The 53,047-nt window shown below is 52.2% G+C and overlaps 1 protein-coding gene across 1 annotated transcript; it reads left to right on the top strand.

The window, feature by feature from the left end:
* Positions 1 to 2,434: 2,434 nt before the first annotated feature.
* Positions 2,435 to 50,556, top strand: DENND11 (DENN domain containing 11). The gene is made up of 9 exons (XM_062187242.1): positions 2,435 to 2,702; positions 22,073 to 22,172; positions 22,942 to 23,100; positions 37,998 to 38,151; positions 44,233 to 44,371; positions 45,866 to 45,997; positions 46,150 to 46,300; positions 47,074 to 47,142; positions 48,828 to 50,556. Exons 1-9 carry the CDS (start codon positions 2,435 to 2,437, stop codon positions 49,021 to 49,023), a joined length of 1,368 nt encoding a protein of 455 aa, XP_062043226.1. The 3' UTR covers positions 49,024 to 50,556.
* Positions 50,557 to 53,047: the final 2,491 nt, after the last annotated feature.

Raw genomic sequence — 53,047 nt, 5'->3', positions numbered from 1 at the left:
GGTAAAACCATGTTTCCGTTCCTGTTCCAGTTCTTCAAAGAACCCCTTCAGAATCGTGATCCTCTCATTTAAAATGCCCCTTGACAGCTCTGCTCCCGCCCGCAGCCGGTCTGGGTGCACTGGTTAGGGCAGCCGCCTGCTCCATTTTAAGTTTTTGGTCAGAATCCTGGAGGCTGAACCTATGCAGATGTCGAAGGTGTTGGCCATTGTTTCTGCCATTAGCCAGCAGTTCTCTTCAACTGGGGCTGAACGAGGTGACTTTGTTGATTAGCAAATTGATCTGGAGGTCTGCTGTGGTAAGCTTTACCTTCAACATTTGGTTTTGTCCCCCTCCTCCCTTTTATCCACTTCAGTTTTTGACACACAAAGAGACAGAGCTCCCTTCCAGTCCACAAAGGCCCACAGTGGCCAGGGCAGGGCCACACAGAGGCTGGGAGCCAGGCACTCAGTCCAGATCTTCCATGTTGGTGGCAGGGACCCAACCACTTGAGCCATCACCTGCTGCCTCCCAGACTGTGGGTGACCTGGTGAGACTGCCTGCCTCGCCGGTGCAGTTAGCCTGACTGCTGGCCGGTGGCAGGCGTCCCAGCCACATTTCCCCCCTCCCGCCAATCAGGTAAAGAGCTCCCGGGTGTGGCCCGGCCCATTAGACCCACCTGGAAAGCTATCCTAGCTACGTGACCTTCAACCTGATTGGAGAAGCAGCGCCAATATTGGCTCCATCTTACAGAATCAGTGTTGCTCTGAATTAGCCACGCCCCCCTGTCTGCCCTTTAAACAGTGGGCGTGGTCGTTAATAGAGCAGACAAGGTCACAGAAACTAGTCTCCAGTGCTTCTTGCCAAAGAAGGCCGTCGCTCGCCATCCCTGCAGGGCGCGGGCCTGGCACCAGAGTGTGCATCATCAGCTGGGATGCAAAGACAGAGCGCTTGGCGAGCTAGAATATGCTCTATAGAGGAGAACACGAGAAAAGACAGGGCCAGCTCTTCCTGTTTATACCGCCAACCAAGGGAAGCAGCTTATGAGTTATTTCCTGGGATATACAGGGCTTGAGAGCATTAAAGCAGGAGGTGCGACTCCCACAAAGGGCAGGAAAGGAAGCCCCCGGGAGAAAGCCCATGCTTTAGAAGCCGCTGAGGAGTTTCTGTGAACCCTCACCTCCACACTTGGCACTATAAAGTCCCAGCCTTGGACGCTCTGGCTGTGGCCGGGCGTCTGAGTATCTGCCCCCGAGTCCCGGGTGTGACCCAGTGTGGTGCGCCCTGGTCTTGGCCTGCACCTGCGTCTCAGCGGCTCGCTCCAGAGTCCTGCATGGTCACTTGTTTGCCTTTGGGGGAGGGGGCAGGTTGACCTAAATCTATAGATAACGGAAGCAGTCCTCATTCCCATAGTTTTTTGTGTTGTTGTCATAGGGTTTGGACTGAAGCAGCAACCTTGCCCGGTTATCTCCCGGGAAGAAGGCTAAACCGTTACTGCGTTCCTGGCCTCTGGGACGTGGGTGTTCGTGACCACCTATGGCACACCTCCAGCGGGCCCTCTGAGAACCTGCAGGCCGTGAGCCTTTCTGAACCCTGGCTGGATTCTGTCTTCGACCAGTTCTCTGCGACCTCATCCTGTCTCGTTGTTGTAGTGGCCATCCCGATTTGCTACTCACAGCTCCTCTTCAGAGTCACCAGCTACCAGATCAACCCCAACGGTTGAGGCACTCAGAATTTTACATCTAAACCTAAACTGGCGGCGGGTGGGGCTGGGGGAGTCATAGGCAAAGCTGAGACCAATTTCCAAAGCTATAAGCTTTGGGGTTTACTGCAGCCGCCTCACCTAGCGACTTGTCGGCTGATCCTATGTGGAAACACCTTCCCAGCCCCACAAACACCCCAGCGCCTGGTTTAAGTCCCTCCAGCTGGTCCTATACCGGGACGCAGGCTCACCATCCCCATCCCAATCAGTCTGCCTTCTCAACAGAACGGTGAGACTTCCACGCCCTAGCCCCGGGGCCTGGGCCGGTCTTCATTCCCAACACCTGGGTACCAGCCACTCACCTCGGCTTCACTTTCCCGCCCCTACTAGCTTGGGCACACGTTCAGGGTTATGTAACACATGCGTGTCACGGTGCCTGTGACCAGGGTACTTGGGAAAACGACGGTGGTTAGTTACACCACGGCATCCTAGGTGAGAAGCGACCCTCAACCCACGCACAGGTGCACCGACCCGAGGCTGCGCGTCCGCACCACCCACTCCCCAGCCGCGAGCACACACACGTACTGGGCACAGCCAGCCTCCAGCCAGGCTCCGGCCGCCGCCGGAGACGCGCCGGGGCTGAGGGCGGAAGCAGGCAGGTGTGGGCCCCGGCGGCGCGGGCGGGCGCGGGCTCGGCGAGGGAGTTCCCGCAGCCCGCCCCGCCCCGCGCGCCCGCGGCCCCTCCTCGCCTCGCCATGGTGGAGCAGGGAGACGCGGCGCCGCTGCTGCGCTGGGCCGAGGGCCCCGCCGTCTCCCTGCCGCAGGCCCCGGAGCTGCCCGCCGGAGGCCGGGCCCGGGGCGGCGGCGGGGGCGCGCGGCCGGCCGCGGGGCTGCCCGCGAGGCGGGAGCCCGGGGGCCCGGCTGCCTCCGAGGTGCCGCTGCAGCCCGGGCGCCTGGAGCTGCGCGACGTGGAGGAGGACCAGGTGGTGGCCGTGTTCGTGGTCACCTTCGACCCCCGCTCGGGTGAGAGCCGCTCTGGGACCCGGGGTGCGGGAAGGGGCAGGGCACCCCCGGGCCTTAGAGGCGGGGGGGGGGGCTCGCTGCGCGCGCACCCGCACACCTGCACCCCCTGCCCGCCCGTGGACCCCGGGCAGCGCGGGGTCCGGGGTGTCCCCTCTCAGCCGGCCCGCGGGGCTTTGTTTCGGCCCCCGCCGACCCCGCTCGGGTCTCGGTCCCGCCACTGCCCTCCTCCCCCATCGTGCCCATCCCCACGATCGTGTTTGCCTCTCCAGTGTCAGCGTCGCGCCTGTGACCCCGCACACGGGCTTTTTTTTTTTTTTCTTTCCGTGGGGATGGAAAGTGTTCCCAGGTGGGGAGGAGGGAAGCCCCGGGCGCACGCCCCCCGGCGCGGAGCCCCCGGCCCCGGCCCGCTCGCCCTGGCTCCCCGCCGCTCCCTCCGCGGTAACTTTCCCGGCGGCCAAGTTCACTCTCTCTGCGCGCTGTGGGGGAATGAATGCGGGGCCGGGGGAGGGGAGTCCGCCTCCCGAACGGGCTCCGGCTGGGACGTGTGGAGCACCAACGGGTCATCCCCGAGTCTTCAGCGGGGTGGGGGAGGGGCGTGCTTCGTTTTAAGGGCGGGAGAGCCCCCGGGGGATGGAAAGCCTGGGCACAAGTCTGCGCTCGCGGGAAGCCCGGCGTGGGCTGGCAGGGGCGTCCGCACCCCACGGCTGCCCCGCGGTTCGGTTTCGGAGTCAGGGTCCCGGGGCTTAGGAAAACCCAGGCGTGACTTTGGCGTGGGCCTTGGAGCTGCTGGAGTGTGCGGTGCTTGTTAGAAGAACTCCTCCAATGAGGGTGAACGCGAACCCAGGGAGTGGGGTGCGGGTCAGGGCGCAGGTGTGCGGCTGCTGCTGTAACCGGGCAGGCTCGGCTTGGTCAGAGATTCTGGGTGCGCAGGACACCGGGAGGATGTGGGATTCCCCGAGCCCAGGTCCCATTTGTAGCGACAAGAGTTGGTGGAGGGGAGAGCGCAGGCCCTTCTCCCGCCTGCTCCTCTGCCCCACTCATGGCCCGGGCTTCTTTGTGAGCCGCTTCGGAAATTCTACTCGCAACCACTGCACACCCGAAGCTACATATGTTACAAGGACCCTTCCAAAAGTTCATGGAAAGTGGAATTAAAAGATAAGCTTTTGTGGGTGCAAAACGTTTTTTAAATGCATGCACACTGAGGTACTTGGTTTCCGGAAGGGCTGACGCCTCTGCAATGAGGGAGACTGTTTTAGATATGCAAGTATTTCAATGCCTCACACATGCTGGCGGACTGGCATATGGTTGGACTCCCAGATATCAGTGGTTTGAAAATACTGGTCAGTTTTGACCAAAATGATCCTTAAAGCCAGACGCCACCCCCCACCCCCCACCCCCAGAAAAGATACTTTGTAACCACAGATGCTCTTCAACTTAGCCAGAAGTTACTTCCTGATAAACCCACTGTAGGCTGAAAAGAGTGAGCTGAACATCACAGCCCCGTTTCTACTGTGCACGTACCACATCCACACCATTCTAAAGTAGACACATCCTCAAAGGAGCCATCCTAGGCCCCTGATTGTGTTTCCTCATGCCCTTCACCGCACCTGAATATCCACCCACAAGCTCAAGATGCCTTCTGGGGGAGAATGTTAGGAGTAACCAGAAAAAACGGAAAGGGAACATTAACAGGCTCTGATTTAGTGGTGGCCTGGTTGCTACTCTAGGGAAAAGAAAGACAAAAATCGTGTACTAACCACAGATAGAATTGATCACATTGGTAATTATTGATATTGATCAGTGGGTAAAAAGCACCAAGGAGCTGTGACTCTCTCCCATGCCCTGTTAGAGCCAATGAGAATGGTTTTATGGGTTGGTGAATGTGGTGTGTGCACGCACTCAATGGTTTTCAGACTAACACTAATGTGGAAGAAGGGATTGTTATTGATACTTAGGTACCTTGTACAGGCATTTACAATTAAGCTCTTTGATTTTTTTTTTTTTCATTTTAAATGATTTGTTTATTTGAAAAGGCAGAGTTACAGAGAGAAATCCTCCATCTGCTGGTTCACTCCCCAAATGGCCACAACGGCTGGGCTGGGCTAGGAGACAGGAGCTTCCTCTGGGTTTCCCGCGTAGGTGCAGGGGCCCAAGGACTTTAGTCATCCTCTGCTGCTTTGCCAGGCGCATTAGCATGGAGCTGAATCAGAAGTGGAGCAGCCGGGACTCAACACACACCCATATGGGATGCTGACGCTGCAGGTGGTAGCTGTATCCTGTGTGCCAGAGCACCGGCCCCTAAGCTGTTTGATTTAATGCTAAATGCTACCCTCTAATTTGCTGGTCATTTGTATGCAATTATGCATGAGGAAACAGACCACAGACAGTTAAGTCATCTGGAAATATCACTACTCATTAACTACTTGACTCTAAGTCTGGTTGTCTTAGCAGTGTGCCATCCTGCCTGAATCTCTGCTCCCTAACTTCCTGTTACCCATCCCCAGTTCTGGGAGGAGGGGGAAGGAAGAGGAAGACAGTGAGAGAAGGAGATGTGTGAGTGAGCGCTTCTAGCTTTGGCCATGGTTGACTGGGAAAGCAGTTGTTTTCATATTCTTGGCTCTTTTGTCATATATCCCACTCCAAAATGGCACTTTGCATCCTGTAAAAACATTACATAAAATAAGAATTATACAGTATATCTCTAAAAGCAGAAGATAGAATGAATGGGTGCCACTGAGCTCGTTGGACATTGAGGGTTAGCACTGTGACAAGGAGCCTAAGAGAGCATCTGGTGAGCGACTGTGTGCTGGTTTAGCTGTGTCCTGGAGAGACGAGGCCCATGCTTGCCCTGTGAGCCAGAGACATTGTGGGCCAGAGCTGTCTCCTGGCCTGTGTTTCCCCCACTCTCCTCCCGAGGCATGTCTGCTGTATGCTTCTGTTTAATTTTGGTCCAGCCAGACTTCTGCTGTTCCTTAGGCTAATTTACCAAAAGCAACAAAGTGAATACTGGCTTCTTTATCGAAATGAGAGCATAGCACAGAAGCCATCATGTGGGAGTGGTTTGTTCACAGGTTCTGTCTCTGGCCTGCCCCTCTAGCAGCTCTCCCGGTCATCCCAGCTGCGTCCTCATGTTCTATTCCCAAAACTCCTTCCCCACCTCCCGTCACTTACTGCTCAAACCAGGGGGTATTCTTCATGCAACTACCCTGGTGTGTGAGTAACCGTTAGCCTGTGTCCAACTCAGGGTGTGTGTGTGTGTGTGTGTGTGTGAGTGTGTGAGATAGTGAGTGTGAGACAGAGAGCACGAGAGAGAGTGAGAGAGAGCGAGCAGGGGGTAGCTAGGGAGAGGAAAGGACATGATGGAGGAGAAGGGAGTGCGTAGCTGTGGGTACATCTGTGAGGAAGAGGATATAAGAGGGAAAGCGAAGGAGGACCAGACCTATCCTTGTCGGAGTGAGTGTGTTTGGGTAGGAATGAACTTGGTGATTCTCTGCTGTATTTGGAAAAAAGAGTGACTCATTGGCATATTGTAAGATTGGGCATTCCTAGGAAAAATCCGAGAAGGTAGTAGCATAAAGATTATTTTCATTGGACACGTGGCTTGAAAGTTATGGTTGCTGGATGTAGAAATGACATGAGGATGGGGCTTCAAGTTCAAGGTGAGATGTGTGTGCACGCACTGACACACACACACTCACACTCTCAGCTCTATCCGGAGCAGGAGCCAAAGGATGGTGGTGCTGGCCATCTGGGCTACAAAGCTGCTATTGAAACCCGGCCCAGATGCCAGCTCTGCAAGCCGAGTGGAAGAGGTTGGCAGTGAGCGTGTTGCTTTTTCATTGTGCTCAACCCCATGAGTTAGAGCCTTAAGTTTTATTTTGTTCTTTGCATGTCTAGGAAAATTCTTTTCTCTGCCTAATTAGGGAAAGTGGTGCCGTCACAGTTGGGGAGCTCAGCCCCATGGTGGTGGCAGGAGCTGTCTCCCCAGGTGACTGAGGACCGTGTGCACCTGAGCCTTTGGACCTCCGAGGTCTGGTCACCTGGGAAGCCGCCTCCTTGGACTGTTTGTTTCTAAAGCATTCACTTTAATCTGCTACATTTCATCCAGAATTATTTTTGGGGAGGTCTGGGGAAATTCCTCTGCTGTGTGCATTTGTATTGGAGTGGCTTGGAAGGCGAAGGGGGGGTGAGGGGCAGGTCATCTGGGATTTTCAAGATGTTTCTTTTGTTCTTGCTAATTAGGAATGAATTACTTATTACCTGCTTTTTCCCTGGCCTCTAACCAGTGCCCAAGTTATATTTAAACACATATTTAATTTAGTGCACCTACATGGTCCATGGATGTATTTTTAGTCCCTTTCACACACTCATTTTAATCTCCATTGATTCTCTGTATACTCAACGAAATATAAGCATTTCTTGTAAACAGTGGAGATGAGAGAGGCATGGTGTAACTTGGAGTGCTGCCGAGGTCCTGACTCCAGGCAAGTAGGAAATGGCTTAGTGACCAAGTGGAATGTGAGGGAAATTTGGAGACGCAAAGAGCAGGCCTCTTGCTGGCCGGTTCTGTCACTGTCCTTTCTCTGTGGTTTCCATCGGTTGTCAGTGCAGTACACTTGTGGTTGACTCGATGAGTCCCACCTTGGCAGACTCTGCCTGGCTCTGGGTGATTCACCTGCTTGTGGTTCTCAAGGAGACGTCAGTCAGAGGCCGTCTGTTGTGGATGCTGTTTCTCCTTGTGCCACGAGAAAGCAGGAGTGGCTGTCACAATGCCCACCTGTGTCAGGAACCGTGCTGAATGCTGTGAGGACCTTGCGGCTGATCTGCCCAAGTCTAGACTGTCGGAGTCAGAGATGCCTGGCGTTTGGGTCACCCAGGGTCCTTGGGCGGGGGAGGCCAGAGCCCGGGTCCCTTGCCTGCTGGGCCTGCACTCTTCCCCTCCCCACACCACTGCCCAGTGGCGCATTAGAGGGGGCTGGGAAGCAGAAGGTTTTGCCTTTGTTAAAATGAATGCGTTGGAATTCAGCCATATTCAGACTGGCGTGTGGCTGACTTTAAATCACCAGGATGAATTTCTTCCTGACGCAGGCTTTTTTTTTTTTTTTAAGATTTATTTATTTGAAAGATGCATTTACAGAGAGGAGAGATGGGTGGGGGAGGTTGCTGTCTTCCGTCTGCTGCTTCACTCCTCACATGGCCAAGGATGGGCCAGGCCAAAGCCGGGAGCTTCATCCCCCGTGGGGGCAGGGGCCCAAGCACGTGGGCCATGTTCCACTGCTTTCCCAGGCCATAGCAGGAGCTGGATCAGAAGTGGAGCAGCCGGGACTGGAACCAGGGCCATTTGGGATGCTGGGGTCCCAGACGGCAGCCTTAGCCGCTATACTCCAATGCCGGCCCTCCCTTCTCCCAGGTGGTTTCAGGAGCATTGCAAACCCCTGAAGACCAGGCACCAATTGGTGGGGGCTGTGGGGGCCTGAACTCAGTACTCTTCTGGGGTGTCTCCCATCTGCGGGGTCTGGTGGCCACTGAAGAGGTGGTTTTGCATAGGGACTGTTGTAGGGACCCTGGATGCTCCTGCATCCTTGCCTTTGTTCCCGAGACGGGAGTCCTTCCTACTCGCCGAGGGAGTCAGGGCCTGTGTGTGTATTAACGGGAGGTCGAGTAAAACTCAGGGAGAGAGGCACCTGGCGCCGAGCGCCACTGATGAGGGCAGGAGGTGCTGGGCCGAGCTGAGGCGGTGTGCCTAGGCTGACCAGCTCAAGAGGAAGTCCAGAGTGGGCGCCACCCAGCAGAGGGAGGAGGAAGAAGCAAGGTCGCCTGGGTGCAGTGTGCAGACATTGTTCTGGTTCAAGACGATTGCGTGGTCTGCCTGAAATGTTTGAGGCGAACTTCCCAACAGGCAGCAGTAGCAGCAGCTCATGTCTGTCCTCCCCGGGAAATGGTGGCTCCCGGGAGTGTGGCCATCTCGCTCTGCAACAGTTGCAGCTGGGAATCGGAGGCCGCCGAGTGTGCAGTCTGCCAGGCTGACGTTGGGGGCCACAGGGTGGCAGAGGTCAGACCCCCGGCACATCCTCCGCCAGGCTTGGCCCCACCCTCACGGCTTCCTGGAGTGACTGAGCCGCCTGCCCAGGTTCCCTTACACACTGATGTGTGTTTGCCTTTGCGTGAGCTCAGCACCTGGCACCCCGCCGCCAAGTTGTCCTCCACCAAGTTTACCGAAGGCCCAGCTGAGCTCACGCAGAGCAGATTGCGAAGCCGCCGCCTGAGTTGTCTTTGCAGGAGGAGCTAGGCAGGGCCCAGGTGTCACCCAGGAAGGGAGAGACTATGACAAAGGAATGAGCAGGTGGGGACTTGGGCTTGTCAGGGGCCACTCCCTTTGCTTTGACCCCTCTATTGAGTCTGTCCAGGTCCCAGCCCCTGGGGCGAGGATACGTGGGAAGAGCAAACCCTGGATAGGAGGTGTTCAGTGTTAGGTGTTTACGACATTGACTTCCCCTAAGCATTGCTATTTCTACAAAAATCACTTTCCCCTAAACTGCTACAAATTCTTGTGTAAATTGGTCACCAGTTGTTGCAATGTTTCTGTGGAAGGTGACCTCAGGCAGTTCTCCCTCCCCTGCTGGCTGTGATACATTGCCTCAGGTTTTTTGGTTTTTTGCAAAGCCCTTTATGGCTTCCTTGTGTTTTTTCATGTCTGTTATTTCAGTAATTTCTCCCAGTTTGCATGTTGAAGTTGTCTTAAAGCTTAGAAAAGCTGAGAGAATTGTGCGGTGAGAGCCTGGGTACCTTTCAGCGCGAGTCCCTGTTTATGTTTTCCACGCTCGCTTGATCTTCCCACAGCCGGCTCCCCTCTAACATGAGCTGTGTGTTCTGGAAATTACCGAAGTATTGTGCAGCAAGAAATCCCAGGGTTTGCGAGAAGCATGGGGTGAAGGGCACAATACGCAAAACCTTTGTCAGTGACGGACCCCTTAGAAACAATAGAAGCTCATACAGATGCGGGGACAGTTCTGCGTATTAAGTGGTTAAGAGGTGTGTACTGTGTAAAACTACCCGAGGTGGAGGTGGCTGAGCTGGGGAGGTGCAGGGCAGTGTTGGGGCCACCAGAGTTCTGTGCTGTTGTCACACGAGACCTGGGTGTGCTTGGCTTGGCGCAGTGGCCTCAGGCAGCAGTGTGAGGAGGGTGCCTTATTCCCACGTGGCTCGATGGAGCTGGGTATGGTTTTCCATGTTCACCTTGTGTTTTTCAAGATCAAAATCTCAGTGGTCAAAGTAATTCACATCTTGCCTTAGTGGTTACAACCGATGAGCCCGTGTGGCCTCATTATTTATTAAGGTCCATGGTTTACATTAGTTTTCACCCTTTGTTCAGTTCTGTTGGCTTCACATCTTTTAGTATTGTGCAGATTAGTTTCACTGTCTAAGAATCAGTGTTCCACCTGTGTGTTCCTCCTTTCCCAGGGACCTTTCTACTGTCCCTGGTTTTGCCTTTTCCAGACTGTCCTGTAGTTGGAGTCATACTGTGCATAGCCTTTTCAAACTGGCTTCTCTTAATTAGCAATATGCATTTGGGGTTCCTCCATGTCTTTTCATGGCTTGATAACTCGCTTCTCGTTTTTGCCAAATAGTATTCCATTATATGCGTGCTCCCACAGTCTTTTTAAATCCATTCATCTATTGAAGGGCATCTTGATTGCTTCCAGTTCTCAGCAATTCTGAGCAAAGCTGCCAAAAACATCTGTGTACAGGTTTTTGTGTGCACATGCGTTTCCAACTCATTTGGGTAAATACAAAAGGAACGTAATTGCTGGATCAAATGATAAGAGTATGTTCAGTTTTGTAGGAAACGGCCCAGCTATCATTCCAATTTGCTGTACCATTCTACACACGCACTAGCGATGAATGGGAGTTCTGTCACCCCACATTCCCCTCGGCATTGGGCGTTTGGTCTTTTGTATTCTAGCCATTCTAATAGGTGTGCAGTGGTGTGTCTCTGTTTTGTTTGCAACCTCTGATGACCTAGAATGTGGAGCATGTTTTCAAATGCTCGTTTGCCATCTGTGTATCTTCTGTGCTGAGTGTCTCTTTGGATTTTTTGCCCATTTGGATTTTTGCTTTCTTTTTATTAAGGCTTTTTTTTTTTTTTAAATTTATATTTTGCTTGAGAAACAGAGAAAGAGAACATGGCCATTTGCTGGTTCACTCCCCAAATGCCCACAAAAGCCAGGCCTAGGCCAGGGGGAAGCCAGGAGCCAGAAACGCCATGCAGATCTTCAACGTGGGGGCAGGGACTACGTGAGCCGTCACCAGCTGCCTCCCAGTGTGTGCATTGGCAGGAGGCTAGAATTGGGAGTGGAGCTGGGGTTCAAACCCAGGTGTTCCAGTGTGGGGTGTGGGCATCCCAACCGCAGGGTCACCCCTGTATCACGTTCCTCCCCCGGTGTTGTGTTTCTAAGTTTCCTTTTTTCCGTAACGATCCTTAACAGACAGGTGTTCAGCAGCTATGTTCTTGGTGGGTGACTTTTCTTTCCATTCTAGTCATAGTGTTTGGCAAATCATAATTTATAATTTTAAAAATGTTTACTAATTTATTTGAAAGAGGTGGAGGTAGGGAGAGGCAACAGATCTCCCATCAGCTGATTCACGCCCCAGATGCCTGCAACAGCTAGGACTGGGCCAGGCTGAAGCAAGAAGCCAAGAACTCGATCCAGGTTTCCCTGTGGGTGGCAGGGACCCCACCAGTGGAGCCATCCCCTGCTGCCTCCCGGGGTGTGCGTTCGCAGGACGCTGGGATCGGCAGCAGAGCGGGGGCTCGCACCCAGGCCCTCCTGTGGGAGGCAGGGACCCCACCAGTGGAGCCATCCCCTGCTGCCTCCCGGGGTGTGCGTTCGCAGGACGCTGGGATCAGCAGCAGAGCGGGGACTCACACCCAGGCCCTCCTGTGGGAGGCAGGAATCCCAGTGGCATCTCTGCCACTGTGCCAAACACCTGCCCCAGAAGTTTTGAATTTTAATGAAGTCTAGTTGATCACTTTTTCTTTCATGGGTTGTGCTTTTGTGGTTGTCCATCACCAAACTCAAGAGCACCCGGTTTTCTCCTAGAAGTTCTATAACCTCGTAGCTAGGTCTGCTGCTCACGCTGAGTGAATCTGTGTGACGGGCGGAGTCCGTGTCTGAGTCTTCCGCACGTGGACGTCTGAGTGCCCCGCGTGATCTGTCGTAAAGAAGGTCTTTTCTGCGTTGTGTTGCCTTTTTCCTTTGACAAAGATCAGTCACTTCCGCGTGTCTGTGTGGCTCTGTTTCAGGCTCTCCATTCTGTCCATTGGCCTATTTGTCTAATCTTGATAACTGGAGTTTTAGCGTGAGTCTTAAAGTTAGGTAGGTTCAGGCCTCCAACTTTATTCTTCAGAATGTGTTGGTTGTTTTGGGTATTTTGCCTTTCTATATAAACGTAAGAATTAATTTGTATCCACAGAATCATTTGCTGGGATTTTAATTGGAATTGCATTAGATGTATAGCATAATAAGCACGTGGGAAAGTCTTTGTGGTCAAGTTGTTTCCTAATACATCAGTTGCATTGCCACAAATTCAGCAAGTGTTAAAGTAGGACTGGCTATATACAGATATACTCTTATTTTTTTTAAATATTTATTTACTTATTTGAAGTCAGAGTTATATATATTTAGAGAGAGATCTCCATCTGCTGGTTCATTCCCCAGATGGCCACAACGGCCAGAGCTGGGCCACGCCAAAGCCAGGAGCTTCATCCGGGTCTTCCACATGGGTGCAGGGGCCCAAGCCCTTGGGCTGTGTTCTGCTTTTCCCAGGCCGTTAGCAGGGAGCTGGATTGGAAGTGGAACAGCTGGGACCTAAACTGGTGCTCATACGGGATGCCGGCACTGCAGGTGGCGGCTTTATCCACTACGCCACAATGCCAGCCCCTGGATAAACATTTTTTATATTTTTCCCTGAACCACTTGAAAGTAAGTTGCAGAGATGGTAATACTTCTCTGCTAAACGCTTGAGCGCCGACTAAGAAGGCGACTGTTTTCTTACATAAGCGCAGTGTCATTACCACTCCCAGAGTAATTAACACTACTTCCTCAGTTAGCTCTGCAAAGACATGGCTGTCCTTAGTAAAGCTGTCTGCTTCCTTAATGCCCGTGTCTGGGCTGTGACGTGAGCGAGCCAACCTCCTTCCCGTGGGAGGTCCGCAGTCTCCCGGGAGGCGGACATCGCAGCCGTGGTTGTCATGGGCTGGGCGAGGGACCCTAGTCACCGGATCTGCTCTGATCGTGTGCGTCCAGTGATAAAGGGCGTCCAATCCAGAGTAGCTTTGGGGAGCCTGGGCCCGAGGGACCTTTCTTCCCAACCCGCAGGGGCTCGGGGTCCCTCCTGACCTGCAGGACGTGACCGACACAGTGCGGCTGTGCAGGGGGCATTGGCCCAGGGACAGGAGGAGGGCTTTGAGGACCAGGAATGGGGCCTTATCCTGTAGGTCAGCTGCATGAGGAATCTTGAAAATTTTCATCAGAGATGTGTGTTATGAAAAGCCTAGGTTTGAATTTCAAAAGAACACTTCGTACCAGCATACATTGATCTTTTAATTCCATTTTTTTTCCCACAAACTTAGTAGGACACAGGTTTGCCCATGTACACAAAGGCCCTCAGGCAGGAGTGGCTTCATTAAGATAGGACTTAATTTCTCATGGGACAGACCGGAGCTAGCTGGCCTATCAGATGGACAGGGTCACTCAGGGAGCTTGGGTCAGGTTGCCTGTGGCCCCAGTGTCCTCTCCCTGTCCGCACGTCCGCACTGTCGGCAGGGGGACGAGACGGGCAGCACCCGCCTTTCCGTTCAGGCTCACTCTGGAAACTGCAGCTCTTCTCCGCCCACGTCCTGCTTGCCCCGACTGACTCCCGTAGCCATTCCTGTGTGCAAGAAGGTGCGCCACGCAAGAAATAGCAAGATCTGTTCCTTACTGGGAGGGGTGAGTGGATGTTTGGATATTGAGGGGCAGCTTGGAGTTCCTATTATACCAACTTTTTGAAACAAACAAAAAATGTGTCCTATTTAAAAATCCTGAAAAATAGATTTATTGGCCCAATAACTTGGGGCGCTGTGTCGACCTAGAGATTGACCGTGCAGAGCAGCGTGTGCCAGGCCCTGAGAATCTGCGGGAGAAGACTGGATGTCTTTGTTAACTGAGGATACTTTGCCAAAAATCTGCCTTCTCTGTTTCACTTTTTATTTATTTTTAAAAGCCCTAGTGACATAAGCTTTGGGAAACACTGGTTTGGGACTCCCTGAATTTTCCTTGATTTGCAGACATTTTAAAAGCAGTTTACTCCTGGGGCCAACAGAAATGTGCGTGTATCGTGTCAGTCAAGGTCCAGTCAGAAACAGAACAGCTAGAAGATGCACAAAGAGTCTCCTCCAAGTTCATGGAAAATGTGTATTATGAAAAAATAAGCCTGGGTTTCTAATTGTTTTTGCACCAAAATAAACATCATTTAGTTGCACTTTCCCGTGAATGTTTGAAGGCTCATCGCAGGTAGGATTGGATCTTGCACAATCGGTTGGCCCAGCTCGACAGTCCGTGTGAGGCTGCTGTCCGTGTGCCACGGCGTAGCTTCGAGCCTCTGGTGCACAGGGTCAGGGTCAGGTGGGGAAGCAGCAGCAGCTGGTGGTCAGGGTAGATGTGACCCCGAGTCACCGTCACTGGCTACAGCTCAGACAAGAGGGGTGTCCTGCAGGAGAAGCCGACGTCGACGTTCCTTGTTGGAGAACTGTGCACCTGGCTTAGGGAATCAGAAGATGCAGGAAGAAGCCAGGGGAAGAAGGCTGTGGCACCAGTGGCCCTGGCTGCCGCCCTTGGCTGCGGTGGCCGCCGGCAGGCACACAGCCGTGCAGGGGAGCTGCCCGAGGCTCCTGCACCAGCTGCTGCTTCAGTCCTGCCCCCCAGGTCTCAGCTGGAGCCGCACAACGAAGGCAGTGCCAAGAGGTGTAGCTCAACTAGCCAGGTCCTCACCGCCTGACAAGCAGGAGTGCTTACAGCAGTGCCGGTGCGATGCAGGTGTACTTAAAAAGTCGGTGAGAGAAAGCGGAATTGAACAATACATTTATTGTGCACACATTTTGAAAATCTTCGTTTTTTTTTTTTTTTTTTTTTTTTAATTTTTGACAGGCAGAGTGGACAGTGAGAGAGAGAGAGAGAGAAAGGTCTTCCTTTTGCCGTTGGTTCACCCTCCAATGGCCGCCGCGGTAGCGCGCTGCGGCCAGCGCACCGCGCTGTTCCGATGGCAGGAGCCAAGTGCTTCTCCTGGTCTCCCATGGGGTGCAGGGCCCAAGCACTTGGGCCATCCTCCACTGCACTCCCTGGCCACAGCAGAGAGCTGGCCTGGAAGAGGGGCAACCGGGACAGGATCGGTGCCCCGACCGGGACAAGAACCCGGTGTGCCAGCGCCGCAAGGCAGAGGATTAGCCTAGTGAGCCGTGGCGCCGGCCAAAATCTTAGTTTTTTCATAATACACATTTCTCACTAACTTTTTGGAAGTTCCCTTCATATACGTGGTTTTCAAATTTTTTTTAATCAAAATTATTTTTTCCTGGGGCATGCGCTGTGGCATAGTAGATAAAGCCGCCGCCTGCAGTGTCGGCATGCCATACGGGTGCCGGTTCGAGTCCCGGCTACTCCGGTTCTGATCCAGCTCTCTGCTATGGCCTGGGAAAGCAGTAGAAGATGGCCCAAGTCCTTGGGCCCCTGCACACGCATGGGAGACCCAGAAGAAGCTCCTGGCTTTGGATCGGTGCAGCTCCGGCCATTGCAGCCAATTGGGGAGCAAACCAGCAGATGGAAGACCTCTCTCTCTCTATCTGCCTTTCTCTGCCTCTCCTCCTCTCTCTGTGTAACTCTGAGTTTCAAATAAATAAATAGATCTTTAAAAAAATTTTTTTCCTCCTATTTCCATGAATTTCCATGAACTTAAGTACCTTTGTAGCTCTAAACCGGAAGCACCCTCAGTGTCACCAGCAGGTAAGTAGGTAAACTGCCACCGGTATGTGCTAGGAGCAGGAGATAAGCTGCTGCTGCGCGCACCATGGAAGAACTTACAGCAACGCTCAGCAAAGGAGACCGACGGATTGTGCTTACAGGAATTTGAAAAAAGGCAAAGCTAATTCCTGTTCGTCAGGATACTTAATCACAAGAGGATTCATTAGAGAGCTTGCAGGGAAGCTTCTGATGTGCAGAGAATGTTCTTTTTTTTTTTTTTTTTTTTTTTTTTAATTTATTTGAAAGAGTTACACAGAGAGGAGAGGCAAAGGGGGAGAGAGAGAGGTCTTCAATCCACTGGTTCACTCCCTAATTGGCCACAACTGCTGGAGCTGTACTGATCCAAAGCCAGGAGCCAGGAGCTTCCTCCAGGTCTACCCACACGGATGCAGGGGCCCAAGGACCTGGGCCATCCTCTACTGCTTTCCCAGGCCATAGCAGAGAGCTGGATTGGAAGTGGAGCAGCCGGGACTACAACCAGCACCCATATGGGATGCTGGCACTGCAGGTGGCGGCTTTACCCGCTATACCACAGTGCTGGCCTCCAGATAATGTTCTTTAAATTCTTTTATTTTTTGGTTTTTAAAAATTAATCAATTTAGGAGATGGAACAGGCTCACATCCTCTGGTTTACTTCCCAAATATCTTCAATGGCCGGGGGCCAAAGCCCGGAGCCAGGAACTCATCCAGGTCTCCCACAAGGGTGGAGGGACCCAATGGCTTGAGCCATCACCAGCTGCCTTGCCAGGCTCTTCATTAGCAGGTAGCTGGAATCCAGAGCTGGAAGCAGCTACCAGACCAGGCACCTTGACCCGGGATATGAGCATCATAACTTCCAGCTTACCCCAACCTAAGCCAAATGTTCCTCTTTCTGCTGCGCAACGTGGGTGCTGGTTATGCAGAAAATGTTCACAGGGTTGTATGGTTGTGACTGGTGGATCTTCCTGGACTCCCTAGACTCACATGGAAGTACAAGGGAAGTTCAAGTTTTAATAAGTTACTGAATGGTCATGGACAGGCTGAGCTGGAAGAAGGGAACTGCTCGAGCCAGGCCCTGGGGAGGAGTGGGGTGTGCCCCGGAGCAGGTGTTAGGCACTGGCTGAGACCAGGACTGGACCTGCTGAGGGTCACTGCATCGCCGTGCAGGCTGTCCCTTGGCTGTGCTGGCCGTGTGCTGCCGTCATGGAGGCTTGGGGAGTGTGCACGTTCTGTCTCTGGTATACACCAGCAGTCTCTCATCTGATAGGATGAAGGGAGACTGATTCTGTAGCTCCGGGGGAGGACCCGGCACCTTCTGAAGTTCCTCAGCTGCTGTAATGCCTTCCACGAGAGTGGGCATCGTTAGGCTGTTGTGGGATAGGGCATGGCTGATGGGGTGGAGTAAAGGGACGGGAGAAGTCCAGGCACTTAAAAAGCTCCCTAGGAGCTGGTGTTTGGTCTAGTGGTTGGGACACCTGTGTCTTATACAGAACGCCGAGGTTCAAGTCCTCACTCCGTTCCGGATTCTGGCTTCCTGCTGATGCACACCTAAGGTGGGGGGAGGTGGTGGGTGGGTCAAGTGGTTGGGTCCCTGTCACCCACATGGGAAGCAGTCCTGGATCCTAGCTTCAGCTTGGCCCAGCTCTGGCCGTTGTGGCTTTTTGGAGAGTGAACCAGCAGTTGGAAGATCTCTCTTCCTCCCTCCCTCTCCCTCTCCCTCTCCCTCTCCCTCTCTCCCTCTCCCTCTCCCTCTCCCTCTCTCCCTCTCTCCCTCTCTCCCTCTCTCCCTCTCTCCCTCTCTCCCTCTCTCCCTCTCTCCCTCTCTCCCTCTCTCCCTCTCTCCCTCTCTCCCTCTCTCCCTCTCTCCCTCTCTCCCTCTCTCCCTCTCTCCCTCTCTCTCTCTCCCTCTCCCTCCCTCCATCCCTCCCTCTCCCTCTCCCTCTCCCCCCCTGCAAGGTGTCCAGGCACGTAACAAATCTTCCCAGGCAGACGAATCGATTCATTCACAGGCTTTTATTGGGGTTCCGCTCCAGGGCGAGGTTCCCCGGTCCCAGCAGAGCGGGGGCCAGGGAAGTCGCGCGTCAGAGATTGGGGGAGCTCCTTTTATAGATTCAGGGTATGGGAGTTAAAGGTTGAGGTGGGTCTGATCCTCATTGGTTGACCTTTAGGCACCCGCAGGGACCTTGACAAGGACTTTCTTCCCCGGAAGTAGGCCTCTCCATTCCCGGAAATACAGGCCTGCCTTCCATGCGGATCCCAAAGCTACCATCATCTTACCGAGAAAGCCACAGAGGCCTAAAGAGTTAAATGTTCTGTAAAATCCTACAGGTGCTTTCAAAAATGCTATGTGTAAGTAAGCAAGTGCCTCTTGTTGAGTTTAAAATGAGTTTATAATTTTAAAAGTGGCAACTGAAAGTCTTTTGTCACCCACAGTTTTATATATCAGATTTGTTGCTCATAAAACTAAAACGTTGTTGGTTCTGTGCTTAGCTGTCCTCCTATAGGTTCTGATGGACTTTTTCCAGCCACATCTATTGTATTCAGTACTTTGGGATGGCACTGTAAACAGATGAAACCAATAATGTATTATAGGTACCAACTGAAAGTATGGTTAGCTGAGGTTACTAAGAGCAGAAAGTAATTCAAATCAATTGGTAAATTAAAAAACAGTTAAAGAGTTTAAAAAGCTAGTATTGAAACTGCTATATTTGTTATCCAATGATTGAAACTGCTTTCTAAATTTTCATTTGATATTGCTGTTGTCAGTAAGTGATCTGGGACTTGAGCACCCCCTTGGCTTGCATCCTCTGGTCTGCTTTAACAAAAACCAGGAGGAAGAGAAAGCCAGGCATCAGAAATGTAAAGGCAGGTGGCAGGCCAATTAAATGTAGCTCTGTACAGTGATCTGCCATCAAGGAGACCCAACAGGCCAGGCCACTGCAGTGGCTTTCAATGTGGTAAGCCTGGGCTTCAGCAGAAGTCAGCTTGTGAAGAGCCCTGGCAGCTCTGCCAGCCAAGAGTTGGATCACTGGAAATGGACCTGCTCTGGATTCGAAGGATGACCAGGTCAGAGCCACAGATCCTATTGGCTCTAAGCTGAAAAGTCCTTCACTCGGCCCAGCTTCCAAGGTGACCACTGCAGCTGAGGGGACGGCCAAGTAGGGTCAGCAACATTGCAAGCAGAACTGTAGATTTCCTGTTAGAGATGCCACCTGCCTTTACCTGGCCAGCTCTCCTCCCAGACAAGCTAGGTAATGGAAGTCAACAGGGTGCCTTCCCGAAGAAGGTTCACACCTCCCCTAGGATGTACCCTATGTGAAAAGATAGGTCTGGGTCTCTTAACTTATAAGACCTAAAGCCCACCAGATTATTATCAAGCCCCTTCTGTCAGGTTCTATTTGCCTCTCAATCAGAAAACTTAGTCGACTCTACTCCCAACCTGTGTGTACTGATGATCCTCTCCTCCACTTAATTTGCATGATTATTCAGAATTTCTCTACAGACAAACCCCTCTACCTGCAAAAGTTGAGTGGCCTTTCTCCTGGTCTTGGCTGGGATCAGATTTAAACCATGTCCATCAAACAATCCTCACAAGGGCCCAGAGACCCCCCTCATTTCCTCTCCTCTATGAAATCCTTTCATTACCTGGTTAATGCCACTCTTAGGATCATTGGTTGCTATTCTCACCCTGACTTGTATACTACAGTGTCTTTAAGTGTTTACAGCAGGTGATAATGGAATGAACCAAGGCCTTCAGCAACCAGGCAGTCAACCAGATGCTTCTCCATCCATACATGCCTGTCCCTGCGGAGCCCCAAGATACCCCCAGCGGGCCCCTGTAGACGACGTCCCCAGTTAGCAGGAAGTAGCCAGAGAGACTCATCGTCCCCCCCTTTCCTATCATCAAAAGGTTGGGATGGTAGCTTTGGGATCCGCATGGAAGGAAGGCCTATATTTCCGGGAATGGAGAGGCCTACTTCCGGGGAAGAAAGTCCTTGTCAAGGTCCCTGCGGGTGCCTAAAGGTCAACCAATGAGGATCAGACCCGCCTCAACCTTTAACCCCCATGCCCTGAATCTATAAAAGGAGCTCCCCCAATCTCTGACGCGACTTCCCCAGCCCCTGCTCTGTTTCTCTGCTGGGACCGGGGAACCTCGCCCTGGAGCGGAACCCCAATAAAAGCCTGTGAATGAATCGATTCGTCTGCCTGGGAAGATCTGTTACACGCCAGACACCTTACACCCCCCTCCCCACCTCTCTAACTCTGTCTTTCCAATAAATAAAAAAATCTTAAAAAAGATAAATCTGTTTTGAAAAGCTCACGTTCATTGCCAAGCCCAGGCCTCTTTGTCCTTCACCCTGGCAAACACAACAGTGCCTTTCCGTTTTATGAAATCTCAGTTCCCTGTTCATGCTTTTGTTTTGGTGAGTTGATTAGTTGGAATCCTGACTCCTTCCTTGAAAAGGAACAGAGCGCCTGGGGCTGGAGAAGGGGGGCTGGCAATCCCCTCTGATGCTTGCGCTGCCCTGAGACTGTGTTGTGTACTCTCTGATGCCCCAAACAATTATCTGTGAACACTGTTGGCTAGCATCACTGCTGGTGGCGCGCAGGCCTAGGGGAGTGGGATTTGGAGTGTTAATAAGTTTGTGCTAAAATGAAATCTCACAAGTACCTTAGTGTTTTATCTTGAAAAATGTGTAATATGTATGAAAACAATAGGGAGTCCTGGCTGGTGTTCTCTCTCCAGCCTCCAGATAACATTCTCTGGTTTCGTCAGTCTGAAGTGTATTTGTTGGAGCTTTCAGCCTTCACCCTGGTCTCCTGAGCTCCAGCTCTGAGTTCAGGGATTGAGTCTTATTTGACTTTGCATCTCCAACATCTAACTCAGTATTCACGGTAAGTGAAGGAGTGGCCAAATTCTGGAAGTGCGGAAGCGATGGGCGACTCACTGTGGCGGAGAGGAGAGAGTTGGGGAGAGAAGCTGAGCTGCACTGGTCAGAGCTGTAGAAAAAGAAACGAAATAGTATTCTCTCCTGGACTCACGAGAAATGTTAGGTTTGGACTAGCGCGGGATTCTGGCCCTTCATACCCCCAGAAGAGAGAGACGGAGACCGAGCTCGATGGAGAGAGGCTGCTTTGTTGGAAGCAAAGAGGGGCGGCAGTCTGTTCTTAGAAGACACGTTTAGAACTGAGGTTTTCATCAGGTTAAGGAGGGAATTTGCCACTGCGTGGTGTGGGGGGGAGGCGGGGAGTAGAAGGCAGCTGGCTCTTCGAAGCCTCGGGAACTTCCCTCTTACCTGCCTCACAAGATGCCTTGTGCAGCGTACCCTTTGCCATTTGCCTTGCAAGGAGTCAGGAAGGGTCAGGTTGGCACCAAGGACCTTGACAGAAGGGAGGAAGTGGGGCAGGGAGGGGGAAAGAAAGGGAGGAGAGGAAAGGAGTGACAAGTCTTTTAAGAAGAGCAGGTAATGTATTTGTCTGAATGGACATTAATTGCACATCTTTACGGGGCACAGTGTGACGGCAGGAATTTTTTAAAAATTAGCAGGTGCCACGAAGAGGTCATTGAGAATGAGGTTTTTTTTTTTTCTTTTTCTTTTTTTTTTTTTTTTTTTTTTTGACAGGCAGAGTGGAGTGGATAGTGAGAGAGAGAGAGAGACAGAGAGAAAGGTCTTCCTTTTTGCTGTTGGTTCACCCTCCAAAGGCCGCTGCGGCCGGCGCATCTCGCTGATCCGAAGCCAGGAGCCAGGTGCTTCTCCTGGTCTGCCATGCGGGTGCAGGGCCCAAGGACTTGGGCCATCCTCCACTGCCTTCCCGGGCCACAGCAGAGAGCTGGCCTGGAAGAGGGGCAACCGGGATAGAATCCAGTGCCCCAACCGGGACTAGAACCCGGTGTGCCAGCGCCGCAAGGCGGAGGATTAGCCTGGTAAGCCACGGCGCCGGCCGAGGATTTGTTTTTTTTTTTTTAAACAGTTTTGGGGTTTTTTAAGGTCATGAGTAGCCGTGGAAAGGTGAGGTTGGGAGCTTGATGTCCAGGGGTTGAAGGAGGAAGGGCGGAGGCACAGAGGGCACAGGGGGCAGACTTGGCTGTGGCCAGCAGAGAGGCAGAACCACGGACAGCGTCGCAGAGGGAAGCGGACTGTCCCTCCGGAGCCAGCCAGGGCCCCTGCCCTGCCCTCTGGGGAGGCTTAGGGTGATGGGTGAACCCTCGGGCGTCTCGGTGGCTCATGTCAGGACACCAGCAGCCCAGTTCTGAGACGCCGCAGGCGCCAGGCTCTGCAGCAAGCCCGTCTCTTTGAGATTCTGTTTCTGACTTGTCTCCTTGCTTTCCCACAGGAAACATGGTGGAATGGTGCTTACCTCAAGATATTGACCTTGAAGGCGTTGAGTTCAAGTCTATGGCCAGTGGGTCCCACAAAATTCAGTCCGATTTCATGTAAGGACTGCAGGACCTGCCTCGTCTGCGCCTTTCCACTCCGTGCTCCCCGCCCTTGCCAGCAGCTTCCCAGAACATAAGGGCTGTGATGAGGGGGCCCTCAGGTGCCGTGTGAAATACACACGACGTCCATTTTCCAGCAAGAAGGACTGTAGATGTTGTCAAGTTCTGGGTGGACTTCATTGCCCCAAAAAGCCGAGAACTTCTACCAAAAAGCTTGCTGTAAACGAAAGAATGGCGTTCAGCTCAGTTTGGGTTAACCTAACTTGAAATCCCGGCTTGAAGTCTGGCCAGCTGGTCGCCCTGTGCAGTGAGGAGACGCATGGGAAGGACCTGGGGGCCAGGCGGTGGCTTTAATCCTTGCACTGGACTGAAACCAGGACTGCTACAAGTGTGAGAAAGGGGAGGAGATAAAATGGCAGCTCCACTAGGCGTTTGCGACTCGGGGGGTGTGGGAGAATCAGTATAGGCGCTGCTGAGGAAGCAGTAGGAACCCCAGACGGGCCTAGTGGTGGGGCGCGCTCTGGCTGCGGTGCCGGGGAGAAGGGAGCCACAGCAGGTGCACCAAGGGCCAGGCCTAGCTCCGGCCGCGTGGCCCCTGGCGAGTTCTGCAGTCTCTGTTAGCCTTGTGTCTCCCATCTGGGAGCCTGGGTGCCTGGGACTAGTTCTTCCCCTGAGGCTGACATGGTTAATTTGCTGTGTTTCGGATTGCGTCTCAAAGAGAAGCCACCACCAAACCTCTCCTTGATTTCAAGCCTCTCTGTTTCAGTTATTTCCGAAAGGGGCCCTTCTTCGGCCTGGCCTGTTTCGCCAACATGCCCGTGGAGAGCGAGCTGGAGCGCGGTGCGCGCATGAAGTCGGTGGGCATCCTGTCTCCATCCTACACCCTGCTCTACCGCTACATGCACTTCTTGGAGAACCAGGTTCGGTACGTGGCTCCCGTGCACGCGGAGGGAGGCACCAGGCTCTGCCAGCTGGTGCGTGTGTTCTGGGTCCCGGGGGCTGGCAGCCTGTCCCAGAACCAGGTTCGGTACGTGGCTCCTGTGCACGTGGAGGGAGGCACCAGGCTCTGCCAGCTGGTGCGTGTGTTCTGGGTCCCGGGGGCTGGCAGCCATGTGCTGGAACAACAGATGCCTGTCCCAGAACCTCGTGGCCGCCTCTCAAGTCCAGGCGTGGTCTTCCAGCCGGCACCAGGACTCCTCACACGGTGACGAAAGCTGGTGCTTTGAGCTCACATTGAATTATGACGTCAGTTTTGTTAAATATCTTGTTGACAAGTACACAGTTACCACCTCCTGGTCTCAGGCATGCAGAACAGATTCTGAGCTTTTTTGAAGTCTAGTCATTTGTTACTTAGGGGTAACTGTTATCATTTGGGGCTGGTAAGAAGGGAATTTTTAACAGAAGGAGCAGAACTGTTGGGCTACGTATTTCTTTAACCTTTGCAAACTTAACAGTATTTCCAAGTTTGAAGGGGGACATCTGTCCTCAATCCCTGAAGCACTGTTAAAGGTTTAGCATATCTGCCCCTTTCCTGATATGTCCGTGTATAAAATACCTTAAGATAAAATACATTTCAGGGACGCCATTGTGGTGCAGTGGGTTAAACCATTGCCCGTGACACCAGCATCCCATGTTGGATCCCTGATTGGAGTGAGCCCTGACAGGTCTGCTTCTGACCCAGTGTTTTGCTAATGGGCCTGGGAAGGCAACAGAGGTTAGCTCAAGTGTTTGGGCCCCTGACATCCACTCGGGAGACCCAGATGGAATTCTAGCTGTTGGCTTTGGCCTGGCCTAGATCTGCCTATTATAGCCATTTGGGTGTGAACCAGCAGATAGAAGATTGGTTCTCTCCCTCTCTCGGTCACTTGGTGTTTCAAATAGTTATTTTTTTAAATACATTTGGCATTGTAGTATATACATAGGCTTTTATAGCTTATACTTTTTTAAAAAGATTTCTTTTAAAGGTAGAGACAGATTTTTTTTAAAAGATTTATTTTTTTATGTATTTGAAAGGCAGAATTACAGAGATAGGAGGAGAGATAGAGGTCTTCCATCCACTGGTTCACTCCCCAAATGGCTGCAACAGCTGGAGCTTGGCCAAGCCGAAGTCAGGAGCCTGGAGCCCCTTCTGTGTCTCCCACATGGGTACAGGGACTCAAGCACTTGGGCCATATTCCGCTGCTTTCCCAGGTGCATTAGCAGGGAGCTGGATGGGAAGTGGAACAGCCGGGACTCAAACTGGCACCCATATGGGATGCTGGCATTGCAGGCAGCATCTTAACCTGCTACACCACAACACCAGCCCGAGAAAGAGAGAGGGGGAGAGGGAGAGAGAGAGTGTTCTTCATCCATTGGTTTGCTCTCCATATGGCCACAATGGCCACAGCTAGGCCAGGCCAAAGCCAGGAGCCTGGAACTCCATCTAGATCTCCCACATGAGTACAGGGGCTGAAGTGATTGGGCCATCTTCTGCGGCTTTCCCAAGTGCATTAGCAGGGAGCTGGGTCATAGTGGAGCCCCCGGGACCACAGTTGACAGCCGTATCGGATGCTGGCCTCACAGGCAGCGGCTTAATCTGCTGCACCACCACCCGGCCCCTGTACTGATAAAATTGATCATTATTTAAAGATTTTTGTGAAACATCTGTCTTGATCATAATCTTGGAAAGAACCTTTATTTATTGTTCAAAACTATAATTTATTGTTTGTGGGAAAACTGTTTATTCAAAAATATTTAAGTGAAAAAGTTTTAAAAAACTTACCAATTATTAGCAGAGAGATCCATTATCAGTTAATAATATCCTAGAATAGAAATGACTATGGAAATAGGATATTTTATGATGATTTAATGTTATCAAATATCAGGTTGTAGAAAAAAATCAGGCTGTTTGAATGAAAAAGTTAAATAATAATTTTACTTGCACATCTCACATGAGAAGAAAAGAGTACATGAAACTGAAGGAATTGTCAGAGCTCACATATTTTTATGAAACTCCTTGAAATATTTCCCCAACTTTTAAAGAACATTTTGAAAAGCAACTTCCTGTGTCATTCTTGTTGAGAAATAACAGGTGAGTGTGTACAAGTCGTGGTGTGGGTGACGCTGGTGGTTTTCCGTTTCTGCTGTAGACAGGGTGGTATTATCGTCCCCAGCTCCTCTGTCCTACTTCACGTCTCAATTTGTATTTGTTGCAAGATTCATTACACTTAGTTCTGCAACGATAATTTTCACAGTTCTTTAAATTCTTCATTATGTATTTAAGTGGACTTGACAGCCATTTCCAGGCCTTACCTGTGGCTGGCTCCATGCCTGGCTGTTTCTTGGTTGGTTGGGTCTTCCCATGAACCACTTTTGTGTTTCTGTGAGGAGAGATCCTGGCCGGGTGTAAGGTCCTCGAATGGTTCCTTCTCGGGGCGCTGAAGACACGCACTGCTGTCTTCTGAAATCAGCTGTCGTAGAGGAAGCTTCTTCTGTTCACATTCCCATAGATTCTTTCTCTGTGACGGTTCTGAACTTCACACCCACACCCACACCCACACCCACCCACACACACCTTCCATCTGCTGGTTTACTCCCCAATACCCAGGCCTGGGCCAGACTGAAGCTGGGAACCCTGAACTCCATTCACGCCCACCTGCTGCCTCCCAGGGTCAATGTTAGCCAGAAGCTGGATCAGAAGTGAAGGATCTGGGACTCAGACTGGCACTCTGGCCTGGGGTGTGGGCATCCCAACCATGGCTTAACCTGGTGCACCCCAGTGCCTGCCTCAATACGTCTGACTTTTAGGAACCTCTGTTTTAGAAGCCTCTCATTTTGTGTAATAAATATCCAAGGGTGTTTTTTTTTTTTTTTTCTGTCTTCAGGAATATCCTTTGTGCATATGTTTCTTCTGTGTTGTGTCCATTTTTCTTATTTTGATGATTTTAATAGTGCTATAGTGCCATATAGAGTTAGTGTACTTCATTATTCCCCATGGTTGAGTGTTTAGCATTTTTTAAAGACTTATTTATTTATTTGAAAGAGCTACACAGAGAGAGGAGAGGCAGAGAGAGAGAGAGAGAGGTCTTCTATCTGTTGATTCACTCCCCAGTTGGCCACAACAGCTGGAGCTGTGCCAATCTGAAGCCAGGAGCTTCCTCCGGGTCTCCCACGCAAGTACAGGGGCCCAAGGACCTGGGCCATTTTCCACTGCTTTTCCAGGCCACAGCAGAGAGCTGGATGGGAAGCGGAGCAGCCGGGACCTGAACCAGTGCCCATGTGGGATGCCGGCACTGCAGGTGGCGGCTTTACCCGCTACACCACAATGCCGGCCCCTGGCATGTTTCTGATTTTTTAAAAGCTGTTCTTCACCTTCATGTGTCTATCTTTTTCTGTATTTGAAATATTTACTGAGTTTTGTTTCTCAGAAGTAACGAGTTTAAAAAGGACATTTTGGGGAATCAAATTGTAAAAATTGTTTTTAAAATATTTGCATGCATTTGATAAGTATAACTGTAGGACCATAGCAATACTTCCCACCATACTCATCCTCCCACCCAACTTTCACCCCTCTTCCTCTTCCCTCTCCTGTTCCCAGTCTTGTTTTTTTACTAAGATCTATTTTCATTTAACTTTATACACAGAAAATTAACTCCATTCTAGGCAACGAGTTCAACACTTTGTATGAGAAATAAAAAGAAAAGAAAAATCTGTTGCTCAGCAGTCCAGACAAGGGCTGTTCAGAGTCATCACGTCTTGAAGGTAATTCTCTTTTTAGAAACAATTATCGTTAAAGAAGAACCTAAGAATGATACATCTTTTGCCAGCACTTAGACTTATCACAACACATGAGAATGTCCTCCACTTAATACACTAAAATGAGGTAAATCTTTGAGAACAAGTTTTACAGCTAATTCTCATAATGTAACTCTTTGAGGACAGAGGTCCTGCATGGGAAGTAAGTGCACAGTGACTCCTGTTGTTGATCTAACGATTAACAATCTTATGTATGACGTCAGTGATCACCCAAGGCTCTTGACGTGAGCTACCTAGGTTATGGAAGCCTTTTGAATCAACAGACTCCATCAGTATTTAGACAAGGCCAAGTAGAAGTTCTCTCCTTCCTTCAGAGAAAAGTACCTCCTCCCTTGATGGCCACTACTTTCCACTGGGGTCTCACCCACAAAAGTCCTTCATGTAGGACACCTTTTGCCTTAGTGTCTTGGCTTTCCATGCCTGAAATCTCCCCTGGGCTTTTCAGCCAGACCAGAATGCCTTAAGGGCTGAATCTGAGGTCAAAGTGCTGTATAAACCAGTTGTCATTCTATGAGTCTGCTGTGTGGACTGCTTCTCATGTTGAAATATTCTCTCCTTTTTAACTCTTATCTATTGTTATTATGAGACACTTGGTCTTATTTATGTGATCCCTTTGACACTTAGTCCTATCTATATGATCAATTACACACTTAATATGATCACTTTAACAGGTAAGATGGCATTAGTACCACCCAGCTTAATGGGATTTGGAGTCCCATGACAAGTTTTTAGCTTTACCCTTAAGGGTAAGTCTGTAGGAATGTGTGTCGAACTATACAGCTCCTCCCTCTCTTATTCCCACTCTTAATTTTTACTGGGATCTATTTTCAGTTGGTTTTAAATACCTTTGAATAATTATATGTTAAGTAAAGAGTTTGGCCAATGGTATTAAGTATAAAAGGTGCTGGCGCCGTGGCTCACTAGGCTAATCCTCTGCCTATGGCGCCGGCACCCCGGGTTCTAGTCCCGGCTGGGGTGCCAGATTCTGTCCCGGTTGCTCCTCTTCCAGTCCAGCTCTCTGCTGTGGCCCAGGAAGGCAGTGGAGGATGGCCCAAGTGCTAGGGCCCCTGCACCCGCATGGGAGACCAGGAGAGAGCACTTGGCTCCTGGCTTCGGATCAGCACAGTGCGCCGGACATGGCGACCATTCGGCGGGGGGGTGAACCAAAAGAAATAAGACTTTTCTCTCTGTCTCTCTCTCTGTCTAACTCTGCCTGTCAAAAAAAAAAAAAAAAGTATAAAAAGAAAATAAAGACTTCCTCAACAATCAAGACAGGGGCTGCTCAAGTCGTTGCTTCTCAAAGTGTCAATTTCATTTCTACAGGTTTCCTTTTTAGGTGCTCTGTTACTTGTCAAAGATCAGGGAGAGCATACAGTATTTATCCCTTTGGGAATGGCTTATTTCATGAAGTATGATGTTTTCCAGATTCACCCATTTTGTTGCAAATTACTGGATTTTTTTTTTACCACTGTGTAGTATTCCATAGAATACATATCCCATAATTTCTTTATCCAGTCTTCCATTTACAGGCATTTAGGTTGATTCTATGTCTTAGCTATTGTGAACTGAGCTGCAATAAACATGCAGGTGCAGACAGCTTTTATTTGCCAATTTAATTTCCTTTGGGTAAATCTTGAGGGGTGGGATGGCTGGGTTGAATGGTAGGGTTATATACAGGTTCCTAAGGAATCTCCAGACTGACTTCCATAGTGGCTTTACCAGTTTGCATTCCCACCAACAGTGGATTAGTGTCCCTTTTTCCCTACATCCTCAGCATTTGGTGTTTGTTGGTATCTATCTGTATGTGAGCCATTCTAACCGGGGTGAGGTAAAACCTCACTGTGGTTTTTATGTGCATTTCCCTGATTGCTAGTGATCCTGAACATTTTTTCATGTGTCTGTTGGCCATTTGGATTTCCTCTTTTGAAAAATGTCTATTGAGGTCCTTGGCCCATCTCTTAAGTGGTTGTTTGTTTTGTTGTTGTGGAGTTTCTTGATCTCTTTGTAGATTCTGGTTATTAATCCTTTATCTGTTGCATAGTTTGCACATAATTTCTCCCATTCTGTTGGTTGCTTCTTCACTTTCCTGTTTCTTTTGCAGTACAGAAACTTTTCAATTTGATGTAATCCCAGTTGTTAATGTTGGCTTTGACAGCCTGTGCCGCTTGGGTCTTTTCCAAGAACTCTTTGCCTGTGCCAGTGTCTTACAGGGTATCCCTAATGTTCTCTTCTAATTTGATGGTGTTGGGTCATAGATTTAGATCTTTAATCTGTGAGTGGATTTTTGTAAGGTAGGGGTCTTGCTTCATACTTCTGCATGTGGAAATAGTTTTCCCAGCACCATTTGTTGAAGAGACTGTCCTTGCTCCAGGGATTGGTTTTAGCTCCTTGATCACATGTAAGTTGGTTGTAGATGCTTGGATTGATTTCTGGTGTTTCTATTCTGCTCCATTGGTCTGTCCATCTGTTTTTGTAGCAGTACCAGGCTGTTTTAATTATAACTGCCTTGTAGTATGTCTTGAAATCTGGTATTGTGATGCATCTGGCTGTGTTTTTGTTGTATAGGGTTGCTTTAGCCATTCAAGGTCTCCTGTGCCTTCATATGAATTTCAGCATCATTTGTTCTAGATCTGAAAAGAATGTCTTTGGTATTTTGATTGGTTTTGCATTGAGTCTGTAAATTGGTTTTAGAAGAATGGACATTTGATCATATTGATTCTTCCAATCCATGAACATGAAAGATTTTTCCTTTTTTTGTATCTTCTTCTATTTCTTTCTTCAATGTTTTGTAATTCTTATCATAGAGATCTTTGACATTCTTGCTACTTTACCAGACTCTTTCCCTGTATTCTCTTAGTGGAATCTTTTGGATCCTCTATATATAGAATCATGTCATCTGCAAATAGGGACAGTTTGACTTCCTCCTTCCCTATTTGTATGCCTTTGATTTCTTTTTCTTGCCTGATGGCTCTGGCTAAAACCTCCAGGGCTGTTGAATAGCAGTGGTGAGAGTGGGCATCCCTGTCTGGTACCAGATCTCAGTGGAAATGCTTCCAACTTTTCCCCATTCAATAGGATGCTGGCCGTGGGTTTGTCATAAACTGCCTTGATTGTGTTGAGGAGTGTTCCTTCTATACCCAATTTACTTAGGGTTTTCGTCATGAAAGGGTGTTGTATTTTATCAGATGCTTTATCTGCATCTATTGAGATAATCATTTGGTTTTTCTTCTGCAGTTTGTTAATGTGGTGTATCACGTTGATTGATTTGTGAATGTTGAACCATCTCTGCATACCAGGGATAAATCCCACTTAGTCTGGGTGGATGATCTTTCTGATGTGTTGTTGCATTTGATTGGCTAGAGTTTTGTTGAGGAATTTTCATCTATTTTCATCAGGGAAATTGGTCTGTAATTCTTTCCCTGTTGTGTCTTTTTCAGATTTAGGAATTAAGGTGATTCTTGCTTTGTAGAAAGAATTTGGGAGGATTCCCTCTCTTAATTGTTATGGGTCTGTTTAGGTTTTCTGTCTTCATGGCTCAATTTAGGTAGGTTGTATGTGTCCAGGAATCTATCTCATTTCTTCTAGGTTTCCAGGTTTGTTGGCATACAGCTCTTTGTAGTCATTTCTGGTGATTCTTTTTATTTCTGTGGTGTCTGTTGTTACATTTTCATCTCTAATTTTACTAATTTAGGTCTTTTCACTCCATTTTTTGTTAGTTGGGCCAATGGTACATCAGTTTTGTTTGTTTTTTTTTTTAAAAAAAGCTCTTCATTTTGCTAATCTTCTGTATTTTCTTGGATCTAATTTTGTTGATTTCTTCTCTAAGTTTATTTCTTCTAGTTTTGGATTTGTTTTGCTGTTGTTTTCCTAGATCTTTGAGATGCATTGATATCTCATTTATTTGGTGCTTTTCCAATTTCTTGATGTAGGCACCTATTGCTATAAACTTTACTCTTAATACTGCTTTTGCTGTATCCCATATGTTGTGTTGTCATCTTCGTTTTTTGCCAGAAAGTTTTTGATTTCTCTCTTTATTTCTTCTATGACGCAGTGTTCATTCAAGAGCGTGTTGTTCAATCTCCATGTGTTTGCATATGCTCTAGGGATTCCTGAGTTGCTGATTTCCAGCTTCATTCCCCTATGGTCTGAGAAGCTGCATGGTATGATTTCGATTCTTTTGAATTTGCTGAGACTTGCTTTATGGCCTGGTATGTGGTCAATCCTAGAGAAAGTTCCATGCACTGCTGAGAAGAATGTGTATTCTTTAAGTGTAGGATGAAAAGTTCTGCAGATACCTGTTAGGTCCATTTGGTCTATAATGTCGATTAAATCTGCTGTTTCCTTGTTGATTTTTCTCTCTAGTTGATCTGTCCATTGCTGAAAATAGAGTATTGAAGTCTCTCATTACTATTGATTGGCGTCTAAGTCTCCCTTTAAGTCCCTTAACTTTTCTTTTAAATAGCCCGGTGCCCTGCAATTAGGTGCATATACGTTTATAATAGTTACATCTTCCTGCTGAAATGATCCCTTAATCATCACATCGTGCCCTTCTTTGTCTCTCTTAACAGTTTTGTGTTAAAGTCTATTTTGTCTGATATTAGGATGGCTACACCAGCTCTTTTGGTTTCTGTTGGCATGGCATGTCTTTTTCAATCCTTTCCCTTTCAGTCTGCGTGCATCTTTGTTGGTGAGATGTGTTTTGTAGGCAGCAAACAGATGGGTTTTGTTTTTTAATCCATTCAGCCCGTCTGTGTCTTTTAACTGGGGAGTTGAGGCTATTTACACTCAAGTTTACTATTGATAAGTAACAACTTTGTCCTGCCTTTTTTCCATTAATATTCCTATTTTTTACTTTGGATTCCCTTTGTATTTTTGCTGGGAGGTTTTCTGCCTTCACCTTCTTTCATAGTGATGTTCCTCTTTCTGTGTTTCTGTGTCTAGCACATCTTTGAGCATCTTCTGTAAGGCTGGGCAAGTGGCAATGATTTCTTTCCGTTTCTGATATGGAAGGCTTTATTTCACTTTCATTCATAAATGAGAGCTTTGCAGGGTACAGTATTCTGGGTTGGCAGTTTTCTTCTTTAAAGACTTGGACTGTATCTCAGCATTCTCTCCTAGCCTGCTATGCCATAGTGTTGTTCGGGGACCGCCACGTCCAGAGAGAGGGAGCGAGTGTGTGTGTGTGGGGGGGTAGTGTAAGGTGTTCTTGTCCAAGTGTTCAGTGCTGCTCCCCACTCTGTCTGTACTCAGCCCACAAGGAAGAGGGAGAGACTGCAAGTTGCACAAACCAGGTCTTACGGTTCCTTGTCAAGTTACCCATCACAGATACATGCCCAACCACGAAGGAGAGCAGGAAATGTCATCTCTAGGTTGATGGGTTTGTCCAGTTAAAATCCTAGGCCTTCATTTACAAACAAGGAGTCAGCATGAATGGATGTTGAGAGAAGAGTGGGTTTTTCAGGGGGAAATTAAGCAGCCTTTGTCTCAGTGTGTCCTGGCTACCCAGGTATGGAGTCCGCTTCTCTTCCCACATCGAGGCCGCTCCCCCAGCCCAGGAGATGCTGTAGAGTCTCCCCAGGGAATTCCCAGTCTGGAATCCAGTTTTTCTGTGTGGCCTGCAGTGGTCCTCAGTATTACATCAGGCACGGTTCTTACCCTGAAAGCCTACAAGAGCACAGACCGGTGTCTCCACTGCCCACCTTCCAAGGACAACACTGAAGGTGGTGTGGGAACCGCGGTGCAGGCTCCTGTTGGGAAAAGCACCGAGCGGGAAACACAGGCCGCCGTTCACCAGTCACAGCAGTGAAACTGCAGCCCAGCACGGAGACTCCGGCAGCCAGGATGCTCTCGGTAGCCTTTGTGTCGCCGTGCGCAGCCCCTCTGTTTCCTTCCCTGGCTCCTGGCGTGGCTCTCTTGCTGGGTCTTTCTCCTTTTCCCTCCGCATGAAGCAGGCGTTGGAGCCAGTGTCCTCCTTGAGGCTGGACAGCCTTCAGCACGCCTCCTGCTGCGTAGGTTCGGGGGTCCAGTGGTTTCTTTAGGGCTAAGGAGTCCCAGGCGTTTGCAGGCCAGGCGTGCACCAACACCTGTCCCTCAAAGACCAAGCAGGCGTCTGGGTTGTTTGCGTTCAGTCAATCCTGGGTGAAATCATCCACGGCCAACCCGCCCTTGAGGTCAGTGGATCCCACTTCAGTTGCTGGTTGGTATTCCTGGCCTGTCTTTCCCGTATTTTCAGGGCAGCTCCTTGGAGGCTGTACCATAAATTTGGTCTTTGCAAGTAGGCAGACACTCATGTCTGCCAAAGAGTACTTAAGACTTTCCTAGCCACCTTGAGAGAGACCCTTGTCTCCTACTTTTGGGGTACAGAGGCAGTGAGTTTTCTAGCTGGTTGGGATCCCAGATTTTTGGAGTCTCAACTGATGTGAATTGCACAACTTGGAACACGTCACCCTCACTCGGTTGTATTCCCCTGACTTCCTGTTCACGGACTGACCACGTCTTGCCTGCTTTCGTCTTTTACAGTAGCTCACTCGGAGCACCAAGAGGCCATCAACACCCTTCAAGTTCTCTGTCTATTTTTTTTTTAAAGATTTATTTATTTATTTGAAAATCAGAGTTACACAGAGAGAGAAGGAGAGGCAGAGAGAGAGAGAGAGAGAGAGGTCTTCCACCCACTGGTTCACTCCCCAATTAGCTGCAATGGCTGGAGCTGTGTGGATCTGAAGCCAGGAGTCAGGAGCTTCTTCCAGGTCTCCTGCTTGGTTGCAGGGGCCCAAGGACCTGGGCCATCTTTCACTGCTTTCCTAGGCCATAGCAGAGAGCTGGATTGGAAGTGGAGCAGCCAGGACTTGAACCGGCTCCCATATGGGATGCCGGCACTGCAGGCGGTGGCTTTACCTGCTCCACCTCAGCGCTGGCCCCTCATGTTCGGTTTCTGATCGCTTCCTCTGGAGCTGTGTTTGCAGGTCACACAGGGTCGGTTATGCAAAGTAGAAAAGTTGTAGCCAAATGTTGTGGAGCAATATACAGGCTGACAGCCTGTTGTCACCCTCCTCTTCCAGCTACTAATGCCAAACCACAATGTGGTTTTTAAAAAGTTTATTTTCATCAACTTGAAAGGTGGGGATTGCAGGGTTCAGGGAGAGAAAGTGAGACCGGAATCTTCCATCCAGTGGTTCACTACCCACACTTATAATAGCCCAGGCTGGGCCCGGCTGAAGCCAGGAACCCAGAATTCCATCCAAGTCTTCCTTATGGGTGACGGGGACTTGAGCACTTGGGACGTCACCTGCTGCCTTCCCCGGATGCATTAGCAAGAGGCTGGATCAGAAGCAGAGCAGCCAGGGCACCAGCCAGCACTGCGATGGGGACCCCAAGCAGTGTGTTAGCCCGCTGCACCACAGCACCCAGCCACAGTGCGGTTTGATACTGCAGTAACTCGTTTCTGGATATCGTGTGCTGCTCTAGCTAGAATACCAGCTGTGTGGCTGTAACAAAGCGGAGAACCAAAGTACCGTGGCTTGAGCAAGGGAGCGGACGGCAGCTTTTCTTGGCGAGAGTCTCCGACAGAAGCAGTCCGATGTGAGGCGGCGGCTGGGACCGCTACCAGCTCACGTGCCAGCCTTTCCGGGACAGGGAAGACCGGAGATCGCAGAGGGCTGGAGGCCTTGCCCTGTTCACATTCCACGTGCCCGTTTTTGGCCACCAACCATACCTTCTGTCAAGGGAGTATGGCAACTGTGAGCGGTAGGTGTCCACGTGACCCTCTACAGTCTGGAAGGCCCTGTTCCTAAAGGAGGAGAGTGGCAGTCTGTACCAGTGGCCTCACAGGAGCTGCCCTCACCCAGGTCCCACACCCATTCAGCCATCGCAGTGATCACTCTCAATGTCTCATTTGTCTTCCTGGAATCTGGGTGTGTGCACACAGAAATACAGATGTGGATCCTTACCGTCTCTCTTCCTGCAGAAGACAGCATGTTATACCATTGCTTTCCATCTTGGCTCTCTTCCCCACAGTGTGGGAGAGCGCACACTGAAACTTCTTAACTATTTTTTAAGATTTATCTATTTGAAAGAGTTATGGAGAGGCAGAGGGAGAGGTCTTACATCCACTGCTTCACTCCCCAAATGGCCACAATGGCCAGAGCTGGGCTGTTCCAGAGCCAGGAGCTTTTTCTGGGTCTCCCATGTGGGTGCAGGGGCTCAAGGTCTTGGGCCATCTTCTGCTTTCCCAGGCTATAGCAGAAAGCTGGATTGGAAGTGGAGCAGCCGGGACTTGAACCAGCACCCATATGGGATACTGGCACTGCAGGCAGCGGCTTTATCCACTACACGGCAGCACTGGCCCCCTTCTTTGTTAGGTTTTACAGTTGTGTCTCATGCCTTGTATAGAACAGTGCTTTGTTTATCAGGTCATCACTGATGGACTGTTAGATTGTTTCCAGTCTTGCTGTTAGAAATAACACTGCACTGAGAAGTGTGATTTCACACCTGAGCGGTGTATCTGCACATTAAATTTCCCAAAATGAAATTGGCAGTTCAAAGGGTGTGTGTCTTTGTAATCTCGACAGGTGCTGTCACGTTGCCATCTGTAGAGGCTGTGCATTTGCGTGCTCAACGCTAATGCAGGAAAATGTTTCATTACGGCACTGCCAATCCAGATAGGGGAGTTTTGAGTTTTTGACATTCTGATGGATGCAGAAGAGCTCATCGGTATAGTGTTAATTTGCATTTTGCTTATCTTAAGGGAGGTTGAACGCTGTTGTAAATGTTTGAGTCATTTGTATCTTCTGTTCTGCGAACCATTTCCAGCCTTTGCTACATTTTATTATTGGCCTTTTTCATTTCTAGAAGTTATTGTATAATAGGGAAATCTGTTCTTTGTGTAATAAATTGAAAATATTTTCCACCTCATCATTTTTCTTTTAACATTACTTTCTTGTCATGTTTTTCTTCTTTGAATTCATTAATCGTCTGGCTTCTAGATTTTGAGTCATAACAAGGAAGGTGTTCCAGCTTGGTGATTACAGAGGACTGGGGAGCTGGGTGAGAAAAGGCACTTGTTCAGCAGAAAGTAAGGAAAAGCAAGCAGCGGCGTTCACATGGGCCCGGGTGCTGCCAAGGATATTTCTTGACACAGCAGTGGCTTTGATGTTTAATTAGACCTGATTTCTCCAACATGAGGGTCTGTTTTCTATTCATTCAGACTTCCAATGTCACAAGCTAACTTGTCATTATTTCTTCTGTCACTCTAGTCAATCTCTCTCCAGGGTGTCCTTTCTATAATTATTTTGTATTAACCAGAAGAGAGTGGAGAACTATTATAGAAATGAAAGCATTAACTTAGAAAAGTGAGGAGCACCTGTTAGGGCATAAAAGGGACAGGCAGCTGCATTCTGGGGTCTTGCTTAGGTCTCCGTTCAGACAAACCCGATGCAGAAACGGGACGCTGGGGACCGTCAGTGCCATCTGCTGTGGTCCGGCGTTGTCACTGACTCTGTTCGGTGGGGTGATGGCGTGGGGGTTACGTGCTGTGATATTTTTTAAGCAGACTATCAGGAATGTATAACAAGAGATGAGTGAAATGTTATGATGCTAAGGGCATTTCAGGAGAGGAAGTGGTGGTAGAAGAGGGATAGATGTCAACATATGGATCAAATCCTGACCGTCATCGAAGCTGGGTGATGTATACGTGGGGTTTGTTGTTCTGCTTTCTGTTTGAGAATTCCCACAGTGCTAAGTTTTAAAAGATGGAGTTTACTCATAAAACTAACATACAGATATTATAGAAAACGTTGAAAAGTCCAGCCAGCCACGTCTAGTGGTAACATTTGCTATGCCGTGGTCGACACCTACTCACAGTGGGTGGGTTCCAAGACCCCCAGCGGGCGCCTGAACCCACAGATGGCACCGAGCGCTGTGTGTACGATGTCTTCTCCTTTACATGCCTACACACACGTGTAATGTCGTCTCCACGTGAGCGAATCATGCTTGTCATGCACTGTGGCCATTGCAGTTTCAGGGGCCACATCAGAGCTCGCGGGCACGGATTGTTTGTCCTTTGTCACAGCTGGCAGATCGCTTTGTCCTTTGTCAGTCTTGGCAACCTCTGCAGGCCACTCAAGGACTGTCCTAGTTGCATATCTGAATTGCTAGCACTGCCACGTTTTCACTGTGGGTTTGTAGACCCATAGTGTTAATCTCCGCCTGCATGTTCAGGTGGCGTTCTGTGTGTGTGTCCGCAGGGCCCCTTTGTATGAGGGTCAGGGCCCACCCTACTGACGGCGTTCTCACTTGGTTAGTTCTGTTAAGAACCTGTCCAGATGAGGCCACATTTCAAGTTACTGGGGGTATCTCCTGCATATCTTTCTAGGGGGACAAAATTCAACCTATAACAACCCTTTAAACGTGGTTCTAACAGCACTCACAGCACGGCTGCAGGTGACCTGGAGGCGGGTTTCCCTGTTGTCCACGTGGTCTGGGGCCTCAACGCTGCTTTCTCTGGGGACCGCTGGACATGTCTACCCAGAGCCACAGTTCTACCCAGAGCAGGGGGAGGGTCGGAAATGAACAGATCCTGATGCGTTGCATTCCTTTTTTGATTGCTGCAGAAATGAGCAGCCCTCAGTGAGATCTAATAATAACTGTTTTCCCGTATTTGAGACATCCAGGGCTGATGTCTCCTTACTCTTTCATAGTAACAAAGCCAGCCAGCGTGCGTTCCCAGCCAGGAGCGACTTTATAAAAGCGGGGATTTGCAGTCCTCCCGGTGCCCCTCCCCAGAGTGAGCGAGCAGCACCAGAGCTTTTGCATACCTTAGGCATTGGTCCTCCTCTGGGTTCTGGCTGTTCCCACGGGCAGGGGAGCGTGTTACAGGATGCTGTCGGGGGGTTTCCTGCAGACCTTCTACGTGGCCATGCTGTGAGTCCATCGGGGCCTTGTATTGCAGCTTTTGGACAGGGAGTAAGCTACAGAGCTGCAGCCGGAGCTGTTCTCACTGACCGTGTGTGTGTGTGTGTGTGTCTTGTGCAGACACCAGCTGGAGACGCCGGGACATTACTCTCACCTGGCCGCCTTCTACGAGGACAAGAAGGGAGTGCTGCATGCTGGTCCTGGGAGAGGCGGGAGCCTACCCCCTGTGTGCTGGCTGCCTTCCATCCACCGCTACATGTACCCCGAGATGAAGGTGAGACCCACCAGACCCACGCACAGCTGGACTGGTGATGGGATGGTCGTTGTTGGTAACTTTGAGTTAACGAGCAATGCATGTCCTGGGCTCATGCCAAAAGGCTGCTCTCGACAGTTAGGGTTGTAACATAAGCATCTGGGTTCATTTACAACATGATGCAAGTTGTCTTAAACAGTACACATTCCAGACACTTCCATGATCATAATGTGAAGCCGTGGGTGGCAAACAGGCCAGTCGGGCTAGATTCCTGGGAGTCCAGCTTCAACTTATTGAAAACCAGAACTTTGAAATAAAAATGGAGAGTTTGATGAACAGGTCGGCATTTCTTAGTCATGATAGTTTTTTCTTTTAAAAGACTTATTTATATATTTATTTGAAAGAACACAGAGGGAGAAGGAGAGGCAGAGAGAGAGTGAGTGAGAGGGAGGGAGGGGTCTTCCATCCCCTGGTTCACTCCCCAGTTGGCTTCAACAGCCAGAGTTGCACCAATCTGAAGGAGCCAGGAGCTTCCTCTGGGTCTTCCCATGCAGGTGCAGGGGCCCAAGGACTTGGGCCATCTCCCACTGCTTTTCCCAGGCCATAGCAGAGAGCTGGACTGGAAGTGGAGCAGCTGGGTCCCGAACCGGCACCCATATGGGATGCAGGCACTGCAGGCGGCAGCCTCACCTGCTACACCACAGCGCCGGCCCCAGTTCCGATAGTTTTGATACTGCTTTATTTTGCATTTTTTCTGCAGTGTTAGGATGTGTTGTTTACGGTTAACACCGGGCCAGGCATTCAGTGCTGGACGAGTGCGAAGACGACTAAGAGTGGGAATCTCCTCCTTATCTTCCCCCGCGCCCGTGTGTTGGTCCCAGGATGTTTCGGTGAAGTGCTGGGCTCTCTTGGTGCAGAAGTGACGCCACGGGTTTAGGGGCGAGCTTGGAGGCGGCGTCTCGGAAGACCAGTTGGTCCCTGACCAGTGGGAAGTGAGGAGTGCTAGTTCCAGGCTGCGGGAGGTCTAAGCAGCAGGTGGATCTGGGTCGGCCACGCTCAGCGCCTTCTGATGCTGGCAGTTCATTGATGCCTGTTGTAACCTCTTTAAAGGGGGGTGATTTCTTTAACCCCTGCTTTCCAGCTAGGGCAACAGAGGCATGGGAGGGTCAGTGACTTGCTTTAGACTTCGAAGCTAGCAGGAGAGAGTGCCGGGCTTTAAACCCGGGTCTGGTAGCAAAGCCAGTATGTGTTCCCTGCCCCAGCTCACTGCCTTTGCAGAGTGAACACGGGAGAGACCGGTTCACCGGACACATGCAAACTACTGTGACTGGGGTTCCATGATAAAGGATTGGAAAAATAGGCTGAAATCAGGTTGTAGAGAACCTTGGAATTTGAACTCCGGTAAGTAAATTCTTGTTAGGCAAACAGAAGCTGTAATAGGTATTTTATAGTAATTCAGTACGAGGATCGGGTAATATAGGAGTTACGAGACAGAGAGTGAAAAGGAAATGAGGTAACTCACTTATTAATTTTCAGACACAGCCGCCATCCCATATTAGTCATCTATTGCTGTATCACAAATTACCCCGATCGACGGCTTGCAGCCGTCTGTCTTCATCATCTCACAGCTTCTGAGAACTGGGAATCCCGGCAGGGCTTAGCCACGTCCTCTGCCTCATGGGCCTCACGGTTCCTCGCGGGACTGTAGTCAGGGGAGCAGCCAGGGCAAGGCCTCGTTTGACAGCTTGGCAGGGAAGGACCCACTGCGAAGCCCCTGTGGGCGTTGCAAGGCTGCGTTTCTTGGGGGTCCTCTGCACCCCGCTGATTGGTTGTTGGAGGCTTCCCTGAGTTCTTTTCATGTGGGTCTTAGCAAGTGATCATTTGCTTCATCAAAACTCGCAAGCAGGAGTTTTCCAGAAAGGTGCAAGAGAGAATCCTTTGTAATTGGAAGTGACAAGCCCTGCAATGTTGCCGTATCCTCTTGGTTAGAGGCGAGTAGCTCAAGAGGAAGATGGATCCCATAAGGCTGCAAATACCAGGGGCGGGCAGTCTGCCACACGTGTTAGGGTTGAGGTGACAACACAGGGACATGCATTATCAAGACTGGAGGAGTGGGCCAGCGCCGCGGCTCACTAGGCGAATCCTCCGCCTGCGGTGCCAGTACTCCGGGTTCTAGTCCCAGTTGCTCCTCTTCCAGTCCAGCTCTCTGCTGTGGCCCGGGAGTGCAGTGGAGGATGGCCCAAGTGCTTGGGCCCTGCACCCGCATGGGAGACCAGGAGAAACACCTGGCTCCTGGCTTTGGATCAGCGCAGCGCGCCTGCTGTGGCGGCCATTTTGGGGGGTGAACCAATGGAAGGAAGACCTTTCTCTCTGTCTCTCCCTCTCTCACTGTCCAACTCTGCCTGTTAAAAAAAAAAGAAAAAAAAGACCACAGGAGCTTGAAGAGGGGCCGTGCACTGCTCAGCCTCTGAAGTGCTGTGCATCTGATGCTGGTCCCTCTCGGTGGATGACCCGGCTTGTGCTGAGGGAACTAAGAAGAGCTGGAGGCTGGCGCCGTAGGGACTTGGCTGCTGGGGAAACACCAGCAGGGCTGGAAATGGAAGGAGCTCCTGCTGCCTTCCTCCTGCCTCCCAGCTCCAGTCCTTGCCTCCCGCTGAGAGGGCCTGAGGGAAGCCTGGTGGTGTGGGAGCCCAGGAGACATGGCCTGCAGATTCTCCCACCCCAGGCCTGGGCTGAGGGACAATCCAGTGGTCAGAGTAGGCATCTGGGGGATTCTGGGCCTGCACTGACACGAGTCCCTGCCTTCTGGCCGTTCCTAACTCTGCTCGTTTTTCCCTGCTGAGTCAAATTGCTCCTGGACTGTCTCCAAATCTATGGAGATGACCAGGCTCTGCCCCGAGTGTCTCTGGAACCCTCTCCCGAGAGACCAAAAAGCACAGGAAAGGGAGATTCCCCGTATGCGTTTGGTCTGTTTGAGGGCAGCTCAGTCCCACCTGCTGCATCCTGTGAGCCACAGGGAGAAGGGTACTTTTATGGGTTGCAATACGAATGTGGAGAATCTTAAAACACCACGGGATGCCAATGTATTTAAACTGTTCAGCGGTCTTGTGTCTCAGTCCCTTCTGTAGGTAGAAGACCACCACATGATGTATTTCTGCAGGTAGAAGACTGCCACAATGATGTGTGTGTAGCACACGATACATGATGTGTGTGTAGCACATCCAATTCACAGTTGTTGAAGGATCAAAAACCAGAATGCCCAACTCTCATAACCATTATGAAGATCGGTGGAGCATAAGAAATCGATGTGGAAGATTTCCCAGTTCTATTGGTACAGGAAACTCCGTATGATACGATCATGCTTTTGTTAAATTATCACAGCCTCGAATATCGACATGGGTAGACACACACGCATACATGAACATGGAAAACGTGCGTGGATGCACATGCTAGGTTATTGAGAGGGAAGGTGTGGGAAAGACGGTGCCTATCCATATAGACAAGGATGGGGCCAGAAAAAAATGCCATGACTTTTTAAAAAACGGCATGTGTGGTATGAATCCATTTGTCATTTATAGAAAATCACACACACGCCCCTACTGAAGAAGTTTTATTCAGACTGTTTATTGAAATATGACACTCACGGGAACAGGTTCAAAAACCCCTAGTTCAGTGAACTATTGCAGAATGAACACAGTTTCCAATGAGACATTTTAAACAAGTGAGTTTTTGGTACAGGAGTGAGAGGGAAGACAGGCAGAGGTGGAGAGGCGGGAGGGGTGATGGAGGCAGAGATCCAGTGGTGGCTGGTAACTGCTCCCTCGGGGAGATGGGAGTGCCCCAGAGAGGGCTGCGGGGCAGAGCCTCGGGTGTGGCCCGGATGGGTCAGGTGGAGTCCAGGGGTGTGGGAGGGATGGAGTGCCGGCCTGGGAGATGGGAGGAGGAGCCCCAGGTTTGCACGAGAAGCGTCTGTGCGCTGTGCAGCTGAGCAGGGGAGTGCAGCAGGGGTGAGTCTCTCTGACACTCCGAGGAGAGGAGACGGCACCTGCCGTGGCTCCTCCGGCACTTTCCAGCCATAGGCCTGGGCACAGCACTGAGCTCGCTGTTCCCAGCAAGTGGCATGTCCCCTCTTGTCTCTAGGCCTTTGTGTGAGCTGTTGTAGACATCGCTCCCAGAATGGGGTCAGGCACCCTCCCGTGCACCGCCCTGGCCTCCTGGCCTCCTCCCGTCCCCGCTGCCTTCGGGCTGTGTGCTGGCCTGTGAACCACAGCGAGGAGAGCTTGGGGCTTTTCTGTTCGTTGTTGGGACTAGAATACAAAATGAGCCCGTGAGACATCTTTCTTGAACGACTACACCCATGAGTGCCAGATGAGTAAGATCTGAATGGGTCATTGTAGGTTCAGATGCCCAAGTCACATTGGTACAAGCCCTGCCGGGCCTCGTGCCCTGGAAGCACACGGTAAGGGCTGGGAGATGGGCATGCGGAGGGCGCGGTGGGCCTGGGATGGGCGTTGGCTCCCTTTCCTGTCCAACTTCCTTCAAAGAGAGGCCTGAGCAGACCCGGCCTACGTGCCTCTTGTGGAGATTCGGGATGTAGATGGAGGCCGAGGAGTAGGCAGAGGGCCAGGGCCAGGGCCAGGGCCAGGGCGTGCTCGGCAGAGGGCGGCGGCTTCAGGGCAGGGAGACGCCCGGGGCAGGGAGCTCCTGCAGCTTCAGGAGGCACAGTGCACAGCTGCCTCAGGGCTCCCGAGGGCTCCCAGCGCATAAACCACAGCAGGTGCCTTTGTCACAGCGGCTCTGGCCGGGGTCCCTAAAAGTCTCGCGAGGCACCCGCTTGGAAGCCCCTGTTTGGTCAGCGGCAGCAGTGGTCCCCGCACGTGGGCTTGGACGTCAAGCCGAGCACATCCGTCTTGTGTCCGTTGGTCTCCCACCTCCCAGCTAAGGCGGGTGCCCCGGAACCAGCAGCTCCCTCTCCCAGGCCTCCCTGCTGCTATGTGGCAGGGCCAGGACGGGCAAGTGGCCCTTCCTGGGATGTTTGTGTTAGAACACGTCAGGACAGAGAAGGATACAGAGTTCAGTGGGGACACATGGATTTGCCAGTTTTCAACGTTTTGCCACATTCACTTCGTATATGAACATTTACATACACAACGTTCATGGCAAAGATACAAATGAACAAAGAAGGGTATATTATGTAATATGTGTAAATCGGTGAAGACAACATGTATGCCTGCTTAGGTACCAAAGAATACAGTACATAAAAATGCAAGTAAATTTCCACGTGAAAGAGAAAATGTGGTTCTTGTCTTTCTGGGCCTGGCTTATTTTACTTAGTGTAATGATTTCCAGTGCCACCCATTTCACTGCAATTTCAGGATTTCATTCTTTTTTATGGCCAAATAATATTCTAATGTGTGTGTGTATCTATGTATGTATACACATATATATAGGTACATACCAGATTTTTTTTTTAAGATTTATTTATTTCAAAGGCAGAGTTACAGAGAGGCAGAAACAGAGAGGTCTTCCATCTACTGGTTCACTCCCCAAATGGCTGCAATGGCTGGAGCTGCACTGATTCAAAGCCAGGAGCCAGGAGCTTCTTCTGGGTCCCCCAGGCGGGTTCAGGGACCCAAGGACTTGGGCCATCTTCCACTGCTTTCCCAGGCCGTAGCAGAGAACTGGGTTGGAGGTGGAGCAGCCCACATGGGGTGCCGGTGCTGCAGGCCATGGCCCACTGTGCCATGAGTTGTACTTTCTCATTCACATGCGCTGTCTCTTCAGAGATCCTTTATAATGTTAAATTGAGCATTCTTCCTAGTGCCTCTCTCTTCCCAGAAAAGTAGTTAATGATCCCTACACTCAAACTGTGTCTCAGGAGAGCTGTTGTAGTGCAAAGATCCAGTTTAAATCTGAGACGTTAAGGTGACAACCGTCATTTTATGTGGAAGTACCCACCCCCAGCAGAGCTGTTTGGCTGTGCTTTGCGTTTTGGGGAGTGCCACGGAACTGAGCACCCAGCCGCACTGTGTATTTTTCCAGTCATCCTAACGAGCTTTTCCTGCCTCCCTCCCTCCTTCCCAACGCCCTGTATTCTTACAGATCACACACCCAGCTGGCTGCATGTCTCAGTTTATCAAGTTCTTTGGCGAACAGATCCTCATCCTCTGGAAATTTGCCTTACTTCGAAAGCGCATCTTGATATTCTCCCCACCGCCTGTGGGCGTCGTGTGCTACAGAGGTAACTAGAAAGCAAGGCCGGGGGCGGGCTCTTCCAGAGGCTCTGCACTGCTGACCCAGGCTGCGAGAGTTTGGGCCGTGTCAGGGGCTGGAAGCGGAGCGGTGGTCCGAGTGGGTCTGTGTTCCCAGTGTGGGCCCTGGTGGGCTGGGGACACCTCAGTACTCTGATGAGAGATGGGGGTCTGGATTAGAGCAGGGACGATGGGTCCCAGCAGGCCTGAGATGCCCTGGGCAACAGTGGGGGCTGGTGGCGTTGTTCAAGGTGCTGTTCTGTGTGAGGTTCTGAGAGTCCAAGATGACAAGGATTGGGGTTGTTGGGGAGATGCAGGTGTGGGGTTAACTTGGGACATGACAGGGTGTGCTGCCTGTGAGAGCTGCGCAGGAGGCTGTGTGCCAGGCCCTCATAGGTTTGGGTCAGGTCCTTTGGGGCAAAGCTGCACTGCCAGAGGGATTCGGAGTGTGGGAGAGGGTGGGGGCAGGGTGGCGTGCCGGGCACAACAGGTGCAGCACCCGGGGTAGCAGGACAGAGGCGACTGAGATGGACGGGCAGAAGTAGGGAGAGCCAGAAGAGGCAAGGGTTCCAGCAGGCCAGCCTGGAGCAGGGGAGAGGCCACAGCATCCAGAGGAAGACTGAAAAGTACCTAGTGGGTCAGTGAGCAGGGTGCTGGTGTGACCCCGAGGAGAGGAGGCTCGCCCATGCCGGCACCAGCTGGCTCCTGCCGCAGTCAGTTTCCTGTAGCTGAAACGAAACCCCCAGGGTGGGTAACTTTATACAGAGAGAGGATTATCTTGGCACACAGTTCTAGACGTCTAAGAGCATGACTGGCTTCCAGTGAGGGCCTCGTGGTGGGAAACTGGGTGCACACAGATGGCAAGCATGTGTGGAGGGGAGAGAGGAGCTGAGGGGCCCCCTGTATAAGCTGCTCTCAAGATCCTGGACTCCAGGGAACTACATCAACCCCTTGGTGAGGGTGGAGCCCTGGGACCCAATTACCTCCTAAAAGCCCAGCACCACATCTAGGACCAAGCCTCAACACGAGTTTGTGCTGGTCTTTTAAGATTAATTATTTGAAAGGTACAGTGACAGGGAGAGAGATCTTCCATTTGCTGGTTCACTCCCCAGATGGCCAGAACTACTGGGGCTGGTCCAGGCTGAAGCCAGGAGCCTGGAACTCCATCTAGGTCTCCCACGTGGGCGGCAAGAATCGTAAGCACTTGGGCCGTCTTCTACTTTACCAGAGAGCCGGATCGGAAGTGGAGCAGCTGGGACCAAACTGGCGCTCCGATATGGGATGGCGGTGCTGCACGTGGCAGCTTAACCCACTGCAGCACAACGCTGGCCCCTCAGCATGAGTTCTGGTGGGGACAGCCCACCTGCTGGCCCTGGCCGCCTCCTCGGAGGCTGACCGTGGAGAGAAGGTGTTGACTAGCAGGCTTCGAAGGAGGAAGGGGCTGTGGGGGCGCAGGCCTCTCCTGACCACCCCCCTCCCCACAGTGTACTGCTGCTGCTGCCTGGCCAACGTGTCGCTGCCCGGCATCGGGGGCACCGTTCCCGAGTCCAAGCCCTTCTTCTACGTGAACGTGGCCGACATCGAGAGCCTGGAGGTGGAGGTGTCCTATGTGGCCTGTGAGTACCGGCCGGCCTCGCCCCGCCTGCCCCGTCCTGAGCCCCCCTCCCGTGTTCACACCCGGGCTCCTGCACTGTTTCCCCGCTGGGCTTGGGCCGGTTCCCTTCAGGTCCCGCCCCAGGGTTGCCACCTCCCTCACCTCGGCCCACAGGCACCACAGAGAAGATATTCGAGGAGAAGCGGGAGCTGTATGACGTCTACGTGGATAACCAGAACGTGAGGACGCACCACGACCACCTGCAGCCCCTGCTGAAGCTCAACAGCGCCGACAGGGAGAAGTACCGGCGGCTCAATGAGCAGAGGTAGGCAGCCCCAGGGCCAGGCTGCGTGTGTCGCAGGTGCTGTGGCCACAGCCCAGACTGGCACCTGCCACACTGGGAGAGAGGCCTGGCTGGCCCTGGGCTGGGGGTGCCTCCCCACGAAGCCTGTCCTGCCTGTCGGCCGTCCCTCCTGGGGCCATGCCGCGTGTGTCGCAGGTGCTGTGGCCACAGCCCAGACTGGCACCTGCCACACTGGGAGAGAGGCCTGGCTGGCCCCGGGCTGGAGATGCCTCTCCATGAAACCTGTCCTGCCTGCCGGCCATCCCTCCCGGGGCCCTCCTGCTGGCCGGCCTGCTGCCTGGGAGCCAGACCTGAAGGGGGTGCTGCCGTGCAGGAGGGCGGGCTCCCTGCCTGCTGCCCTGATGGGAGGGGTGCGCATCCCTGGGGGCCGTTTCCTCCCGATGCTCTTGGGAACCTGTGGGGCCCAGGGAAGGCAGTTGCTTCCAGAATCTGCCCAGGTGACCCTTAGGTCTGCTTGCGAGTGTGCAGCATCTACTTAGCATTAGAAACATGCTTGTGCACCTCTCAATGATCCAGTTGTCCTGTGAGCTAGATGTGGCACCGTCCCCATTTGATGGACAGGTAGGGGAGAGTGTCACTCACCTGGGATTACCTGGAGCACAGCTGGCCCTGGACCCTGGACTTAGGACCCGAGCCCTCCCTGTCCCTTCCCTCCGGGGGCCTGCTGTGGCCGGTGCAGCCTGGTGCTGAGCCCGTGGGCTCCCCCGTGACGCTGATCTGCCTCCCGCCCGCAGGCAGATGCTGCTGTACTCCCAGGAGGTGGAGGAAGACTACAGCCCCTGCGAAGAGGACCTCTTTGTGCTGTGAGTGGCCCTGGGCGGACGCACGCCCTGCGGAGGACGACCCGGCCCCTTCCCTTGTCCCCACTGCGGCCCAGGATGTCCCTCATTGTGTCCAGGGACACTCAGAACGGGGCGCTGTAGCGAGGCCGTGCGGGGACCCCAGGAGATGGGGAGGCAGGGGCATGTCAGTGGAGGAATGGGAGGGTCCTGCATGTGCCTTTCTGTCCAGCATCGCTGCCTGGACGCCACCACACAGCCCCCGTGTGACCCTCAGGACCGGGGGACTTGTCAGCTGCTGCTTCTTGCCCTGGGAGCAGTGCTGGCGCTGACATCATGGGCCCATCTGAAAACTAACGCCCGAGTCAGATGAGCCTGCTTCCCCTGGTGCTGGGGCAGAGTCGTGGTTCAGCCCTTATGGCACGGATCGTGTTCTCGCAGGATGGAAACGCCCCCCCACTCCGGCTTCTTCCCGCCTGGTCTTCCTGCCCCTGGTCCGGGGTGGGGTGGGGTGGGGACGGCTTCTGGCTGGGATGTGGCCCTTTGTGCGCAGGTGCCGCAGACTGACACGGCGTCCTGCAGGTGTGCGGGTGTCAGGGCTGGACCCAGGCGTGGCCTCAATTTCTCAGCACCCACGGTGGCTTTGGGCCCAAGGCTGCCGCCAAGGGCTCTGTGGGCACCGGCTCACGTAGATGCCACTGCCTTCCTCGTGGGCTCATTCATGCTCCAGGGCCCTGACGCGGCGACTGCAGAGTCAGGCTCTGCACCGTCCATCTCCACCCCGAGCTCACAGGGGAACGGACAGGCTGTGCCGGTGCCAGGCCTGTGCCTTGCCTTTCCCTTCACCCTCCAGCCCCAGACCCCAGGCTCACCAGGTCGCTGCACCTGCCCCCTCCTCTGGGCACCCTTCCTGGGGGGGTGGGGCACTGCAGAGCCCGCCTCTTCTCTGGTGAGGCTCACCTGCTGCTCCTAAGGACTGTCCTGGATTTCAGTCTCTCCCTCCAAGCCTTGGCCTCAGACCTGGGTTAGCGGGTTTGTTTGGCTTGCTGCTGACCGTCCCAGGGGCCTGCCGCTGGGCTGAAGGCCCTCCTCACTCCCCTCTTACCCAGCAGGTGCAGTGCTAGCATCAGCTGGCTATCACTCAGAGCCTGCCCTCGCCATCCTGTGAGGCACGCCAAGTGCTTCCCAATGCTAGCGCTGCAATGACACTTGAACTTGTACCCCGTGTCCTTTTCTCTTTTAAAAATATTTTTCTTTTGAAGTCATCTAAACATGTATTACACAAAGCAGTATAGTTTTTTTTTTTTTAAGAAAAGATTTGTTTCTTTTATTTGAAAGGCAGAGTTATATCGAGATAGAGGGAGAGAGAGAGGTCTTCCATCCGCTGGTTCATGCCCCAGATGGCTGCAATGGCCAGAGCTGCATTGAGCTGAGGCCAGAAGCTTCTCCCAGGTCCCCCACATGCGTGCAGGGGCCCGAGCACTTGGGCCGTCTTCCACTGCTTTTCCTGGCGCTGGGAGATGGATCAGAAGTGGAGCAGCTGGGACTTGAACCAGCACCCATGTGGGACGCTGGCGGCAGCTTTACCTGCTACGCCACCGCGCCGGCCCCAGAGCAGTCGAGGTTTGGTTCCCCGTGTGTGGATTTCCTGGTGAGCTTTTCTGTCTTGTCTTCCCCTCCCTGCCCTGGGTCTTGTCTTACAAACGCAGGTTTTTCCTGGAGCAGAACAACCGGATATTTCAGACTTTGTTGGAGGTGTCCGCCAGCCAGGACAAAACTCTGACAGCAGAGCACGCGCGGGGCATGGGTCTCGACCCCCAGGGCGACCGCGGCTTCCTCATGGACCTGCTGGAGGCCTACGGGATTGATGTCATGTTGGTCATCGACAACCCCTGCTGCCCGTAGGCAGAGGGCGCAGGACCGGGCAGCCGGAGCTGGCCTCGCCTCTGACGGTTCCTGCTTCCCAGCCAGCGTCGGCTTCGTGACTGCCCGCCTTCCCTTCTCCTCTGGGGGAGGGGGGTGCCCGGCTCGGGGTCCTGCCATGGAGGACTCCGCCACGGTCTCCCGGAGCTGCCTGCTCCTTGGCTTTGGTCTCGGGAGTTGCGTCGCCCTGAGCAGGCTGAGTTCTGGACACCCCGAGGGTGACTGCTCGGAAAGTGGCTTTGGTCTCTGTCGCAGGATGTGTTCAGGAGCGAGACGGCCAGCTGTCCAGTGTGGCCCTCGACCTTTCAAGGGTTTTCAGTCATTCTAGGGCTCGGTGTTGCCCTTCGTTAGGGTGAATACGGGAGTGGGGACCCCAAGGAGAGGCGAGAGGATGTGCCCGACCCCAGTTCTGCACGGACCGGCAGGGCCAGGTTGCTCACTGCTCTGCCTGAAATCAGAGTGGAGCCTGCAAGTCCTCAGAGGCAGTTCATGGCGGCCACCCGGCGTCCTGTTCCTTTGTCCCAGTCCCCTGCTCTTGGGCTGAGTTGGCAGATTCCTAAGGGCCAGTGTTGGCCCTGGAACTTGCAAGCAAATGGATTGGAAGGGCTGAGCGTGCGTTTGGAGTCCTGGGGTGGTGGTAAAGGGCGGGGCACTGGCGCGCATACAGGGTGGAGGAGTGCCCGAGTGGCGCAGAGGCTGGAGCCTGCGGCGAACGCCACTGTGTCCGTGTCACACACGTCTCCCGTGGAAATGACGTGCTTAGGCCGAGCAGCGGGCTCCAGAGACCTAAGGCAAGACTTGCTAGGAAATCTGACAGTGCCTTCCTCCAGGAAAGCGGCCAGGAAGCCCGCGTGTCCGCAGTGAACGTTCAGCTTGCTCCGAGACGTGCGGGGAGGCGCGGGCCCCTAGCCCGGCCTGTTCTCTGAGGCTGGCAGCTGCAGTGAGAGGGCGATTGTCACTCGTACTCGGAAAGCCAGCTCTTCCCAGTCGTCGGGGTCTCGCCCTAGTGGCGGGTTTCAGCTTGGGATACGGTGGTTGGTGATAAATCGTCTCTCACTTTCCCGCCCGACCTGTGCCGTGCCTGTGGTCAGCATCCAGCCAGGCCGTGGACACAGCAGAGAGAAGTAACCTCCGAATGGAAGGCTCACACCTCTGTCTCAAGACTGGGTTCTTAGGGCTTAACTGCTTTATTCAAAATCTCCACTGTAGCTCCTTGCTAAGGAGTTTGACTGAAGAAATCTAGACACTGACCCAAGGGGACGTCTTATGTAAACATATAAATAGGTTTGGTTACTGAAATGTACAGCTAATAACGATCTTCTCCGCAGTGTGGGGCCGGCCATCACTTCAGTAAGATGTGTGTTTACAAAAGGAAAAGCCACTGTGTGTGTAGCTATCTGTGCAGACGGCCCCTTTCTGAGTGGCCGTCTCGCGCTGCCTCTCTGGGTGAGGAGGGACTTTCTTGGGTCAAGAAATGGCTGCTTCTAGTGGTCTCCTAGGGCTCGAGATTCTGGCTCAGTGGGTGGCTGGAGGCAGGGGTAGGGGTGAGGGGCGGGGCCTGACTCCTGGAGGGAGAGGGCACGGGGGCAGACCCTCACTTCCTGGAACTGGGCACGTGGCTGCACGGGCAGTGCTGAAGCGCTTGTGCACCTGAGCCCTCTGCGTGCTGAGGGCTCGCAGGGTGGCAGTGAGGCCCTGTTCTCATTTGCACTGGGCTCCTTGGGTCTCCCTGCTGTCCTTGGCGGCCGAGTGCCCGGTGTCTGTGTGTGTCCCGGCCTCGTGCTCAGACAGCGGGCCAGGGCACGGGTGGCCCAGAGGACAAGGGACCAGTGAGGTGGTGTCACGCCTTAGGGGGTCTGCGCTCAGCTGACTCTAAAGCAAAACTTGAGTCTTTGCCCAGCTTGTCAGCTTCCTCAAGGGGCAGGAGCCTGGTGCGGGGCGCCCCCGCCTGGCTGACCGGCAGGTGCATGAGCTCTGTGAGGATGACAGACGGCGACACGGGTAAACGGCGCGGGTCTTGCTGAGTCGGTGAGTGCGGCCTCTTGCTTGCAAGGTCCCCTTTTGAAGGTTCGCCCTGGCCCAGCCCCGCAGTATAGTTGTCCGCTCCCTGGCAGGGAGCTCACCTGCCAGCTGCCTTTGTTTGAAGGTGGTGTGCACCCTCTGTAGGGGCTGTGGTCCGGGTGTGCACCCTCTGTAGGGGCTGTGGTCCGGGTGTGCACCCCTTAGGGGCTGTGGTCTGGTTGTGCGCCCTCTGTAGGGGCTGTGGTCTGGGTGTGCACCCCTTAGGGGCTGTGGTCTGGGTGTACACTCTCTGTAGGGGCTGTGGTCCAGGTGTGCACCCTCTGTAGGGGCTGTGGTCCGGGTGTGCACCCTCTGTAGGGGCTGTGGTCTGGGTGTGCACCCTCTGTAGGGGCTGCGGTCCGGGTGTGCACCCCTTAGGGGCTGTGGTCTGGTTGTGCGCCCTCTGTAGGGGCTGTGGTCTGGGTGTGCACCCCTTAGGGGCTGTGGTCCGGGTGTACACTCGTTGTAGGGGCTGTGGTCCGGGTGTGCACCCTCTGTAGGGGCTGTGGTCCGGGTGTGCACCCCTTAGGGGCTGCGGTCTGGTTGTGCGCCCTCTGTAGGGGCTGCGGTCCGGGTGTGCACCCTCTGTAGGGGCTGCGGTCCGGGTGTGCACCCTCTGTAGGGGCTGCGGTCCGGGTGTGCGCCCTCTGTAGGGGCTGCGGTCCGGGTGTGCGCCCTCTGTAGGGGCTGCGGTCCGGGTGTGCGCCCTCTGTAGGGGCGGGCACTCTGACGACCACTCATGTCCTGGAGCAGGGCTGGAAACCTAGGGTGTGCCCCTCTACCATCCCAGCCCAAGTGCGAGTGACCCATGACGCTGACGCTGGGCCTGTCCTGTCGCTCCTGTGTAAGTTGGAGAAAACACCAGGTGTCGAGATTGCTTGCGGGGACTGGGATCCAGGTAGAATAAGACAAAGGCCTGCTGGAGTGGATGTTGCCAAGTGTGGGCTCAGCGGACGGCAGCACTCAGCCTTTGGGAAGAGGTCCAGTTGCTGCCTGGCTTCGGACTCTATTTAGGAGGAGTCAGAAATGGTAGGGCCTTGTCTCCCACCAGACTCAAAAATATGGGCCAAATAATTTTAGAATTAGCTGTGGCTGCAGTGAAAGGTGACGCCTTCCGTATGCCTGGTGTAGATCCATTCCAGCGTCGGCGTCCCGGCTGGGCCCGCAGGGTCTCTAAGTTAGGACTGCAGTGAGCTGGAAGGCACTAGCCTGCCACAGGCAGCGTCTGTTGTGCGTCTCCTCTTCCATCGGGGGGGGGGGGGGGCGGATTCTCTGACGTTCTGACAGGAGTTCTGCCTTGGAACTTGCAGCTGAGCGCACCTCGTTCTGTTCCACCCAGAGCTCTAGATGGGGTAGGTAATTCCAGGAGCCACAGGTAGTCCTCTGTCACGTCGCACCTATGACATTTCAGCTAGCAGGTGAATCACAGCTGAATCACTGCTTGTCATTCTGGTGGCCACTTGGTGTCTGTCTGGATGCACTGAAAGCCCTCCCAACACAACCGAGTGAGTGATTCACCTTTAACCGGGGCCGGGGGCGACCTTTGTAAAGAGCAGAGAATCAGCCCCTCAGAGGGAGGGCAGTGGTGCCCCAGGAGAGGCAGAGCCTGCTTTTCCCCTCGGAACCTACGTGGCCCAGGGAATGGGCTGAGCGCTGCTTCCAGGCCCTAGGCGGACCATCCTTGGAGGTCAAGCAGGGGGTGGAGCCTGGGGGTGAGTGCAATCACAAGACACTGCTGGGCTTGGCAGTGACTCTGCCTTGGTGTGAGGACAGCTCCCAAACCGGCCCAGCATGCCCTGTGTGGGCTTCCTCCTCCCCACTCCTGAGGTGGGCGTCCTGCAGGCCCGGCCCCACCCCTCTCATTTCAGGAAAACCTCTTCTGACTCCCAAGTCGTGGGTTTTTTGTATTCCATTTTCCTTACTAATCTACCTCTGTTCCCAGGAG

The sequence above is a fragment of the Lepus europaeus genome, chromosome 1, assembly GCF_033115175.1.
Source record: "Lepus europaeus isolate LE1 chromosome 1, mLepTim1.pri, whole genome shotgun sequence".
NCBI lineage: Eukaryota > Metazoa > Chordata > Mammalia > Lagomorpha > Leporidae > Lepus > Lepus europaeus.
This window is presented reverse-complemented; position numbering and strand designations above follow the sequence as displayed.

What these genes read in the sequence shown, in the direction of transcription:
- DENND11 (XM_062187242.1), top strand. Translation starts at nt 2,435, where the DNA reads ATGGTGGAGCAGGGAGACGCGGCGCCGCTGCTGCGCTGGGCCGAGGGC. An exon ending in TTCTTGGAGAACCAGGTTCG is followed by an intron (nt 23,101 to 37,997) that starts GTACGTGGCTCC and finishes TGTCTTGTGCAG; the next exon opens with ACACCAGCTGGAGACGCCGG. An exon ending in CGGCGGCTCAATGAGCAGAG is followed by an intron (nt 46,301 to 47,073) that starts GTAGGCAGCCCC and finishes TCCCGCCCGCAG; the next exon opens with GCAGATGCTGCTGTACTCCC.